The 62,355-nt window shown below is 40.9% G+C and overlaps 3 protein-coding genes across 10 annotated transcripts; 2 read left to right on the top strand and 1 right to left on the bottom strand.

Annotated features, from left to right (window-relative positions):
* The first annotated feature begins 5,232 nt into the window (after positions 1 to 5,232).
* Positions 5,233 to 19,090, top strand: LOC113011052 (integrin alpha-6-like). Of its 2 annotated transcripts, XM_026150419.1 has the most exons (26): positions 5,233 to 5,492; positions 10,534 to 10,661; positions 10,772 to 10,851; positions 11,917 to 12,181; positions 12,328 to 12,459; positions 12,577 to 12,790; positions 12,897 to 13,090; positions 13,195 to 13,292; positions 13,704 to 13,828; positions 13,910 to 14,005; positions 14,107 to 14,168; positions 14,296 to 14,462; positions 14,546 to 14,689; positions 14,773 to 14,882; positions 15,045 to 15,201; positions 15,289 to 15,363; positions 15,482 to 15,561; positions 15,723 to 15,797; positions 15,887 to 15,989; positions 16,121 to 16,291; positions 16,414 to 16,512; positions 16,616 to 16,726; positions 17,150 to 17,245; positions 17,371 to 17,496; positions 17,668 to 17,752; positions 18,293 to 18,355. In XM_026150419.1, the coding sequence occupies exons 1-25, from the start codon at positions 5,317 to 5,319 to the stop codon at positions 17,734 to 17,736; spliced, it is 3,153 nt and encodes a 1,050-aa protein (XP_026006204.1). In that variant the 5' UTR covers positions 5,233 to 5,316; the 3' UTR covers positions 17,737 to 17,752; positions 18,293 to 18,355. The 2 variants fall into 2 exon arrangements, with proteins under 2 accessions (XP_026006204.1, XP_026006203.1); XM_026150418.1 differs by lacking the exon at positions 17,668 to 17,752 and having other exon boundaries at positions 5,234 to 5,492; positions 18,293 to 19,090.
* A 54-nt stretch (positions 19,091 to 19,144) lies between these two features.
* Positions 19,145 to 30,875, bottom strand: LOC113011050 (neurabin-1-like). 6 transcript variants are annotated; one of them, XM_026150412.1, is made up of 19 exons: positions 30,642 to 30,875; positions 27,146 to 29,307; positions 26,361 to 26,493; positions 26,108 to 26,228; positions 25,909 to 26,037; positions 24,100 to 24,187; positions 23,853 to 24,014; positions 23,661 to 23,714; positions 23,069 to 23,169; positions 22,753 to 22,881; positions 22,547 to 22,643; positions 22,389 to 22,458; positions 22,047 to 22,183; positions 21,716 to 21,942; positions 21,471 to 21,536; positions 20,936 to 21,140; positions 20,660 to 20,758; positions 20,038 to 20,226; positions 19,145 to 19,742 (listed from the first exon to the last, which is right to left on the bottom strand). In XM_026150412.1, exons 2-19 carry the CDS (start codon positions 29,012 to 29,014, stop codon positions 19,509 to 19,511), a joined length of 4,110 nt encoding a protein of 1,369 aa, XP_026006197.1. In that variant the 5' UTR covers positions 29,015 to 29,307; positions 30,642 to 30,875; the 3' UTR covers positions 19,145 to 19,508. The 6 variants fall into 6 exon arrangements, with proteins under 6 accessions (XP_026006197.1, XP_026006198.1, XP_026006196.1 ...); XM_026150413.1 differs by lacking the exon at positions 30,642 to 30,875 and adding an exon at positions 29,887 to 30,034; XM_026150411.1 differs by lacking the exon at positions 30,642 to 30,875 and adding an exon at positions 29,524 to 29,822.
* A 5,083-nt stretch (positions 30,876 to 35,958) lies between these two features.
* Positions 35,959 to 62,026, top strand: LOC113011053 (rap guanine nucleotide exchange factor 4-like). Of its 2 annotated transcripts, XM_026150420.1 has the most exons (30): positions 35,959 to 36,123; positions 40,498 to 40,640; positions 42,971 to 43,059; positions 43,892 to 44,038; positions 48,528 to 48,600; positions 48,948 to 49,003; positions 51,334 to 51,440; positions 51,610 to 51,731; positions 52,207 to 52,390; positions 52,684 to 52,768; positions 53,231 to 53,291; positions 54,265 to 54,341; positions 54,787 to 54,933; positions 55,298 to 55,392; positions 55,521 to 55,606; positions 55,985 to 56,063; positions 56,570 to 56,720; positions 56,805 to 56,893; positions 56,979 to 57,006; positions 57,107 to 57,182; positions 57,720 to 57,866; positions 58,015 to 58,112; positions 58,315 to 58,440; positions 58,609 to 58,787; positions 58,917 to 59,007; positions 59,121 to 59,171; positions 60,274 to 60,361; positions 60,454 to 60,518; positions 60,641 to 60,695; positions 60,818 to 62,026. In XM_026150420.1, exons 1-30 carry the CDS (start codon positions 36,056 to 36,058, stop codon positions 60,943 to 60,945), a joined length of 2,991 nt encoding a protein of 996 aa, XP_026006205.1. In that variant the 5' UTR covers positions 35,959 to 36,055; the 3' UTR covers positions 60,946 to 62,026. The 2 variants fall into 2 exon arrangements, with proteins under 2 accessions (XP_026006205.1, XP_026006206.1); XM_026150421.1 differs by lacking the exons at positions 35,959 to 36,123; positions 40,498 to 40,640; positions 42,971 to 43,059; positions 43,892 to 44,038 and adding an exon at positions 45,331 to 47,818.
* The last annotated feature ends 329 nt before the right edge of the window (positions 62,027 to 62,355 follow it).

Below are 62,355 nucleotides of genomic sequence, written 5' to 3'. Positions count from 1 at the left end.
CAGCCTGCGATATATCACATGTACCTGTGAGGATCACCACAGGAATTCTTGGTTTCCTTGGTGCCCTCTGAATTTATGATGTTAACACAATGATCTATCATTTTCAGACTTGTGGAGGCAGATCCGTCTCACTCACTCAAGCACAGATGGCGTTTATTGAATCTTTCTGACTAAGTCTCAGTAGGGACTTAGTCAGAACACCTAAAGGCAAAACAAAAAGAGCTGAGTTTGTTGCTCGTTACGTGAACATTCACTGTACAGGACATGTAACTACATGATGACATCGATGGAATAAACTCAGCTTCTTCCGATTGAGGTTGCAATGAGGAAAAAACAACTTTAAATTATTTTAATGTGGTTTAGCTGGGAATTTTCCAGCAGGTATTTATTGGCAATGTTTATTATTTCCATTTGTTAGCATGCTAACGTTTGGCTATTGGGAGTACACAAGCCCAGTCTGTCCCTAAGATTGTAGGTATTTGGTCAAAAACTACAGTCCTAGTAAAGTCAAACTTACTAGTTGGATCACAGTTAGATCCCAAAATTACAGATGTACCAAAGGCAGTTCCTCCTACAGCTGCTGGAATACTTCAGTATAATGAAAGTGACCTAGCAAACATAAAAATGAGACTGTCACCCCTTGAGCTAAAATTCATCCACATATGTTACCTAAACTACTGTGCAAAAGTCTTCAGCCAGCCCTCATTTCTTTATATTTGCTTCAAAGGAGCCAGACTTGATCTTGAGAAGCAGTTCTCCAGACTTTTTGAAGATTTTCAAGTTTTGATTTTATTTGTTTACTGACCTATTGCTGCCCTTTTGCATAACTCAAGCATAGACAACTAACTCAAGGGATGAATCTGAGTTGCATCTACAAATAACAGACAACATAGCAAAGAACAAATGTGAAATTGTATCTGCAGGGAAAAAACCTACTGTTCACTAAAGCCTCATCAGGAGTGGTTTCAATAAAAGGAGGTCAAGAAGCCAGTGTTAAGTTAGAAGGAGAAAAGCACAGGTATGTGTAATCTACACTGGGAATGCATGTATGCATGTCTGGAAGTGGATATATCTTTACCATGGAACACTAGGCACTGGACCTTAACATTATTAAAGCAGTGTGTGATTATCTTGACAGAAAAGTCATCAACATCCAAAGAAAAGCTTTGAATGTCCTTCAAGAAGTCTGGAAAACACTATAAATTTTATCTATTGTCCTGAAAAGAGACTTAATTCCTTATTTTTGTATATGTATTTAAAAATCACCAAGGACAAACTACATTAATTATTATAAAATTGTCTCTATAGAGTATGTGTGTCACACGTTATAGCTAATATGCATGAAAGTAAACTGGAGTTGCCAGACTGACACAGGGAGGGTTTCCAATTGATTGATTTAAGGTGGAAAGCTTTCTCTTATGACCTCTGCACTGTTTCATTGTGAGGAATTCTTTCTGGCTTTTCAACAGAGTAGAAAAAAAATATATGAAAGAACCGATTTTGTGCTCTTGAGCCACAGTTAAGTGGCTTGATTTGGGCTTGATCTGCGTGGCTTCTGTGTGTCTCGTTGTCCTTCCTGTGTCTAAACATCCAAAGCATGCTGTCAAAATAAGAGCAAGAGTGCAGTGTTATGTGTCTGTGTGTAGATGGTATGTATCGCCTGAGGCGGCTCCAAAAGGTCTTTGATAAATGGCCTCTGTCTGTGTCTGTTGTCTTCTCAGATGCACACTCCCACATAGGCATTATTCCCCAAAACACACTGGGAGCTCAATGCCCTGCACAATGCTCTCTCACAATGCCTCACAATGCTCAGAGAAACCGGTTATAGAGCTTAAAGCAATGGCCTTTCAGCTGTGAGTGCATGGGCCTCACTGGGAGGTGTGGACAAATTTGGGTAAGGATGGAAAGGCTTGAAAGGAGAGCAAGCTTCCCATTTCTTTATAACTCATGGAAGAAAAAAATCCACTAACCAAATTACCCACATTTTCATTTACTTCAATCTACAGATGGTATTTAAATGAAGGTGTTCTGTCTTAACCAGAAAACTGACCCACTCAGGTTGCCCAACATTTTTGAAGCACACCTGGACTCATCAATGCACAGCTACAGCCATATTACATTACATCCCCTGCAGGACTGGGACATGATGTGTTGCTTATTTGGGAGAAAAATGCACAAAGGTGAGGCCGCTAGCACGTTGCAACTGCACTTACAACAATTACTTCTTATTGACTGTAATCAATACACTCATTGAGAGAGATCAAGGATCTGTTACAACCTATACTGTGAGTGTGTCTTCATCTCATAAGATATGCTAAGAAATTTGATCAATGCTATGAATAAAAGAGGCCAGTTAGAATGCAGATTATTCATTTGCACTTACAATATCATTTTCCTGCTTGCATTAAGCAGGTTAAGGATATTTACAGCCTTATGCACTCAGTGAAAGTACAGAGAGTCGGTGTGCTGCAGTTATGAAAGATCTGCGGGTTGGTGTGATTGTGAAACCGATGTGTGTGCGTTTCTCAGTATCCCTAGGCTACATGTTTCTACAACACTCATCGCTCTTAGTTCAGTGTGCTACACCCACAGGTGCAGCTTAAGAAGTTTGGGGTGTGGCTTGGACAAGTTCAGGTGCTGCATTTGGACTTGCGTGTGCCAGAAGTTTGCTATCACTGCCATTTTTCTCCTCTGGCACCCGGGGGAAGGGTTTTCCTGTTGTAACACCGAACATGCTGTCCCGTACACATGACTAAGATCTTAATTGTGGGTGTAGATCATTAAGAAAATATGCTATGTGTGTGAGCATATGAATTGTTTTTATAGAAAATATCCACATTATTGTAATTGTTGAGGAAGAAAATCACTGACTGTTTAATGTTAGCAGCAAATAAACTGAATTTCAAAGATGTTAAATTAATTCATCATTTGAAGATGGATGCACTGGTGAGATTGTACAGGACTTGTGCCTCTCTACTGTCAGGACAGTTTGTCACAAGATTTATGCACAAATGTTACAATAGACGAAATGTGTGAGCTACACACCGGCCACTTCATTAGGCACATCTTGCTGGTACCGCATTGGACTGCTTTTGTTGTCAGGACTGCATTAATTCTGCATGGCACAGATTCAACAGGATGCTGGATACAATCCCCAGAGACTTTGTCCATACTGACACGATAGCATCACACAGTGGCTGCAGATTGTCAGCTGCACATCCATGGTGAGAATCTCCTGCTCCACCTTGGTTATGTCTTTCTATAGGTTAAAAGCACTCAGGGCATTTTACTCTGACCTCTGGTATCAACAAAGGTTTTCACCCAGAGAACTGCTGCTCACTGGACTCCTTTTTTTTGTACCATTCTCTGTAAACTCTACAGATTGTTGTGCAGGAAAGTAGATCTGAATTACACAGACTAGCTTGTCTGACTCCGACAATCAAGACACATTCAAAGTCGCTTAAATCACCTTTCTTCTTCATTCTGACTCTTGGTTTGAACTGCAGCAGGAGTTGCATTAGTTACTGTGATTGGCTGATTAGATAATTGTATTAAAGAGCTGAACGGGTGTACCCAGTGGAGAGACCAGTGACTGTAGGAAAGTAAAGGAGAAAAAGAAACAGCATGTAGTGAAATATGTGAAGTAAAGAAAAATTATAATAAAGTCTTTATGAATTTTCAGCAATTGCAAAGTAAGACCGAAGGAGAACAGAAGTGGAATGAAAACATAAAAACACGAGAAGTAATGAGAACTGCCACATATAAACACAAACACACTTTAAACCTGAAGGTTCAAGGCAAGGGTGAACTAAGCTAACTGACGCTGCTTGGCTCCACACACTCCCGCCCTTATCAGTGATAAGGCTGACTGTTGTATCCGACCATCTGCAGTCATAAATTGCTGACGGTTGCCCAGTTGGCATGCTCACCTTAAAAGCTCTACTGTACCAAGACAAAGACACATATATAAAGTTGGAAGGCGGTTGGCCACATGATTTAAAGATTCCACTAGATTAAGAATGAGATTTTGACGTGATAATATTATCAGCTGCCAAACATGTGACTGACTGAGAGAAAAAGAATGTTTTTAAACGTTGATTGAATTACCGTAGTCTCCTCTAACATTGGAACATCAAAAAAGTGCACCTTATGTTTACTAAACCCCCCCAAAATTAGGCTTTATAATGTTGAACGATCCGATCATCAATCAATTTTTCCCATTAACAAAGACTTAAATAAACAATGTAACTGTACAGGAATCACATTCTTCTTCTGCCCTTTCTCCTTTCTGCACTCCATTCCTCCATTATTTGTGCCTTTTATAGTACAGTATTTGGGCAGTTTCTTTCTCCCTCTCCCTCCCCGTCTGCCCTCTTTCAGCAGACAAAGCCGTCGTTGTCTGCGGATATGCTGCGTTGCGAGGACAAGCTTTGGGTCACCGTCTCATGGAATGCCTTGAAAATCATCTGGTGACAGAGTCTACTAATGTGTGGGTCTGTGCCCGCTGCAGTCTCTGGCTCCTTTTGACTCATCTAATGATTCATTACAGAGGACACAGGCCCCAGGGTGATACCATCTGATCCACAGTGCCAGAAAGATTGTAAATTTAAATTGTGGATTGTTGTTGTAGTAGAGGCCTGCATATTTCTCTTTCTTCTCTTCCTGCGCTCCAACACTGTATGTTTCTCACATGCTGTTCTCTCTTCTCATCTGTCTCCCACTCCCTTGTCATTGTGTTGCCATTGTCTAGACTGTGCAACCAGTGCCAAGAGGGGGAATCAGTATCTACTTATAGCAGCATGTTTCACTCTTCCTCTCTCCCAAAGCTGCTGACTCTTTCTTAATTAAATGGATGCTTGAAGTCGGTAGGCTCAGGCACAATTTGCTCTTATGTCACCGGATATCTTGACGATCTTTTCCCACTTGTGGGATTTTATGATGTATTTTGTTTTTGGTCGTTTCCAGGGGAGCTCACCAGCAGGCCTTATAATAGTGTTATACAGCCATTTTTTCTTGCCATAAATGCGTTTTTAGGCAGACTCAGGCATTAGTGACCCAGTTAGATTACAGCATTGATCTACTGGAAACTAACAACAGACTAATGTTTCCATCAGAGTTACATTTTGGCATGTAAACTGCATTTGAAGCAATCTGAGGTGTGGTAGGATGGGGTGGGATGTGTGGGTGCATGAGAGGTAGGAGGAGCGGCTAACAAGTGGACAGCAGTCAGTCCTCCAGCAGCAGCCCTCAGTCGCACTCTGCACCTCCTGCACTAAGGAGTCCCTTTTCAGTAGTTCAAGGAAGCTTCGCGTTTTCATGGAGGGCTGGATCACCTGTGGACTTTGGCTAATCGCCTTTCTCTCTAGCTGTGGGCTGCTCTCGGCTTTCAACTTGGACACCGACAATGTCCAGCGGAAGACCGGAGACCCCGGGAGCCTGTTCGGCTTCTCTCTCGCCATGCACCGGCAGCTCCTTCCGCAGGAAAAGAGAATGTAAGTGTCAGAGTTTTGCTTTTAAAGGATAAAATGTCCGGAGGCTGTTAATGGAATTGTTTTTTTCCTTGAAAGACACCTCAGTGTGTTTAAAATGAACTCCAGTATACATATAATTATACATATACATATAATTAAATTATTACTGCACAATACACACTTTAGACGGCTGGAAGAAAAAAAAAATCCGCCTAAAACTACTTTTGGGAGCCGCAGACCGCAAGTGAGTTACCTCAGCAGCACCGCAAGTAGGCCTGTACGTGATCAGGTCAGGTCAGGTTTGTCAGGTACGACACATTTCCACCAACAGCTTCTTCTCCTTCTTCTTTAGGCCACACGAGCTCTTATAAGTTTAACTCGATGCCCGTCTTTCTTGTTAATATTTCCTTCTTTCAGGTTACTTATTTGTGAGTTTTCATTGGAGCTAGAAGGCAACTCTTTGTGCGCTTGCACGCGGCGCGCGTTCACATTCCTCCTTTCTTGTTGACTTCAACCGGGACCCAGCCTTGACTTTTTTGGGGGGGGCAAAACATCTCAGTGAATCACTGTTGGTATTTTCTTGGGCACTATTTCAGAGGGGACTGTCACCCTGCATAAAGAACAAGTGCCATCAAGTGGTCACTGATTGGAACAGCCTGATTATAAACTGACCTCAGAGCAGATAACTTAAGACTTTTTCCCCCTCCGGCAGACTGAAGGTTCATGTCCTGCTTTATTTTAAACTGCACGGTAGTCTCAGCAATTCTTAGTAATTCATTGATATTTAATTTACATTTTATTTACAAAGACATTTCACAATCACATCTGACCCAGATGGATTAATTGATTACTTCACTTTTATATCTGCCTTGATTCTAGTACGAATGAAGATGTTACACATTACCAGCATTAATGTACTTCCTAGCTAAACAGACAACCAGGTTACACATGGAAATCTGCCCTGTCGGAAAAAAGCGTCTCTGTTAGAATTTGTGTCTCTTCTGTAGCTACTTACATGTACTTACATGCTTCACTATATGCAACACTATATGGTTTGACCATTTCAGTCATGCGATATGTTGTTCAGGTTGTATTATGTAATCTAGAGTATCCGAGTGAAAGCTGTCACATTTTAACTTTTAACTGTACATTACGAGCGGTGCAGACAGCATAAGTGCCTCCAGTAGAGACTAAGATGTAATCATGGGAATAATATGTGTAAAGTGCATCTATTAACTGGCTTTTTCCACACAAAAAAATCAATATTCAGGCATTCCTATGTTTTGCATAGATAAAGTAAAATTATGGTTTAAGTTGAGTTAACTTGTATTTGCTTAATTATTAACCCCAACCTCACAACACCACTGTACGCCCAGCAGTGATTAAAACCCCTAGTTTTATACCTTCTCCACAGCTGTTAAATACACAGTTTAAACTTTACACACTCCTGCTACTGCTGCACCTTCACACACACACACACACACACACACACACACACACACACACACACACACACACACACACACACACACACACACACACACACACACACACACACACACACGGTGCCAGTTTCTGTCTTAGCTCCAGGCTAAATGAAAGACACATGGTGATCTGCACGAGACTGAAGCTATAAGCTATCACAAAGTCAGCTTCAGGTTAAATACAAGAAAACAGAAAAGTCTGTTAAAAAAGGGGAAAAAATACTTGTATGTAGGAATAACGTAGAATGAACTTTTAGTGGAGGCGTCAGATGCTCCAGTGTTGGATGCTTAGGTAGTTGTAACTATTTTTCGACTGCTCTGTGAGAGGGAAAAGAAAACCTTTGAAGCAAAACCATAAATTAAAATATGCTGACTTCTAACTATCAGGTGCACGTGTTGTGATATGTGTGTGTGTGTTGGAGTATAAAGCCATGTCTGTTTTTTGCAAGTAACTGTTAGAGAAGTGTGCGCTCACTGTGGATGCTGTATCTGTGTGTCTGCACTTGCATTCGTGTCCCGACAGTGGATGTGTGTGCACATGTGAGTGCCTGTTTGGTGGGTTTTAATGGTGCTGATGCATGCTGTGGCTGAGCAGTGAGGCGTTGCCTTGTTGTCAGTCATTTGGAAAACTGTCAGAGAGCTCAGTGTGCTGCTTGCTTTATACATTCCTGACCTGGGGCAAAATAGGGATAGATAGATAGATAGATAGATAGATAGATAGATAGATAGATAGATAGATAGATAGATAGATAGATAGATAGATAGATAGATAGATAGATAGATAGATAGATAGATAGATAGATTGATTGATTGATTGATTGATTGATTCAATAGTTCAATAACATCCATTCCAGAAAACTGTGTGCTAATGTGTTTTTAGTGTCTCTGTACCTGTGTACCTCCATGTTTGTCTCCTCTGGGTGTGCACTATTAGTCACAGTTCTTTGCAGGCCATGCATGCCAACTTGTATTCAGACTTATTTCACAGTGTTTGTGCCCTACAGGTATCAGTGTTGCAAGTTCCTGCAGGAGACGGCAGGACCTGAATATGCATGTGCGCACACATCTGTATGTGTGTATGTGTGTAGCATTCCATGCTTCTTCATAATTGCCAGATGGAGCTGTCTATATAATAAAGTCAAGAGGGAAAGCACAAAATACATAAGTGGAGAGACGAGGGAGAAGGAGGAGACCAAGTGAGAGTTTAGGGTATTTTAAGAGGTCGGATCGAGTGTGAGAAATGTGTGGGAGAAAGTAAATGCATATGTGTGTGTATTTCTGTGGGATTTGTGAAATAATATGACTCTGGAGAGATGGAAACATGGAACAAGAAGAGTAAAGAATTTAGAAACAGGCTGTGAGTTTCAGTAGTTTCAGTGATATTGACAGTATCTTGCTGTCAGTGTCTTTTTAATACCAAATCAACTCAGTGTATTAGTGTATGTGGGCTGTGTATTGCGTAAAGAACACATATGAGAGCCAGATTCCCCTGAGGATAGTTTTGGTTATCCAACATCAAAGAGAAAGGAGGGGAAGCTGAAGAAAAGAAAGAGGTAATGGCTGAAAAACGCTGAGAGGAACACAAATCAGGTGTACATCTGGGCACCAAATACAAGCATTTTTCAGCCAGTAAGATTCAGTGAACTCGATGCTGGCAGAAAGATGGAGAGAGAAGTTGGGCAACATGTCATGAACCTCTGTATCTGAAGGCCATTTGGAAGTAAATGCCTGTAGTTGATAGGGCGCCACTGACTGTTACTAGGCAACGGGTTGTGTCTTAAGCCGGCAGCCAGTTCACTGCTGTAAAAAGAAAAAGAAAAGGAAAAGACACACCTCTCCCGATGGGACGTCTCTCCAGTGGCTTTTCTAAACTATCTGTTGCGATACACAGGACGAGCTGATCTGTGTGTTTAACTGCTGCCTCTATGCGTGCGACCGTCAATGCACAGCTGGACCCAAACACACACACACTCTCTCTTTTTAGTTGTCTTAGTTCTTCCTGTGGTCTACGTCGTACGTCGGGCCTTCCGCCGCTGGTGGTAAATGATTAGATTAACAGCCGGGTCACTGTCAGCGAAGCCGCACATCAGCTGTATCACACTTCCTGACACATCGTGTCATGTGACAAAAAGGTTTTAATGTGCAGCAATAAAAATAATTCCTATTCTTTGCTAAATGTTTTTGTGTTTTAGAAATTGCGCAGTAGACTAACGTCACTTTCAGCTCCCAACAAACCCATTATTGTTAGTTGGATTTACTTCAAAGAAAATCAGCTGATTGAGTATATATATATATATATATATATATATATATATATAGAGAGAGAGAGAGAGAGAGAGATTTTTTTTAAAATCTCCTATTCATTGTTATTACTTCTTGTGTCCCAGAGGATACTGGGAGCGGATATGCATCCACTGGAATTCACTGTTAGCCTACCGGTTCTCTTTTTGAGGTGATGACTCACTAAAATTGAGCTCATTGCAAGAATTTTAGTGTGATAACATGTTTTCTGTTTTTTGCATACTGAGCTTGGAGCTGGAGAGTTGACTCCAGACTTTGTGGTATGAACCGTCAAGTGTCATTCACGTCCCCTTATAATTTAAAAAAGGCTGGATGGGACACTTAATGGGTGGATAACAGCAAAAATTATAGTGTTCTGGTTTCTGAAACAAGGCCAAACCAATCCAGTGGTTGAAACAGGATAAACAAAGTGTACTTGTCCGTCGTGCAAAAGGAGCCTACGGAAGAGAAATTTACTCCAAATGTACGTGACTATTTGGACATCTATCTGCCATTTTTTGTATGCCATAAATAGTTGTGATTACCCATCACCCTTGCTGGAGTTAGTATTCATCATGATTTATACTGCCTCAGTAGGCTGGCTGTTTAGTTTGATATCTACCATTTTCGGTGTCTGTACAGCTGGTATGATGGTTTCATAAAGCCTCAGCTTTTTACTCTGCTATATGTTTCAGGATGGTGTTTGTATCTGAGGATGCTTTGTATTTCAGCTAAAATGGCTTTTCTTTATTTTATCTGTGGATGACAGTTTGCCGGACGACCTTAACTCTGAAGGTCAGCGATCAGACCAAGCAAGCTGGATAAAGACGGATCATTGTACTGGCAGTGCTTTACTCTCTCCCTTGAAAACCCGTGTAGAGTTTAATTTCAACGGATGACATTGTTGACTTGATTCACTTTGTAGGAAACCCTGATATCTGGAGGCCCATCATCGATGGCTGGGTGTGGCATTTGCCCTTTTTTTGGACCACAAAGGCAGAGTCTGTGTATATGTGTGTGTGTGCAATCATCCTCAGCAGGCGACCTGAAAGGATTCTTTGACTCAGTTTGACTGTTCACTGTGAGGACATGGAACATCAGTTTTGTGGCGGATGTGCATATGTGTTTGTGAGTCTGTGTGTATGTGTGAGTATCAGTGGAATGTGTGATCATTTTCTGTGCAAGTGAAAGAAATGCCAGATTGTACCTCATGCTAATAAATGTATGTCAGAACAGAGTAACAATGAGTGTTTGATTGTAGTGCGTATGGGCCTGATTCATACATGCATCTGTTGCAGGCTGCTGGTTGGTGCCCCGAGAGCAAAAGCTTTGAGCCGTCAAAAATCTGCCGTGACAGGAGGGCTCTACAATTGTGACATGAGCACCACAACCAGTGACTGCAGCAGGGTTATCTTTGATAATGACGGTGAGACATTAGCTGACATTTGAGCATTTTTACTTAATATGAATTTGGTCATTTTAAACATTAAGTCGAGTTGCAATGTCTTCTCTGTGCCTGTTTTTATCCCTGCGTAGAGAATAAGGCCACAGAGGACAAAGAAAATCAGTGGATGGGAGTGACAGTCAAAAGTCAGGGACCAGGAGGCCAGGTTGTGGTAAGGTTTTTTTTTTGTATCTGAACACAAATTTAACTAGAAAAATTTGCATTTCCTGCGAAAATGCTGTGTGGATGCCTTACGCTGAAGATGTATGGTGAAAAAAGCTGAAAAAGTTGAGAAAAAAAACAAAAACAAAACATTGCCCTGAGCAGGATTCGAACCTGGCCCTCCTGGTCTAAAGGTAGCTATTTAGCTCACTGAGCCAACCTCTTTCTCACAAAGAAGAGGTGGCGAGATTGACAATTGTGCTGAAATGAGCAGAAGCTGCTCAGAATTGTGCTGATAAGAGGTGGAAAGGATGAAAATTTTACAGAAGAGGTGAATAAGCAGAATTTCTGCTGAAAAGAGTTGAATGAGCAGAATTTCTGCTGAAAAGAGGTTTTTTCTGAAAACAGCAGAAAAAACTTAAAATTTTGCTGAAAAGAGTTCAATGAGTAGAATTCTGCTGAAAAGAGGTGTTTGCTGAAAACAGCTGAAAAAGCTGGTATTTTTGCTGAAAAGTGGTGAAAAAACTTAAAATTCTGCTGAAAAGAGGTGAAAAAGTTTAACTGTTGACTGAAAGAAATGTTGCCATAAGCGGGATTTGAACCCGGGCCTCCCAGTCTGTGAACGGACGCTCATCTCACTGAGCTAAAACACAGGTCAAGCCGGCAAGGAAAATCAGTGAGGCCACTGATAATATGGCAGAAATAGGCAAAAAATATTGCAAAAAAAATTCAATATCTCAAAAAGTATAGAAGTTATGAGCACCAAAAGATATAGCACCCATTAGCAGAAATAGCAGAATTTTTTAAAGGTTGAACGGAGCTTGAAGGTTGAAGGAGTAGTTAACGTCCAAAAAACGTACGGAAGCAACTAGAATAATAAAGAATAAAGAGAAACAGGAACTCAATTGTGTGGATGCCTATGGCATCCACACAATTATTACTGTTTAGTTGTTCAAACAGATGGTTATTAATGTAACGACAAATTGATATTGTCAAAAAAATAACCGTCGTCTCTCCAACAAAGCACACCTTAGTCTCATTCACTGCACTTAACTGTGTCTGCTTCCCCTGGCAGACCTGTGCTCATCGCTACCAGCGCCGGGCCAATGTGGGCTCAGAGTTGTTGGAATCTCGTGACATAATTGGCCGCTGCTACGTGCTGAGTCAGTCATTAAAAACGAACTCAAATGAGAATGGAGAAGGAGGTGGATGGTATTTTTGTGACCAGAGGCCCAGAGGCCACGAGATGTTTGGTTCCTGCCAGCAGGGCCTCTCTGCTACATTCGACAAGGACTACCACTACATCATCTTTGGGGCTCCTGGAGCTTACAACTGGAAAGGTAGTGTGCATGCATATGTTTACTGTGAAATGTAATAAATCTACTTTGTATGAATTTTTTTTCCCAGCTATCAGAATAGAGGAATGTGCTTGTGAGGATTATTTCAGTCAATACTTACAAGCCTCCCCTCTGCTTTCGTCTTGAAGGTATAGTACGCGTGGAGCAGAAAAATGACTCTTTCATAGAAAGGGGCATCTTTGATGATGGTCCATATGAGGCAGGAGACGAGAACCAAAAGAACCCTGACCTGGTCCCTGTTCCTGCCAGTAGCTACCTGGGTAAAAACTATAACCTGACTGTGATTCCAGTAATTCGCTTTATACAGAGACATATTTTCTAGCACTTCATGGTTCTTTGATTATTTAAGGAATCGCTTCTTTGTCTCTTTGTGTCAGGCTTCTCCCTGGACTCAGGTAAACATTTGACTAAGAAAGGCCAGCTAACAGTGGTGGCTGGAGCTCCCAGAGCAAACCACAGTGGAGCGGTGGTACTGCTAAAGACAGATGGCCAAACAAGCAACATATTAGTTAAAGAGTTCTCACTAGAAGGCGAGGGGTTGGCTTCATCTTTTGGCTACGATCTTACGGTGCTGGATCTCAACAAGGATGGGTGAGTGATGCCGGATGATACAAACAGCAACCTGCAACTTCTGCACCGTCGCTGTTGCTACTGTGGCTTTATTCTAATGAATGTGCAATGCTGTTTTCTTTATTAGCTGGGAGGACATTGTGGTGGGGGCACCACAGTACTTTGAGAAGGATGGAGATATTGGAGGAGCTGTCTACGTCTACATCAACAACGCTGGAAAGTGGAACAAAGTAACACCCACCAGAATAGATGGACCCTTGGACTCAATGTTTGGCCTGGCTGTAGAAAACCTGGGAGACATCAATCTGGATCGTTATGATGGTGAGCATGCAATAGTTCTGCATATACACGTATACTGTGGTCTGCTAGTCAGTCTTGACATCAGCAGAAATACATAACCACCCTGTTGTTGTTCTCCATGCCAGATTTTGCAGTGGGAGCTCCTTATGATGATAAGGGCAAAGGGAAGGTTTACATCTACTATGGATCAGCTACAGGACAAATCTCTCCAAAAGCCTCACAGGTACACAATAAACACCTGATTTCTATCTTTCTACTCTCCTGTTATGCCTGTTAGTTGTGGCAGAAAAGTGCTGCCAAGCTGCCAAGTGCTCAACAAAGGGGAATAGTCATGTTATTTTGAATAGGCGCCATAAAATGACACGTGCTTTGGCTTGGCATTATGAATTCGCTGCCCCGAATTCACATTTTTATACACAGATTTGAGCCGGCACTCTGGACTTCTTGGAGAAGTCATGAAGCATAACATTCAACCAATAAAACATGATTTTCTGTTCTGGAATTGAAGTAAATAACTATAATTTAGCATCTTAATTAGAATAATATTTTTTTAAAAGATAGCGTGCTTTTAGTATCTGGATGTATGCTGTACAATACGTGGCTTTGATGACGGTATGTGTTCCTCCTCCGTCAGGTGCTGCCTGGTCCTTCAGGAGTGAAACTGTTTGGCTACTCTTTGGCGGGAAACATGGACTTGGATTACAACTCCTACCCTGACCTGGCTGTCGGATCCCTCTCAGACTCTGTCTTCGTCTACAAGTGCGTGAGCTGGCGCATGGATCACATTGTGTTATCTCTCGTCCTGTTTACTTAAAAGCTCACCGAGTCGTCTCTTCATAGAGCCCGTCCGGTTATTGACATCCAGAAGAAAATCACAATCACACCAAAGGAAATTGACCTCCTCAAAAACAACTGTGAAAACAATAACAAGTTCTGGTGCGTGTACCCAATCTGTTATTGAATTTCTAAACTTCTTCAACACTGAGCTGTAAAACTGTGCTCTGTCTGACTGTACATAAATTGGATTGTGTCCCCAGCTTGACTATTAAAGCGTGCTTCTCCTACTCTGCCAATCCTGTGAGTTATGCTCCAAAACTGGGTAGGTTGAGGCACAATTTTTTTTCTCCTTAGTTTGCAACAATCTTCATTATTGCATTTTCTCCCCTTATTATCATAGCAATACTTCACTTTCACTTACAATGTATTTCTTTCTCTGTTGCATCCAGAGGTCAAATACACCCTTGCGGCAGACACTGAAAACAGGAAGAATAATCTTAAAACTAGGGCGGCCTTCATTAACTCCTCCCCTGGCAGTAGCCATGAATCCTCAGGGACCATCACTTTGGACAGGAAAGGAGTGGAACAGTGCATTGAACGACAACTCGCCTTGCAGGTATCGAAGGTTTCTGCATTCTCTCGCGATCCAAGTTAACTGCCGGTGGCGCGTAATGCTTTGTTTATGTTGTCGTGCTTCAGGAAAATATTCGAGACAAGCTACGCGGGATCCCCATTGATGTGTCTGTGGAAATCATTGGTGGCAGACGTAAACGCAGACAGAGCTCAGGTCCTGGGCTGCAGCCGGTCCTGGATGCTAAAGCGTCACAGCCAACTCGATCAGTGGTGTGTGTGCCCATCTTATTCAGTTTATGTGATGTCTCCTCCTATTCTGTGTTATTTCTTAAATGTGAAAATGTTGTTTGCAGGTGGAGTTCATGAAGACCGGTTGTGGGTCTGACAATGTGTGTCAGAGCAATCTGAAGATGGAATATAACTATGGCCACTGGAACGATGAAAAATTCATTCCGTTACCAAAGTAAGATTATAAAAACACTTTTCTTTCTCTCGTTTTCTTCTTTTTTAAAATTTAATTTAAAATGCTCATCCTGAGATGCGTTCGCACACTGTTTCCCTGCACCAAGCTGTGAAAGATGTGCACACTTCATCAAACGGGCTCACGATTTGTGTGTGTTTGAAGGGAGAATGGTGTGCCGGTGCTCTCACTCAGTAACCAGAAGGAAATCGCCTTAGAGGTCAGCGTGAGCAATGCAGGTGGGGATGATGCGTACGAAGCCTCCATGATCGCTTCTTTTCCTAGCTCCTTAACCTACTCTGCAACCCGCTTGCTTAATAAAGTAAGTGTGTCTGATACTCTCTCTCTCTCTCTCTCACATACACAGACACCCACTTTAGTTCTGATTTGGACTTATTATTGATTTCAGGTAAACTGCCAAGCCAATAGAAATGGTTCTCTGGTCGATTGTGATCTTGGAAATCCCTTTGAAAAGGGAGAAATGGTGAGCGAAAAATCACAGTTTGGCACCATCTAATTCACCTCCACATGTATAAATATTAACACTTAATAAAATAATAATAAGAGCACGGAATAAAATATGGATCTCTGTATGTTTATAGACCACCTTCTACATTATTTTGGGTACAGCTGGCATATCTTTCAACACCTCTGAAGTAGAGGTTAATCTTCAACTGAAAACGTAAGTACATCCGAGCTTGTAATCCTGCAGCCCCAACTGCTAAATAACACTGGTTGCACCTGCAAATGCAATAGCTACACTACTGGAATATAACAAACTTAGTTTATGTATGTTAGAATAAAATTTGTAGTTTGATATCTGTGTAAATATTGTTTCAACAGAACTAGCATGCAGCAATTAGTGCCGGTCAAAGCAAAGGCAAAGGTGGCCATTGAGTTACAACTCTCTGTGTCAGGGTAAGAAACATGCATATACATAAATGTGCAGGAAACACATAGATGTGCACTGACTCATGCTGGCTACTGTGTATTTTTTCTCTCTGCAGACAAGCCACGCCATCTCAGGTCTACTTTACGGGAGATGTCAAAGGCGAGACGGCCATTAAAACTGAAAGTGACATTGGCAGTGCCATCACACATCACTTCAGAGTGAGTACAGGAAAAGCAACTAGATCGTTCATTTATTTTCCTGAATTTATCGTTAATCCAACAATTTTGTGTTCTGAACGGGGCGAGTAAGAACATTTCAACTTAAATTGTACTACTTCCTGTTTTTACAGATAATCAACTTGGGAAGGCCTTTGACTGATTTTGGGACCGCCACTCTCATCATTGACTGGCCAAAGGAGACAGCGGATGGAAAGTGGCTGCTTTACCTGATGAAAATCACTACCACGGGAGGGGATCAGATAGAGTGCACACCTAAAAGTGAGATTAATCCTCTTAAAAAGGTAAAACGCCACGTTAATGTGTCATCGCCATCCTCCCATGAAAGAATTTATAAATGTATTTTATTTTGACAAGATGTTGAGTTAATGGCAATAAGCTAAATACATTTCTTTTCTTATTTCAGGAAGAAAACACAAGAAAGAGGAGAGAAGTCTCAGGAACACAGGGGAGTGATGAGGGCACTATTTTACGCTTAATTGAGAGCAAGAAATCAAAAACTCTGGTAATGCAACCTTTTGTTTGTTCTAGACTATTACATTATTTTATGCACCTTTCAGCCAGCTGAACGGGCATTTGGCAGTAACTTTGTACTCCCTTGTCAACAGTCTTGTGACGATGGGGCAAAATGTGTGAAGATAAGGTGCCCTCTGCGGAGCCTGGACAGTAATGCAGCCATCAGTCTTCACTCTCGCCTCTGGAATAGCACCTTCATCGAGGTAAGTGGTTGTACTCAGTTGTTATCTCTGGATTTGAAAAAAGGAAACCCCAAATGTTTTTCAATGGCAACAGTGTAATCTATATTCGGTATTTAATCTCAAAAATAACAGTTGAATTATGATAACATGGGTTGATACAACTGTTATTGTTGACCTCAAGACTGCAGTTTTTTACTAAAGGGCCCAAACCATCACACCACCAGCTGCCTGACAGCGTTACAGTGTTAACTGTCAATATTACATCCCCCAAAAAGTTCAGTCTTCCAGCTGTTACTGACTTAATGTGGGAGGTTTTTTTCCCCTGCTGGTGGAAATTTAGACATAAAGAAATAACATATGGGTTTCAGGGGTTAAAGCATCTTTATTGACATGAATCTCTACTTTTGTATTTCCTTTGATTTGATTCACCTTTTCTTCAAACAGGATTATTCCAAGTTACATCATGTGGAGGTGATAGTCAACGCTGCTCTGCACCTTGATAACGTAAAGAACACCGTTCGGATGAACGCTAATACGCAGGTAATTGAACATAGCGGCAGATTTTACACAGTTCTGTGCACCCTCTAAACATAAAGCCTGAGTTTTTGTACAGTATACAGAGAACACTATGACATCACGTTTTGCCACTTCGCTGTGTTCCCTAGGTGAGACTGACGGCCTTCCCAGAGAGGCGTGAGGCTCGGTATGGGGGAGTGCCGTGGTGGATCATCGTGCTGTCCATCCTGTTCGGGCTACTGTTGCTGGCCCTGCTGGCTTTCCTTCTTTGGAAGGTAGGGCTAGAGGAGAACAGACCCTATCCCAGTAGTCCTACGTTTTACTGATAAAGCCTTCAGGCTTAAATCTGTGAACGTCTAGCAGTCTGTGAAGCACCTTGTACAGAACAACTGTCACTATTTATTATAGCGATTGCACATATTTTCTAATAATTTGCCTCTCCTCAGTGTGGAGTCTTTGGGAAAAAGAATAAAGAGGACCCGTCAGACAAAGAGAGACTGACACCAAATGCATAAAAAAAAGAGACAGAGGGTAAAATTACCCAGCCTATCATGACTGAGTGAAACCTTTTTTGTCTTGCTCCTCCTTGCTGCAAAAGTGCTGCTTTCTGGTACTAGGCAGGCTGTGGGCAATTCTCACACTGTGACGTGCCATTTAAGAAAACAAAAACAAAGTGTGTATTACTACATGCATGGCCAGGGGAGGTGATGGCTGATAAGCAACGACTGTTTCTTAAAGCTCTAAGGAGGACTCGGGGTAACTTCTGCATCTCTTTGATTTCATCCCCTTTTCTGTCTCCAGTTTGTTTTCTTGCTGTTACACCTGCACTCACACGGTCTGAAGGTTTCTTTCACTCTACATTTAAAAACGGGGGACACTGAACACCTTTTCTTCCTGTATAGAGGAGCGCAGATGGCTCATCTACGCCTCTTATGGGATTAATTGCATTTTGGCACCTGTGAAAGAGACCGATGACAAACATCTCAAACCGCTTGGCTTTCTCTGAACGTCTTTAAATGGCCTCGTTCTCAAACCGAATACTGAGTTTTGTTTTCCCTCTTTTCTCTGCAGTGTGGCTTTTTTAAACGTGCCAAATACGAAGATAAGGTTCCCAGTTACAACGCAGTTCGGATCAAACGGGAGGAGAGGGTGATAAATTCTGGAAATGCTAACTGGGAAAACCTGGAAAAGAAACCCTGGATGACAACCTGGCATGACAATGAACACTATTCTTAACAGCCAATGAAAAACCACAGATTTACCGTCGCTTACGGATGAACTCCAGTTTCATAAATTTCCTGCTGCCTTGCCTTTGTACAGTGAGGACTGTAAATAATCAAATGTGTTTAAAAAAAAAAAAAAAAAAAAATACAGGATCAAACATTACGCTTCAGGGGCTGATTTGATGTTTAATAAGTCTTCATGAATCACTGGAAGGAGATGTGCTGTGTGGGACATGGTCCAGCACCACAACCATCGGAGCTTTGGTGCTTGTGTTGTGGAAATTCAGTGTTGGGGTTAAAATGTTTCTGAATGTATTGGACAATTTTTTTGTACGTTTTGGAAAAAGTTCGTATTTATTCTCACAAGGAGTATCTTCCGTTACACGCTCTACAGACCAAAGAATCATGCAGTGCAAACAAGTGACTTCTTTTTCCTTTTTTAAAAACTAAAGCTGTATTAGCTTCCCATATTTTTTTAAATCTACCACACATCTGCCTTTAAAGTGCCTCCGACTGACAGATACTGCAGTTTCTCTACAGTTTGAGAACTTGGGCTGTAGATATCCACTGTACAATTCATCTTTTGAAATTACTACATTGTAACAAAATAGCCCGACAGCAAACAAATAAACTTTTTTTTTTTAAATATCCGTGTTCCCTGGGGTGTGATTACACTGAATGAGCATTAGCAACAACAAGATGCTGAAAGCATTATTTATTAAGACATAAAAAACCCAACATGTACAGCAAATACTTGAGTGCTTAAATCAGCACTTCATTAAATATTAAAAGGATAAATTATGACTCAAGTTTAAAATAAAAAAAAAAAAGCAGACTGCAATACAGTTAATTCACACTTAAAGGAATACCTAGGAGGCAAGTGCTGTGGCTTTGAACCTTAGTGCTGATTTGAAGACTAATGGTCTCATTCTTAAAGTCTACAGATGTGTTCAGTCGATCTAGACGTTTCTATTAGTTCAGTAGAAGTGCAGTTCTGATTGCGAGAGACCGCAAACACACACTCATGCTGGTGGTGTACATCTCATTTCATCTCAGTCTTTCCTTCACAGGAGCGACTCTGTTCTTACAGTTTTTCCACTGCATCTTTCGTCTTTCAGGGGCTTCCCCTCGCTCATCATCCTTGACTTCTCTTTGCCATCGCTGTCCACGTTTTCTTTATCCTTTTCCTCCTTCAGCCTCTTCGCTCCTCTCCTCTGGTCCTTCTCCTCTCTCTTCCTCATTTCCTTAAGCTTTTTCTTCAGGGCAGAACGGTCACTTTGACTGCACACGCCCAAAGCCTGATAACAAAAGTGTGTGTTTAAATGGGGTACTAGTGGATTTGGTACACATGCCGTTTTGGACCTCACACGGGGGACCGACTTCACATTTAACAAGAAGCAAGTTTAAAATTTGTTAGTGTAAAACCTCAATCACTTGGACTACTTTGTATCAAGGCTACTCTGTTGTGATTACTAAGAAACACTGCAACCAGCATGAAGAGCAGAGTAGTCCACAATAAATCGTCCTATATAGTTACACCACAACACAAAACATTTGGCTCCTGCCCCCAACAGCAGTAGCTCATCTGCTGACCTTGAGTTTCTCACTGTCCATGTTGAGAAGCTGTGTCCCATCCACACTCCTGGCGGCAAACTCTGATGTGTATTTATCCATGTTCATAGCGATTAACCACAGACACACCTGCTGGTTATTCCACTCCAAGACGGGTCGACTTTGCCACTGATTGTTGTTGTTCGTGGGAACTGGGTCATCGTCCAAAGTCTGAGGGGTATGAAAGAATATAGCAGGAGAAGGAAGCTATGATTAAAGAGATTAACCTCCTAAGACCCAAACTCTTCCACGGCATGCATTTTTAATTTCTCTTTGATATTTGGTCATATTGGGGCCCAAGAACGTCAAAACAAAGAATTACCAGATTTTTTTTTTAACCTTATTTTTGTTTTTAAGAAAAGAGCCACATATGAGGATATTCGTTTAAAATTTTGATAGAACAGTAGCAGTATAATGTCCTCGTAAGTGGATATCAGGCCCTTGTAAAGCAAAATTGAGTATTTTGGTCTAAATAACCCAAAATGTGATGTCTGCATATGTGGATGCCAGGTCCTAGGAGGTTAAAGAGCCTGTGTGTGAAAGCTGGACAGAACGCCCGGGGGGAAGCAAAGAGTGAAGAAAAGAAAGGGAAGAATAGACTCACCTCAGTGGAAGAAAAGGTGAAAGTGTGAGAGTGTCCAGAGAGGGAGTGATCAGACACATGACCCACCATACTGGAACAGCCCACTGGAGAGCCAATACTCTGGAACCAACAGAAATGAAACTGGGGTGCCTAGATAGTTCATTATCTACTGCATATGTACAAAAGCATGCAAGCCAATTTGAAATGAGGTTGTGTTTGTATGAGATTGCTCTACGTCAGAAAGCTGAGACAGGAAGAAGGGGCCACGCTGAGAAGGTTGTGGGTTCATTTTCTTACCTGCTGTCTTCTCCCTGAGGTGGTCAGGTACGGCAAACTGCTGCTGGATACAGACCGAAGTCGCTCCCGCCTACTCTCCCCTTCCTCTTCCTTTTCTCTTCCTCTCTCGCCAAACCAAGGAAATGGCAGGCAAGAGGGCATGGAGGTGACAGAGCCTGATGGAGAGACTTCAGTGGGCTCATCCAACAGGTCATCACTGGATGCCCTGGAGAAGAGCAGTTATGCCCTCATTCAAGGTTCTTTATTTGTCACATGCATAGTTATACAAGTATAACACACAGTGAAATGTAGCCTGACACGCTCCTCGACATGTGCAAAAATTGGGGGGGGTGTAGAGGAAGAACATATATGTATATGTACACACACACTCACACACACACACACAGTATATACACTGGGTGAATGTGCAGTAAACGTATATTAAAACGTATGCACATTTTTCATCTTTGTCAAGAGCAGTAGTGTTCAAAACAGATGTTAGGTTCACATCTTTAAAAACATTCTTCCCCCCCCACCCATATTAGTGTCACCACACCTGTTGCTCACAGACGTCCTGCTGCGTTTTTCGCTTCTTCTTTTGCTGAGAGACTTGCGAAGGCCACTAAAAGAAATATTAAATAAGCTTTAAAGAGTAAATACAAGAAAAAAAAAATACAACCAGCAAAATTTTACTCAGTGCCATATTCAGCATGTTTGGCAAAACCATCAGAACTCTGAGGCTGAAGAGCAATTTAAGGCTTTAAATTTAGAAAGTGTGAGTCAAAATAAAAGAGCCGCCACCTGAAGTCGGGAAATTTCCTTTTGGATTTTCTAGAGGTGGAGGATTTGCTCGGCGAGGACGGGGTGGTATCCGTGATGTAGATTGGAGGGGTGAAGACTGAGTTGTTTGCAGCTTGAGGACTGAAGGCTGGGAACGATGAGGTGCTGGACACGTCGCTTCTACTGGTTCGGATCGCTGTGGGTGCAGACAGTGACCGTCCCTCTTGTGCTTTCAGGGCCCCTTCTTCCTGTAGTGAGAGAAGACATGATCACAGCTAGAAACTGCATCTCTTTCACCCCCGTTTCATATTAAAAAAAAAAAAGGAAGACAGACAACAAAACTGTTCCTTACCCCTTTTCTGAAGCTCTCTCTGAGTTTGTCTCGTGAAGGCGGTTGGCGCTTGGATTTCTGGGCTAGCTGAGCCCTGGCTTTGTGAGCGCTGGAGTCTAAACGGCTGGTATTAGGAACTGGAATCGACCAGTCTGTGCCTGAGACAAATGCATAAAAGCCTATTTAAATTACATAATAATTTTCCATACTGAAGTTGCATTAGACAACTCAAAAAGCTTAGTGTTCCTCCGCTTCTGAAGCTAGAAAAATAAAATATAATTTATCATCAGTAATATGTAGAGCCAGCTGCCGAGTCAAACAGACATGCAAAGACACTTCACTGTCACCAAAACTGATGCTCACCGGTGTTTGAAGTGTCAGTTGAGTGGCTCTTTCTCTCAGATACTGGCTCTTTTCCCTCTAGCTGTGCAATCTGTGATACACAATGAGAAACAATGACTACAGAGAAATGTCAGGATCAGGTAAATAAATCCTCAAAGCACTGAAAAGCCTCCCCTCACCTGGATTTGAAGCTTTTCAATCATCTCTCTGTGCTGCCTCTCCTTCTCCTCCATTTCTCTCCTCAAATCTGCCTCCCTTTTCTCCCCCTCTTCCTCTCTTAAAAACACATTAAGTCACATGTAAGACACCTTGGTGCAGTTTGACTAACTTGCACAGCATGCTCACTAGTAACACTTTTAGGGAGTTAGCAGGATTTCATGAGTACCTGCTCTGGTATTCTCTGACCAGTCTCTTGGCCTTATTGTATTTGATCTCCAGGCTTTCTGATTGGCTCTGGGCATCAGCCAGTCGCTGGCTTACAACTCTGCACAGGGTCTGGGCCTCTTGCCAATACCTGATAAACAGAGTGGGATTCATTAGCACCTTATCAACCCACATCATAATCTTCATTGTATTTATCAACAGTCTCCAATTGCAGCCTTTAATCTTCATGCCTGCTCCGGTAAAATGCTTTTCTATTCCACACGCTCTAGAAAAATATCACAAAAATGGGACAGAGCATTGAAGCTGCTCAACCGTACTTCTCTAGTTTGTCTGCTTTGTCCTCTCCATCCTCCACTTTTTGCTCCAAGTCAGCCTTCTGGCTCTCCCAACAGGCCTGCTGCTCCTCCCAAGCCTTTAACTAAGAAACAGACAAAACTATCTTTATGCAATGCAAGCATGTCATGTGCACAAGAGGAAAAAAAATGTCTTCCCAAAAAAAAAAAAAAAAAAAAAAAAAAAAAAAAAAAAAAAAAAAGGGCCTTCATGTTGTTAGATCGTATGCATCAAGACATTTGTTGGAGAAACGACACATTTCCTCTTGCTTTGTGCCATCAAAGCTGTTGAAGTAGTCAAAACTCAACGCAGAAGAAAGATTTCTTTCAGAAAGGCTTTCACCAACCCAGTTATGTCACAGTGGTGATTACTTCAAGTCAAAGGCAGAAAAAGCAGGGCTTGACGAGGAGTGCTGGAAAGCAGCCATGTCCTAATAACTCCACTCTGTGGCATCTCATACACAGTTAAATGGGTCAGAGGCTTCCAAATTTGGATGCGAAGGTAGTGTATTGAAGTGAGTACAGTCATTGGTTTGCGAGTGAGACACAGAGCCTCAACCTCAACTGAGTGACCTACCTGTTCTTTAGTGTGCTCAAGTTGGGTTGCTTTGCTTCTTAGTTTGGACTGAAGCTGTAAGCACATTAAAGAGCAAATTCATGAATAAACCTGGATATATTAACAATTACAAGAAAGGACGCAGATTTTCAGCATTTCTTTTAGTTTTAGAATATGAATCCAAGCTAAAACCTCTGGTTGAACACAGAGTACCTGCTGGTATTTGAGGCAGAGCTGGTAGTTGTCTAGACCCGAAAGAGCGGACACATCCTCCTCTTCGCAGCAGTCATCCTCCGCCTCCTCTTCATCAAACACCAAGCCCTTCTCTGATATGCTGCAATCATTGTCCTCCACTCTTCTGCCATCTCTTTCTCTCTTCATATAGACACACACGCACAGTTAAATTGAACAGAAATAGTTAAAACAAGCCAACCTCCCCCACTTCTACAAGAGGACACACCTTTCTGCTTTTATCCATTTCCAGGCTTTCATTTATCAGTCGCGCCACCTCGCTCTCCACCCCCTCCTTCTCTCGGCCAATCAAAAACCTGCAGGAAAAAAAACAAAAAATCCCCAGAAATCAATCACAGGTGTGATCAATCACTCCATCTCACCACACACCTGTGCAGATTGTGTTAAATTGTGCGTTTTACAGCAGACATTCTGGATGCTTTTTTAAGTTGCAGACTCATGGCAGATCTTTCAAACACTAAAGTGCACCTGAGAGAGACAAGGAAACACTGATGTATTCTTTGTCTTTCATCAGCTGGTGTGACATATTATCGCTGCACTCTTGCAAGTCATAAGCGGTGATGTTTATGAAGCAGGATTTGCCATTTGGCAGCTGTGCCCCCTTGCTTCTCACTTTCTCATCCTCACTAGGAGGAGCTATCCCACTTTTCAGGTGTCACCAATAACATTAATGATGGCATGACAACTAATGCCAGTCAGCAAACACAGATAACAAGTGCAAAAGTACAAAGGCGACCCCTGAACTAAAGCAGCCGACTGGAAACTGATTCGTCATTATTATTTACTACCGGGTTGATCCTGCTGCGGCGTGTCAAAATGTACTCTGAGTGTTGGTGGTACGCTGTCATCGTACATTAGTATAGCTGCAGGCGCTGACTGTTTTTAAACATGCTCTAAATGTCGGTGCATTTACAGACACTCAGATTATCCAAAAATGTTGGATGCGATTTATAAATGTTGCTTCAAAGTTTATATCAGAAGAAAAACCCCAAAACATTGCTGTGTGAAAAGACAGACCACATGAGGGTGTCATGAAGAGGAAATAATGAGCTGATGTGTTCATTTCTGGCATTTAAAGATTTGCCAGATGGCACCCAAAACCTACAATATGAGGTGCTCAAGTGTTTATTATAAAAGAAATTAAAATGTTTCTATTAGTGTTTTTCATTATGATCTGAAGGGCTGACAGACAATCCTGCACACTATGGCAGACTTAAGAAAATCTTAGACAGTACTGTGAAGAATATATTATGTGTTAACCGAGTTAAACTTGCAAATACAATATCACCCTTATGATAAAAGACTAAAAATATCTGAGAAGACTTTATTTATAGCACTAACATTGTTTCATCTTTATACAACTTTTAGACATCTTAGGAGGCCCTGTCACTTATCTTTGCACATTATTTTTAAAGTGGAATATCAAAGAAGTGCACAAACACACTTTTATATACGGTTTACCAAAAAAACGATGTTGGAGTCCGCATGCTTTTTTGCGCCACGGACCGGTTTAATGTCAGACAATATTTTCACGGACCAGCCTTTAAGGTGTCGCGGATAAATACAACAAGTAAAATGATACAACCAAGACAAAAACTGTGGTATTTTGTAAATATAATAATAAAAGCAAATTCACTGTGTAATTGTGTAGCTTTATTAGCAGCGTTCTCCTGAAATGCGCCAACAACATTGAGAGTAACGTCCTCCTCTCTGCCCCTTAGTGCTCTCGGGTCGCTATGGTAAATATTTCTTTCAAAATAAGACACAACTACAACACGGGAAAAGACCCAGGGAAACAGAGTTAATGATAAAACCCCTGAAAACCATAAATTTCACATCCTAGTCTCAACTCTTGCGGCCCAGTACCAAATGACCCACAGACTGGTACTGGTCCATGGCCCAGGGGCTGGGGACCGCTGGTCTAAGATAACAGCAAAAATACACAAAGCTGTTCAACATAACAAGAATCAGGACGTGTCACAGACCAAAAAAAAAAACTTGCTGTGTGGTAACTTACTTGACGAGACCCGATGTGTTCTTAAGGACTGTGGCTGCAAACAGCTGGGAGACTCCAACTAAACTCACTCCATCCACCTCCACTATCTGGTCATTCACCCGAATCCTTACAGAGATAAACACATACAGACTGAGGAGAGTATCTACCTTTATCTTGGTTTTATTCAGAGAAAAAAAAAAATAAAGACACTAAAGCTAACCTTCCATCCTTCTGGGTTGCTCCTCCTTCAGTGATTGTCTTGACAAAGATGCCAAGTTTTTCCAGTCCCTGGTCAGCACCTACACCCATCCCAATGATGCTGATGCCGAGTCCATCTTCACCTGGAGGGTGTGGGGGAAAAAAAGGTAGTGAAGACATTGGGAATTTATCCTTACATTAGCTACATTAACTGCTAAAAATCATTAGACGTTTAACAATCAGAGGAGAGAGGAAAAACAGATGCTCATACAAACCCTTTTTTATCTCCACTGGAAAAACATCCATCCTTTCCACTCTCTTCTCTAGCTCAAACTCAGCCGAAGCAGACACTGGGTCAATATCTTCATTGTGTCTGTCATAATCTGCATTAGAATAGGTGTTGTACACCTGAAACACACCATTCATCATGCAATTAAGGCCTCAACTTAGGTTAACATTGATGGCAATTTTAGGCTAAATGAAAATGCCTGTTTTTTTGCATTCTTATCTGGTGCATATGTTCACTGTGGGCTGACTAGAAAGATCTGCAGCTATTGACACAACAAGACCTTGTTTATACAGACAAATGTGGTTAGTGTGAGAGCCAGCATCGGATCGAGTAAATGCAAACACTTGAGCAAACTGTACCAACAATTACAGGATTGCAAAATATCTAAGTGTACACACACAACTTCCATATGACATTTACTGATGCCACACTGACCACTGCTACAGTAGTTTGTTATAATCGATCCAGATTAATGCCGCGGGATCTTTTTCCGGTGTAAAGGCAGCTCTGAGCCGAGCGCTGACAGAGGGAAGCGTGTGGAATCTTGTCTTTCCTCCTCTCTTAATGGATTAGAAACATTGCTTTGGGCTAACACCTCGCTTACTCAGATTCAAATAGCAGCTGGAACTGACAGTCACACAAATCTACGACAAAAGAGTTTCTCAAGTGCATGACTTTACAGACCTTGCAGCTTTCAATAAAATGAGCAATGGTAGCTTAAAGCCTGCAAACCCTTAACGTTTGCGTTATTTTTCACAAAGGTTTCCCTACCTTGATTGGTGCCGAGCAGAACTTGACCTTCCTCTCGGCATATCCATCCTCATTCTCCTTGTCGGAAAGTTCAGGCACACCGGGAATTTCCTCATACTCCAACAAAAGCTGGTTTTCCAACTCTTGTCTTGGTGGAGTGGAAAGCTCTGGATGGGACTGGGATTCCTGATCATATGCAAAAGCCTTGTTCTCAATGCCACTGATTAATGCATCTTCTTTTTGGGCCTCTTTGCCGCCTCCTGCTTCAGTGTTTCCATCACTACCTCCTCTTAATGCTACATGCTTGACCTCCTCAGTTGCAAACTCTGCTTGCAGCTCAGGTGTTCTGCCTTCTTCCTTCCTACTTTTCTCTTCTTTCCCATTTTCCTTTTCTTGACTTTGTCTACATTCCTCCACTCCACCTTTGCCCTTTCCCACAGCCTTGTTGTAAACTTCCTTCTCTTGCACGATGACCCTTTCCTTCCCACCAAAACTCTCTTCTACCACTGCATCAGTCATTTTTTCCCTGTTGCCTCCTTCTTCTGTCGACTTCTCCTCAGCCCGTGCTACGAACTCTCTGTTCTGCTCCTCCCTTCCACCCTCCCATTGTTCACTCACCTGCAGATACTTGTCTCTTCCAACATCCCTGCCATCCTCCGTTCCTCCTTTCTCTGTCATGCTCCCTGACAGCTCCTTCTGGTGGTCTCCTGATGAAATGATTGGTCCAACATTTCGTACTTGTAATACCACCCTGTTTTCCAATTTGTAAGGTCCCTGTGTTTCCACACTAGGCTCCTCAAACACATCATCCACTGAGGACTCTTCACCTGGAGCTATACCAATATATGTCACTTGATCCTTAATCCAGCATTTATTCTCTTTCCACTCCTTCCCTTCTTCATTCTCATCACTTTCTGATGACTCATTTTTTATGCTGACCAACTCTGCTCGAAGCGTCTCCTCAGGGGTCAAGCAGGGGTTAAGACAGGATGCTTCTCCTTCTGTTTGTGATACTTTGATTTGATCGTCTTTGTCAAAGTAGTTGTACTTGTTGGATGCATCGCCAGGAATATCTGAGACGGGGGATTTAGGGCACCTTGTCAGTGAAGATGGTGTAGAAGGCTTCAGCAAGGAAACATTTATGATATGGTTCATGGATTTGTCTTTATCTAAGCCATCCTCTTCTGTGTTCCTCCTTTTCCCATTTCCCTCTTCCACCTTTTCTACATTGTTGACTTCTACTTTCCCATCTTCCATCCCCTTGCTTCCCCTGGCAATCAGGGGTTTTGAAACCTGGCCTCCACCACCCCCATCTTCCATCATCTTGCTCTCAAACAATCTTCGAGTTACAGAGAACTTCTGTGCCAGAGCAGCTCGGTCAATATCCGTAATTTCCTCCGCTTTGGATGGTTTATCTTTCAGGGAGGATTCTGGGATAGAAATATTTGTTGTTACAGTGCTCAGAGCAGATGAGGAATTGATGACTGAACACCTGGATCCAGGAAAAGGTGAAGTCTGGAGCTGTATGCTAGGATTTGGGGGAGAAATAAGCACCGTGGAGCCAGAACTTGGCACTGGGCCGCTATCTTGTTTCAACTGCTGGCTGTCCATTTGAAGAAAGATGTTATCTCTGATTTTGGTCCCCCTGGTGCTGTGGATTCTACTTCTGCAACCTGTGCTACCACTGGTGCTGGTGCAGGACATTAGGGGCTCTGACAGGCTGGACTCCAGCTTGTTAGGGTGCACAGCAGAGCGCTGGGCAGCAGCAGATTTGGTCCCTGGCTGTAAACTGGTCCCAGTGTCGAATGAGCATTTGATAGCATGGAAATCAGATTTGTAAGTTATCCTGTGAGGGGAGGCACTTCGGCCTTTGCTCTCTGTCCGCATCATTGGAAAATTTGGAGGTTCTCTGGCTAAGAGAGAAACTGTGGACAATCTGAAATAGATGCTTTTCGTAGCTAGACAAAGCACCTGGGGAAAGGCAAATGTTTGAAGACTTGCTGGTACAGTGAAATGGTTGCAATAAGGCAAGATATTCTTGACAAAAGCTGGTGGTTTACAAGTTTACTGCATTTGTGTGATGACAGCAAACATTAAAGGCAGGCTTTTGGTCTGGGAAGTTCATTGTCATAAGGTAGACTCCAGATTCTTCAATTCATTATCACCACCACAGTGAAAATCTCCTGAAAAGCACATTAAGAATAGCTCAGTAGGCGTACAGTGCAAACAAACATGAAATAAATAATACCTTTTTAGGTGCCTCAAAATCTATAAAGCATCGCTCTGTCCTTAAACCCTTGAATCAAAGAAGAAAACAAAACGCTAAACCTCAGTTACTGACTGAGACAAACTATCCAGTGCCAGGATTAAGAACAACACATTTTTAAAAAAATACTCACTCTTTTATCGAAGAATTTCAATCGCCAGAACAGTTTAAAAGATAAAAACGTAGCATGTAGACATTTTTGTATATCTACTTGACACAGGTATCCACAATTAGACTTGTTTGCGGTCCCTTCTAGACAACATTTAAGTTCACACGCCCTGTCGAAAAAAAGGATTGAGGGCGTGTGTACATAAGCTTGCGCATTTTTGCACTTCTAATATCAACGATAGTCTAAATCAGTTTATTTAGATTATTGTTTCCTTAACGTTTTAGGCAAAAAAAATTCCAATTAGATAAATTAATTAGTCACATTAACGGAATCTGGCTTCAAGCCCGGGTCAGTTAAGCTTTCTTTTCATTGCAACCCTACACCCACCTTTCTGACAGCTTACTGCAAAAGCAGTGTTTTTCTTGGCACAAGACTTTTCCTCGGACTAACTGTGACTAGCTAAAACTGTCTCGCAAAAATGAAATCGCAAATTTGTCGTTCGGAGCTCGGATTTCACGACGGCATGTGAAGGCAGCAAAGTTCACCAACCTGGCGAGTGTGCGCGCGCAGTTTAAAGGTCGCGGGCTCCAGCGCGTTAGGGCTCGTGATCCAGCGGTTAGCTAAATTACAAGAAAGTAACTGGAATATTATTAAAGTAATAGCTCTTTCTCTAGACCCTCCCCGACAGTTTCGTCTCACCATAAAAGTGCTGCTGCTGTCAGTCGGTGCTGACGGCTCCCTTGCTGAGATAAATACAGACAGATGGCGACTCATGTCTCTAAATACTGTAAATGGATTATCCCCCTGTAATCCTGTGTAAACTACTCCAGTAACTGTGTAGCACTGACGGTGAGTGGGTACCAGCCCTCGGGCAAGTTAGCCTACATTTAAAAAGTCAGTTGTAACATCTGTGCCCTATAAAGTATTTATCTTCAGTGGAAAGTCTTATTTTGGTCACTAAAGCCTATTACAGTCTCATATTTAGTGGTGGTTGTTAACCATTGTGAGGCTAATAATGCCAATAATATGGGGGGAAAGCTACCTGTTTTGTAGCTTTCCCCCATATTATTGCATAATGCTAAACATGGTAGTTCTCTCTTAAACTTCTACCAAGCATGCAGATCTGTGCTACATCCACTTACCTTCACCTGTTTCCTGCTTCTCAGCATCACTGCCAGAGTTGCTGTCTGTAGTAAAGAAAAAATGTCACTAGCAGAGCCTCTATTGGGCTCAGAGGCAGGCTTGGTGTGAATATTCACCTGTGTGCATGGTGCAGGTTTGTGCAGTCAGCCAGCTCTCCCACTGTCTACCTGTGTGTGTGTGTGTGAGGCAAAATGGGAGCAGTGATGCAGCACCTGTGCGTGCTCCTGCCTTGTGTGTCTGTGTGATGCCAGCGGGTGATTAGGTGCAGTACCTATGTCTGTCTGAGAGGTTGGCTTGTGTGGCAGATGGGCTGGACTGGATTTCAATGGACTGGACTGAACCGTGCAGAGCCGAAGAGTGGTTCTGCTTGCTATGACCTGGATCTGACAGGAGACTATTGTCCCAGGTGGCACTGGGACCTAGTTGATATAAATACTGGCCAATCACAAAAGCCTTCTTCTGAATGAGGCTAACCAAGAGAGGGAGGGAAAATGAAGGGAAGATGGAAATTGAGGGAGTGATGTCGCGGTGGGCGAGAAAGTCAATTTTGAGAGGTAGAAAAGTGAGCGAGGCAGAGTAAATGAAGACAAAGAATGGAGGCAGAAAATCTAACCTGGAATGTGAGAAGCAGTAGAAATGTAAAGGACTGAAGAGTAGAGAAAACAGCAAATTGTAGGAATGATAAATGCTGTGAAGTGACAGCAAGCCCCCTCTGTTTTACTCAGCAGTATTTCGGATTGATCGCAAGTAAGATGAGAAATACAGAGCCCTGTTTGTGCTGATAGCTCTCAGGTCACCTTGACTTGTACAGGAGTTTCTGTCTTTCTCTCCTCAGATTGACATAAAAAAGAGACGGTTACAATTTAGACACAATAATAGACCCGTCAGTACTTGTGCCAACGCATAGGTTCTCTTTGCAGCAGTACTATTGTGTTTGTGGGTTTGTGGACAGTGCTACTGTACGGCGAGTGTGCTGCTAGTGTGGAAAATGGAGCTAAACAATTGCTGTCAGTGTCCCTGGAGAACAGATTTGTCACACACCAGCACATTTTCTTTGTTGTTCTTATTGAGCTTTTATTTCAATTTCACCTGTTTTGTTGCTTTATCACAGATTGTATGTTTCAGTATGTATCCCAACATTTCAGTGGATATGCAGCATGAAACTGCAGCACAGAAATTGGATGTGGACATATATTTACCATTAGTACAGCTGTTCTGTTGTTAGTCCACCAGAGAGCACTGACGGCTTTATTTCATGACCTCAGTGAATATAGTCCTTTCAAAATCATGTAGGGATTATTGCACATATTTTAACTATATATCCATTCATCCATTTTTAAAAAAAAATATTAGCCAATTTATTAAAAAAAAAAGTCTAAACTAACCCTAACCCTCTGACTTACCCCAAATCCAGAAAAGTTGGTACGTTGTGTAAAATGTAAACAAAAGCAAAATGCATCATTTATAGGTCTCATGCTCCTATATTGTATTCACACTAGAATATAAAAAACATGTTAAATATTTAAACTGACAAATTTCACTACATCATAATGATGGCACTAACATGTCACAAACAAGTTGTGATGGGGGAAAAATACTAGAAAAGCAAGTGGTACTAAAATATAAATAAAAACAACAGGTGGAGGAATATTTTACAGCTAAGGAGGTTAACTGGGAGCAGGTCAGTAACATGACTGGGTATGAAAAGAGCATTGAGTTTCTCAGAAGTAAATTTTGGCAGAGGTTCACCAATCTGCAAAACAAATGTATATATAAAGTGTTGAACAATTTCAGAATAATGTTCTGTAATGTAAAATCGGGAAGACGTTAGAAAATCTTATCATCTGCAGTACATGTAGTACAAGAAGCCATATGTAAGCAGGATCCAGAAATGCCGCCATCTTTTCTGAGCCAAAAGTCCAGACCTTTCCCCAGTTCAAAACATCATGAAACAAAAAGTACAAAGAAGACCCAGGACCATTGAGCAGCTAGAATCTGATATCATTTTTTTTCTTAAATGTTTTTCCCTTAGTTTAAGCATTTGATATGTTTTCAATGGGGCAGCATGGTGGTGCGATGGTTAGCAACATTCCCTCACCATAAAAAGGTCCTGGATTCAAATCCATCAGTGGAGTTTCAAGATTCAAGATTCAAAGTGTTTGTTGTCATGTGTACAAAAGAAACAGCATTTCTCTGTGTGGTAAGGGTTAAAGGAACAAGGTAAATAAGGATAAATATAGGACAAGATATTAAGATAAATAAAGATAAAAATAAGGATAAAAATTAATGAAAGATAAATAACTAAGTACAAAAATAACTAAGTGAAGACACGTGAGGTATGCAGATGTAGATGAGTTTGCATGTTTTCACTGTGTCTGTGTGGGTTACTTACTGCAGGTACTTTGGCTTCCTGCCATGGTCCAAAGACATACGTGATGATTCTAAATTTGTAGCTGTGAATGTGAGCATGAATGGTGGTCTGTCTCTCTGTGTTAGGCCTGCAATAGACTGGCAACCTCTCCAGGGTGTAGTCTGCTCTTTCCCTTATGACTACTGGGATCGACTCCAGCCCAGCCATGACCCTGATGTGGATAAGAAGATGGAAGTTTTCTGTGGTATATTGTGAATAAAATATGTGTTTATCAAGATCTAGATTTGCAAATATTTGCATTGAGGTTTTATTTATGTTTTACACAACATCCCAGCTCTTTTGGAATTGGGGTTGCAAATTTATAAACCCTGGTTATCTCTGAAACACCTAGCATTGAGTACTGCTTTAGTAAACAGCAACGTCATCGTTATTTAAACAAATTAGAAGTGACTGGCAGATGGTTTTACTATAATAGTTGACTGTATCGACTGTGTGTTTGTGTGCATGTGACTGAGTGTGTTGTTGTGTAGGCTGCATTTCGCACACAGCCTTGCCCCATATGGTTGTCTGTTCAGTCAGCCATATTTAAAGATTCCCAGTTTCATGAGGGAATTGCCTTCTATCCTCTGAGCATTTAAATGCAGACACACACATTCTCTCCACTCAACTCATATCTGGGATGAACGCACAAGTTGTCAATTTAAATGAGCAAAGCACGATGTAGCTGTGCCGCTGCACTGCAGAATCCCTTTACACCGTGCTGGGACATAGTCTCACGTGTCCCTCAGGTGGCAGTTTTTATAGATCAGCTTGTGAGCGTATAAATATGCACAGTGATACTGTTGTATTGCATGTGCACACTGCAGATGTCTCATTTTAAAAACACAAGTAATAGAGATCTAATCCTGTGCTGATGAGTATGACGAGCATAAATGGCAGAGTTAAGCCTTTAGATGTCATTAGATCAAACATGAAAGATCATAAAAGATACCGCCAATGTACCAGCAATTTATTGTAAACTACAATAACAATAATCCTGAACCGTGCTTCCCAGAGTATAAGCTTTACAGTACAAAACTGTCAGCTGTGTGTTTGCCAACAGTGTTTTATTTTAAAAGTATCAATCTCAATAAAGATGATATTATGATAAAATGTGTTATATTGTACATCTCTGTCCATAAAATAGCATACCTTATGCTTAATAGGGTTGTGATAGGTGTTATAATACCACTACTACTATAATACTTAATAGGTCTCCATGTACTCTATGTAGCTGTAATTCAACTTTAATCTCCAGACATTTTTTTTAAATAAGAAATATTTAAAAAAGAGCACTACCCTTTGTGAGACAACTGGCACACACACACACACACACACACACACACACACACACACACACACACACACACACACACACACACACACACACACACACACACACACACAGACAGTCTGGTGAAAATTTCCTTCACCCTCCAGTATTACTCTCATGCGTGTTGAAGTGCCATTTTAAACAGATGCATTAAGGCAAGCGTAAACAATTGCGCGCACACACATGCGCACACTCGCACACACACACTTTCAACAGGTGCACACATTCAGACGTTGTAATTAACCTGATGCAATAGAGTTAATATTATCAGTTGCCAGAATGAGGGGATAAAAGAGGGCCCATCATGGGATCGTAACTCTCTCGCCTTCCTCCTTCTGTCTGACCTGCTGTGGTTTTTCAGTGCAGTCAGTGAAAATGGAGAAATTCCCTAAATTCCTCTAAATGCTTTCAATCTTTAACATAACTTTTTTTTAAGATCACGTTTTCTCATATTACTGGTGAATTTCATGCTGCCTGCTGTCTCACAAATCTTTGCTTGATGACAAACTCCCTTGAAACTAAATACATAGATTTCCTTGTATGAAATCATACATGATCCTGGGTGGGTTTTCACAATAGGGATCAGAGATGAAAATGATACACTGTGTGGGTATGATGAGTCTGAAGAATTCCCAATAACAATGTCAGCCTCTGCTCTTAAATCATGCTTTCTGGGAGGATTGTTTAACTGATGAATATGCTTGATATTTGTTCCAGCATTATCCTGTGTTATAAGAAAATAGCTGTAATGTCTGAGATCAACTGTTAACACTACTGGATGTTTAATTTAAAATCTAAGCACTACATGAATGTATTCATAAATCACAAATTCCAATGAATACAAATTCGTTTTAAGTGTAGTTTTAAAAGACTTAGAAGAAGGAACAAATCTGATTGTGGGGGTATTGCTGCTCCACAGTTTGGGGACAAACACGCAAAATTTGAATCTGGAGCAGGTCAGTGATGTAAGAAGAAAACCAACTATGAATGGCTTTGGAGACAAACAACGCTCTACAATGTATAAAGTCTATAAACATGCACTACGCTGGAAAAATTAAAAGTTAATGCCCCCAGCCCAATTAAAAAAATCTGTTTTGATCAGTACACAACCACTGCACTATGAAATATTTTTTTTGCATAGTATTATTGTTGTTATATATGCTGCATCTGTTTATTTATTCCTGCCCTGTATACTTTGCAGCTTTAACAACTTGAAATTTCCATTTCTGGTACCAATAAAGGCTAACTTACCTTATCATATCTTATCAATATTACCTTTCTGTCTTCATACACAGGTTTCTGCAGGAGACTAACAGACTAATAAATGGGTTCCCAGATTGGGGTCCACCCCATGCTGACACGCAGTGACATTTGAAGAGACCTGAGCTAATTAAAGACATATATATATATATATATATATATATATATATATATATATATATATATATATATATATACATATCTGTGTGTGTGTGTATGTGTTGTTTTTAAAAAGAAATATGTATATATATATGAACACACATCCCGTAGTTGTGTGAGGCAGAGGGGCGGGGAGGGGGAGTCAGAGCTCACAACCATTAACGACCACCGACAACCGGGAACCCTCCTCCGGTAAGCATCACAGTGTCTAGTGACACACACACACACACGCACACACACAGCCGGGGAAGATGGTCGCGGTGCAGACGTCCCCTAATTCGTCCCCATCGGCGGAGTGGATCTGCTGCCTGGATAAAAGGTGGGTGAAAGCACTACATGACCCAGTGCTACGCCGCGCATCCCCACGCAGCAACAACGATTGTGTCGTCTCTGCCCTCTTTCATTCATCCGCGTCAACGTGATTAATCGGAACCGGTGATCGCTGCGTGTGCAGTGTGTGACTGTGCAATAATAACGTGATACGCCTCATTTTGTTTTAGTATATTATCGCTGTTATTAAATTGACACCACTTGCCGCCCAGTTGTACAGACTGCAGTGCATAACAATACACACCGATTTTTTAAAAACAATTCCTGTTTTTGTATCTCCGGTCAAAAAGGCGTTGGTGGCTTCGAGGTTCACTGTGGTGTCTCTGCACTGCATGGCTGATGACGAGACGCACATGGTTTATCTCTGCCTGCTTGAATCAAATAGCCATACATTTTTAAAATACAACTGTGGCGTGATTTGAATAAAATACTAGAGGCCAGCCAGCGCAGGCAGTGTATTTTTTTCTCCTCCTCCCGTTTATCTCACAGTGCTGCATGAGGCTACGTTAGTCTGGGCTGACTGAACAGATTAGAATAACCGAACATCCAATTCACAGTTTGTCTATCAACAGCTCAACAATTCAAATGCTGCAGCGATTAGAAAATCGTTTAGTCCACACTGTGCCTGCCCAATTAACAGTAAAGCTCCCTTACTGTGCTGAAAAAGCTCAGGGAGAGGGCTCGAATAAATAAACATGATGAAGAGCAGCACTACAGTAATTACTCTAGATCATAGGCAGTGACATATATGACATGCACAGCACAGCTCACACACACACACACACACACACACACACACACACACACACACACACACACACACACGCACACACACACACGCACACACACACACACACACACACACACCTATCTGACACATCCTCACATTACCAATGGCAACCTGAAGCAACCATCTTGTCTCCTAATCCTCACCTGGAATAAAACTGAGTGGATAAATGCAACTATTAGTCACTGATAAGGGTACTGACAACTATTAATTAGTCCTTGGGTTATTTTGGCGAGTAATTGATCTGAATATAAATTGTCAGAAATTAGTGAGAAAGGCCTCGTAGCTTTCCAGAAGCCCAGTTGGCATCTTCAGATTTACAGTGTAAAAATCAATGAGTTGTTACCATAAAAGACACATTACCACCAATAGTCAACTCGAGATGCTGGCGCCTTTAAATATATTTTACAATCTGTAATAATTTAGAAATTGTTTAAGTTCCAGATTGCTTCAGTTTTAGTTGCACATATTTTGAACAATTTGCTCAAAGTAGCTTAAATAATTTCCCCCAGGGATCAATAAAGTATTCTGATTCTGATTCTGATTCTGATTATGCTTTTGTAAAAATTCAAAGGGTGTTGTGATCTTTGCTGTGGTCTGGTGAGCAAATGGGGAATGTGATTGGTTGCAGACTTACAGCCACTCCCTATTTAAGAGGGCTTCTCTTTGGCATAAGCCATTAGCTTGGTGGTCTAGCACAGAAACACTGCAAATAAATTTGGTTTCCCAAGTTTAACGATTGTGTTCTGTTTGCAGTTTTGATTGAGTGTGTCCTTCTCCTGCTCACATATCTCATAAAATAAACGTGCAAAATGTTGTTGCTTTTTTCTGTTTAAGTCAGTGCTGAAAACATCTACTGAAATTAAGGCTAGAATAATTATGTTGGAAACTTAAAGTCACCAGTATGCAGTATTAGCTGGATGTTCATAAAGACTGTGCAGGATCTTACTGTAGAGCACTCAGTGCTTTTAAGCTATCCACCTCTTATTCAATCAATATCCAGGAGTGTGTGTATGTGTGTTTGGGAGCTTTCATCTATGCTAACTGTTGATGTGAGCAAGTGAGGAGTGAGAGGCAGAGAGGGGAGGAAGGTGAAAGAAAGACAGAGGTTAAGATACGACTGTCTGTAATATATCTGTCCGAAGACATTTATTGCCAGTGGCTGTGAAGTATGTGGGATAAGATCTTATTTGCTTTGTTTTCTGTTGTACCAGGAGTTAAATAGATGGTGCACTCAACGTACACACAGCACCAAGCCAGATCCAAGTTTATATTTAATGCCTTTTTTATTGCAGGAAAATATTTTTGTCTAGTACTAGGGTGACATATCAAAGTAGTAAGTCTTAGCAAAAGCAATTCCTCATAGGTGAAAAGTATAAGTGTGCGTATTATGTAGGTTAATTTGCAAATCTTGCAAAACTTGATGAGTCATTTCTAACTCTAATTGGTCATTTGAATGCAAAGTGAGCAGGGTTTATGCTGCTCAGTGATTTAACACCATCTCTGGTTGTTAGTGGTGATGCAGATGAGTGTCAGAAGAGGTTCTTGCATACAATCACATAATCTGTGTTGCAGTAATGTATTAATCCACCAGGCGAATAAATCTGTTTGTTTTGAATCTGTGTGGCACTTTGACAGGCGGCCACAAATCAACCTCTGATTTATTTGTCTGTGAACAGTGAATTTTTCCAGATGGTTGTTTCAAGAAACAATCTGCATGACCTTCTGCTGTCTCTTGGTTTTTGTCTTCAGTGTGTCACGCTGGTCGATTTGTTAATCCTTTGTTTGTGTGTGTGCGTATTCGCACACGCCATAATTTGTGCTTGAAAGCTGAGATCTCTGCTGACACGAATAGTGATGGAGGGAGAGGGGAAGGCTGACAAAAGGAAGAGGTCGAGGAAGAGAGGAGACATGAAGGGACAGTGATAGAAGGTGAACAACTCTCAGGTCATATTCTTCTCTCACCAGCGGGGGAGGCAGATTCCTCCCGACAGGAAGTGAGTGAGCAAGCACAGGTTAATGGACAAAAGGGAAAGGGCGAAGACTTAACCAGGGGACGATAACTGACACAGCCCAACAGTTTTACTATAGACGCATATGTGAAGGGTGGTGTTTGTATTACCCATTCAACCCTGCAGAGTTCACCTCCCTGTCTCTCCCTGTCTGTCGTAGTGTGTGGGAGCCCACCTGTCTCAACCATTAACCCAGCCTACTCTGGGATATGACACCCTGTTGAAGCACCAAGGGCCAATACATGAGCTTTAGGTGGATGAGTCAGAGACCAAAAAAAAAGAAAGAAAGAATGTGAGAGGGAAAAAAAGACCCACCTTTCAAAGCTCTGAGCTCGTGGCTGATATGGGAATAGAAGATGGGCTGTGCAACGCAGCCTTTGATCTGTTTTTATTGTGGCAAACCCTTCAAGGTACACGGTACAGGTACATTTCATTGCTTCGTGACACACGTGCTCGGCGTTTATTACCATACGTACCTACATGTGAGTAAAGTGGGAGTCACTCTTGCCTTTGAGCTTGCGGAGCAGACGTAAAGGGATAAATAGGGCGTTTGGTATGTGTAAGTGGTGGCACTAAATGCACCAGGAATCTGTGCTTCTAGTGAAAAGGAGAAAAATGGGTTGCATTTGTCCCTTTCAGTCTTGGCTATCATGTTCTAAAAACTGGCAAGTCTTGAAAGAGGAAGAAGAGAAAAGTAGATGGAGATTAGAGAAAGGTTTAGAAGAAGCAGACAGAAAGGAGCGAGGGCTGGGAGTGAGGGAAGAGGAAGGAGATGAAGCAGAAGAGGGGACTGAGAGGCTCTCATCTGTGAAGGAAGAGCCCACAGTGCATTAGCTATTCTGTATGAACACACACATATATGCACACACAGACACTTACACACACACGTGCAAAGATGAGTCACTATCAGGAAAGAAGGGGAAAATAAGTGAATGAATGGTGCTAAGTGCAGTGTGTTACTCTGAGACATTTTGGCTTGGTATTTTTGCACCACCACGTCTCAGAACAGACTGTTTAAGCTCGCAGATCAAACTTCTGTGTGTGCGCGTGCTTGCAGTCTCTTGTGTGTGCTTGCTTAGATGTCCAACAATGACTTAGTTGTGTGTGTGTGTGCTCAGATTTAAGCGCATTAGAAAAAGCAGCAGTACAAATGAGATCTTACATCAACAGCCTGTGGGGGGCCTGAGCTGAGAGAAACTGTGCCTGCAGCTCTTCACTGTTATCACTAAGACACCAGGCAGAACAATGACAGCGTGCTCTCGCACAAATATTCATAGATAATATTATAACAATAGAGCAGCCTTCTTACTTAAAGGGCAATATCGCTGCTTTCTCACAGTTTAGTCCATTGACTGATAATTGCAACTGTCTAACATGACTGCTAGTGAAAGCATACTGCAGGGTTTTGATTGATTTGCTATAGTTCAGGCTGAAATAGACCTGAATAAGATAGATAATCCATCACACTGAACAAGTTACATCATGCCAATTGTTTCTTGCATAACCCCTTATACACCTTTTTAATGCCTCGTGTGGGTTTAATGGTGGCTCTTCCTCTGCGCAGGCCTGCGGAGCGCTCGGGAGAGGACGTGGATATTATTCTGACCCGACTAAGAGAGGTCAAAGCCTTCCAGAGGTTCCCACCTCCGCTCCTACTGCAGATCTGTGCCTGTGCCTTTTATGAATGCCTGGAGAAAGGCATCACGTGTACGTACACGCACGCTCACAAACCCACAATACTGACAGGAATGTAAAAGGATGTCTTTGATGCTGTTGAGTTTAGTCAGGCTCTAAAGGATTGGAGGAAATCATCATACAGTATATAATATACCTTTTTGTCTCCTAAGGAGAGAGCGCAGTAAGACTTACGATGCACTGGAATGCAAAAATGTGCCTAACCTTCTTCAATGCCTGTTTTTAACTAATTTGTGCAATACTAATATTAATATTATTAATTGTTCCTTGTATTTGCTTTTACTTTTGCTTATGTTGCCTCATCCTCTGTGATTTAGTTCAACTGTGTATCATTTTCCCTAGCTCTCTCCACTTCCCTGATACCACTATATAAGTATAAGTATACTATAAGTATACGATATACTTGCAGGAGTAAGTATATACAGTGGCATCCTCCCAATACTCTGTTCCTCTTGCCCTACTGTTTCCTGGATCCAGTCTGTTTTATATGTTTTCCTTTTGGACTTCATGCTTTGTCTTTTTGATTTTTCTGCAAGCAGTGGATTTTAAATCAATCAGCCAATATGTGATTGAAGCACTGCTTTAATTCAGTGGGTTTAACAAAAATATTATGTCAGCTGTTTAGGAATTACAGACGTTTTTTATTCACAGTCCCCCGTTTTCAGAGGCTCAAAATTAATTGGACAGTTCACCGAAAAGCAGTTTCATGGCCAAGTAGGGCCTGTTCATGTAATTTCATGACAAATTAAACAGACATAATATCTGGATTTGATTAAAAGTCTTGAATTTGCATTTTATAGCTTTTCACATTCATTTTAAATATGAAGCCCAAAGAGATGTCAGTGCCAGTGAGGGAGGCCATCATTAGCTTTATTTTGTTTTGCTTTGTCTGTCAGAGTGATAGAAAAAACTTTAGGGGTAGCCAAAGTATTAATGTGGTGTATTCTTAAAAAGGAGGACTGCAACGACCAGCTCAGAATACCGAGAGGCCTAAAAGACCACAGAGGGAAATTAAAATGGATTATGATAGAAGTATTTCTATGGTTAAAGCTTCTGTTATACTTCCTGCATCCATGAGTCTGAGAGAGTCCAAGTGATTTAAGCAAATGTCATCATCAGAAGATGAGCGCAAGGGTCCGTGTATGCATCCTGCCTGTTTTTTGTGACTGGGTCTCCAGCTGCCTGTGTCTGTATTCACAATGGATTATAATCAAGGCTTATGAAAAACAACTTCTAGCCAAGTCAAGGACACTCCTGAGGAATAGGTGTATCATCTAAAAAATGTTAGGGCATGGGTACATAAGGCTGACAGTGGAACTGGGTCATTATAGTGTTTATTGATGGTGAGACTGCTGATAGATGATAGATGATGATGGATGGAGGATGACCTGTGAAGTGTACATGGCTGTACTCTCTGCTCAGATTTAGAAAAATGCTGCAAAACTGACCCGACAGTGCAAATAGATAATGAAACAAAGCATACTGCAGAAGCAACCCAAGAGTTTCTCAATGCAAAGAAACTGGATATTCTTCACGGGCCAGGTTAGTCACATGATCTCAACACAACAGTGCATGCTTTACAGTTGCTGGAGACTTTTAAGTCATAGAGAGAGCCACAAACAAGCAGCAACAGAAGGTGGTTGCAGCAAAGACCTAAGCAGAGCATTGAAGGGACATCTATGGATTGTAGACTCCACACAGTCACTGACTGCAAAGGATTTTCATCCAAGTGTTAAAAACAATCCTTGGGTTTAAAATCCTGTTAGTTTGTCCAATTAATTCTATATAAGTCTATGAAATTGGGGGATTATAAATAAAACTGTCTTTTTACCGTTAATGCAAATTAAAGCTGAGAGTCTGCACTTCAGTCATACCACGATTGATTGATTTAAGATTCACTGCAGTGACGTAGAGAAGCAAAACTGCAAAAATTATGTCTTTGTCCAACAAATTGTGGACCTATATCCAGTATACTACTTATAGTAGTGTAATTTAATGATCACAAAATCAAGACAATATTTAATGTAGCTACTTTAACACCAGCGTTTTGTCAGCGTTTTGCTTATTTGAGCTCAAGTCAATTGATTTTCAGTTAAAGATAAAAATATTTAAAACGCTTTCCTTTTTAGGTGCATTTATAACCTTTTCAATCACATTTCAGTTTATTGCAAATATATTTATTATCAATTTATCATTGTATCAAAACCTTTTTGGCTGATGTCTCTTTCAGCAGTGATTGTGGTTTATCATCAGATGGCAGGGCATGTTTTTATGAGTGCTTTTGTCTTAGTGACGTTTTTCATCAGCTCTTAATGTGGTTTAATGTATTTTACTGCACGCAGTGTTTCGACAGGGAGACATTGGCACCAGCTGGTATGCAGTCCTTTCTGGCTCCCTGGATGTCAAAGTGTCAGAAACCGCTAACCACCAGGTGAGAGTCACATTGAGAAACATACATGAATAATGACTTGGATGCTTTTGGATTGGTGATGTTACTTTCATGGTTGATATTTCCTAGTGCTCTCATATATTTTCTATCAAACAAAATCCTTTTTAAGGGGCTTCTACTCTGTCCTGTATGTTTGAAAGCTGAATTTGTTTGACTCTTTAGCCTCCATTTGTGCCTCCCTTCCTAAATATACCAGAGAGAAATTGCCACTGAGAAATTTGGCTTCCTCCTTACTTTAAACCCTCGCTGTGAGAGCGTGGAAATAGAGTTATACTATACATGTAGTGGGGAAGAATGACACGTGGGAGGAGAAGGAGAGAGGATTTGCTTCGAAAGAAAGACGGCGATAAGAAGCTCCTCTATTGTGAGACGTCCTTTTCATGTATGTAGCCCTAAAGTGAAATTGGTGGCCTACTTTCTGTGGCTATATTTGAAATGTCAGTTTGGACAGCTGAAAAGGTTTCCATAGCAAGCAGTGTATTTGTTTGAACCACTAAGCAGTGAATATGCGTCCATTGCTTCCCTCTAGCCTACCCAATTATATACAGCACCAAGAGACGTTTGTCTTACAGTAAACAGCAGTTGCTCATATTTGGATTTATTTGCATTCATTTGCACATATTAATCCGTCTGCTTTCCATGTCTGTCCGAGTTCATTAAAATAACCTAATACACATTGCTTGTAGCTACTGCTGTATAATTTCACTGCTTTGTAGCAGCATAGTGAATGCTGCTACAAAGCATGTTTGCTCAATAACAAATGCTCGTCTGTTATAGAAACACAGTAACTAAAAGTTGTCATGTCTGTGTGCAGGATGCAGTCACAATCTGCACGCTGGGGATTGGGACAGCCTTTGGGGAGTCGATCCTGGACAACACGCCGCGCCACGCTACCATTGTCAGCAGAGAGACCAGCGAGCTGCTCCGGATCGAACAGAGGGAGTTTAAGACTCTCTGGGAGGTGTGACATGAGATGAAACTTCATGATTCTGCATGAACTCCATTGTGGAAAGAGCTTTGCTTTTGAGACTTTTATTGTAATTGTGCTTTTAACCACAAGAGGGCTGTCCACCATTACGGTGCCTTTTTGCACATCTATTGCACACTTCGGGTAACTTGACAGTGATTTATTTAAAGTGAGAACAGTGAGAAAAATCTAAACACGATTAGTTAAATGATTCCTTTTTTATTTCTTTTAATTGGATTCACATTTCCTACTTGGAAAAATAAAGGTATTCTCAGATTTCCTTTAGCCTATAAATTAATAACAAAATATTTTAATTCTGAGAATTATTAAAACGATGATTTTAAGGACATTTTAAATGTTGTTAAGCTGCTGTAGAGAGGTTAATCTGTTTGAATTGGTACAATTTTTTAATGTATATGCATAATAGTTTTGGTTTCTTAAACTAAAAAACTATAAAACTATGTAAAACTAACTATAAAGTCCCAAAAATGCCATTACATTTTCTGTTTAGGCAGGTTACACAGATTCCTGCAATAACAAGGCCACAAACAAAAGGACGTACTGTAATTCAGTGATCTGTATCTGCATGTCTGAAATACAGTTTTCTGCCTTGGATGAACTGTCACATTTCTCCAGTGAGGCAGCCATCAAAACAAAAAGCCCAAGGACAATTCTTTTAAGAAACCAGAAGATGCTTACGAAGTTTTCAGAGTATGTTTTCCCTCAAAAAGTGATTTACGCAGCTTGTGTGGAGTTTGCATGCTCTCCTTGTGTACTGCATGGATTCTCTCCTGACATGCTGGCTTCCTACCACAGCACATTACATGCACAGGAGGTCGAGGGATGTGAATGTGAGTGTGGTTGTCTGTCTTTGTGTCTTGGTCCAGGGTGTTTCTCCTTCTTTTGCAAAGTGACAGCTAGGATAGGCTGTAGCCATAATACCATATACTGTATATTCAGTAACTAAATAATGAGTGGTAATGTGATAATATATGCAATCTTATTTTACACTCTCATCTAAGCTGAGTATTCATAAAGATATTTAAACATGAAAAGATCATACACAAGAGGCTATACACTAGGCAAGGGAAATAATATTGATATTACTGTGCAAAAGTCTTGAGCCACCCCTTATTTATTTAGTTATGTAAGGAGCCAGATTATTTTCCAGTTGTTAAATTGAGACTTTCTGAAGTTCTTTCAATGTTTTTTCTTTGGCTATTGGCTGCTTTTTTTTTAAAATTCACTCTCAGTCCAGTCCTTTTACTATTTCCATGTTTTTTTCTTTGTTTGTTAAGAATAAGAATCAAATACATGAAGTATTAAAAAAGCAGCGAACTCAATGAATGAATCAGTGTTGTGTCAAAATACAACTTAGCAAAGAATCTATTTTAAATGCTATGTTTGGGCAAATAGCAAAAATTAGCATTAGCATTTTTGCACCAATAAAGTGACTCCCATGAGGTATTAGCTGAAATCTTGGTAGATCTTAGCCTGGTGGGAAATTTGTCCTTAAGAAATTTTGAGGAAACTGGACAAGTGGAGGACTAAAGAAGAAGTGGAAGGCTTAAACTATAGATATGATATATTATAGGAAAGTCATGTCCTTAAGAACAAATATGTCAAAAACTTGGCGCAGGACCAGAGAGATGCTTCAGACCCTTCAGCTGAGTTATCTGCAGCTTCATCAGAAATGATCTAAGAGAAGGAGAAGGTAAGTCAAGAAGTTATTCTTCAGGAAGGGAAACAGGAAAATTAAGCTGAAGTATGCCAACTTACAGAAGAACATGGTGGAGGCTCTGGCATTGTTTTGGGGCTGCATTTCAGCCAGTGGTGTGGGGATCTTGTCAGCACTGATGGAATTATTAAAACTGAAAAGAATCATCAGATTTCAATGCAACAGCAATAGCAAGTAATAGATTTGGTAATACCAGATATTGAGCTTTGATCTCATTATAGTACTGTGCGAAAGTTTTAGGCAAGTGTGGAAAAAAAAAGCTGTAAACAAAGAATGCTTTCAGAAATATGAATGGTTGTTTATTGGCCCCAAATGTATTCTGCAGCAGAACGACGACCCCAAACAGACAGCCGAAGTCATTATCAAGTATCTTTAGCGTAAAGATGAACAAAAAGTACTGAAAGTGATGGTTTGTTGTTTGATGTGTGTGTGTGTGTGTGGCATTTTATTGTGTGACCCTCCTGCGTCAGCTTTGTGTGCTTTATAAATAAAATAAAAATATGATTTGATAACAAATGATGTAAAAGCTCACAGTCAGTTGCAAAGAGTTACTATATCGCACAACCTACTAGTACGAACACTCACACAGCCTTGCCCCGAGAGATTTGGCTTTGTAGTAGATGCCTCTCCGTGGGCCTCCTTGTTGGAGTTACAAGCTCCATTCACTGTTTCTCTCTCAGAGAGGAAGTCGTGGCAGAGCTGGGCAGCACTTCACTGTAACCTCACAATGAAAGGCTGTGTGGTCTGAGCTGCTGTTTGGTCTGACAGGTGGTTATTTTGTATTGCAGAATCCAGAATCTTTCCGACCCACACTATGGTTCTCATCTCCATACAGTGATTGTGAGAAAACAGTAGTTTTTTTTGATGGTTCTTATTTTTAATGAAATTGCAGGTAATTGACAGTTTGGTTATAAAAAATAACTATTTTCTGTCTGGTGTTTTTTGGCTTTTAAATCAGATTTTATGACCCCTCTCACAAACAATTTTATCGATCACATTGTTTTGATTTATCTGGTCTAAAAAAATAAAAAAGACTTTTCCCCGTGTGACCGTGGATGAATTGAAATTCAATTTACTCAAATGTGATTCCTCCATTTTGTGCTACAGGAACACATGAGACCTAGATAAGACAATAATTGGTTATTAAAGTGATGTGTGCCATCGTATTATTCAGCTCGTAGAGTGTGTGTGCGTGTGTTTTTGACTAAGTGCACTCTGTCTCCCTCTCGACTGTCTATTTTAAGGACAGTGGACATAAAACAGAAAACATGGCCTGAGGTTGTTGTCTTTTGTTTGTTTTGTTTTTTTCCTAATCTTATCTCCAAAATATGGCTCTCTGTGTTTTATGTGTGTGCCCGTGTGCAAGGACTAATTTGTGTACGTGTGCTTGTGGTGGAGACTAAAAAGCTACAGGATGTGTTTGATGAAAGGATGAAAGAAAAAAAGCGCTGCTCCATAATTCTAGTAAAATCGAGATCAAAAAAGTGTTTGAATGGGAAATAGCCTACAGACATGTTTTTATATGTAACAATTACTGCTAATAATTAGTTTGTCTGGACTGTGGTTACTTCATTTCTCTTTTCTGATTTATTCCTGTGCCCCTTTTCACCTGCTCTACATTTCTAATGCCAGCTTCCCCTCTCTTCTATTGGCCACGTTTCTTTTGTTAGCCTCCTTCCTTTCCTCCTCCTCTTCAACACTACTTCTGCCTTTCCCTTTTCTGACTACTAACCCCTTTTCCTACACTAGAGTAGCTCAGTAATACAGAGACTCGAATCACCCTGGTAACCTGTGAGAGAAAGTGGCTTGGTTCCTGGCGTGATCGCAGTGAGAGAGGGTGAGTGAGACGGAGGCAGACAGTGGGGCGACTGTGTGAGTGGAAGGGAGGAAGAGAGAGGGGAGAAAAAAAGGAAAAGAGCAGCTTGTTTTGAGCAGGATGCTATCCGGTGGCGTGTGCGTGAGTTGTAAAGGAGCAGAGGGCAGCTCTCTGGGGTTTCAGTCCCTTCAGTCTTAAGCAGCTGAGTGTGTTAACTCAGGTGAGTCGGACTCCTTGACTTTAACTGTGTCTAGTATGTAGTGTGCATAATCTTTGCTTGTATGTTTTTTTTTTCTGTTGTTGTCTTTTTACAGAATGAAACTCTCTGGAATCACGTTTGTGCATTTTTTAGTATTGACATGAAGTGTTCTAGCTTCACTAGCTTCTGGATCGAGTGTGTGCAAGAAAAACACGGATAGGGGAGCGTTTGTGTCTTTAGGTCAAACAGATGCTGTCTCTGTTTCTCTTCCAGTGTGTGTGTGTATTCCTGGCAGTTGTCAGAAAGCATGGGTTGCTTGATAATGACCTTGCAGAAGAGCAGTGGCACATTCAGACACAAAAGCTCTGGCTCTGTGTGTTTCATAGTCTTTGCTACAGAAATGTACAACTGTAAGAACAGCATCTGCACACATCAAAGCAGTCTAACCCTTGTTTACATGCTGTGTGTGTGTGTGTGTGTGTGTGTGTGTGTGTGTGTGTGTGTGTGTGTGTATTATATAATGTTGTTCTGCATGTAAATGATCTTGGTTGTACAAAGGGCTTTGTTTTGAGGGGCGCTTTTGTGTTCAAGCAACATTGTGCGCTTTAGCGAGAGAGAGATGGAACAGGAATGGGTTTTGATGTTTAAAAGATGTTGGTGCTTTAAAGATGATACCCTGCTAGAGGTGTTTCCAAGGCTGATGTGGCCTCTGATGTGTGTTGCTTTTTAGAAGTATCGTCAGAGCCTGGCTGCACTGTTGGCCCCTCCTTATGGAGCCATGGAGAGTGGATCCAACAATGACAGTGAGTAGATGCACAAGTGGAGACACGGGAATAGAAAAAGACACTCTGGGTGTTGCTTAAATGTTTATTCAATGAACGTTTTTACGCGTACAAACATATTGCAAGTAATAAATTGGAAATGTGCAGGAGATGCACAAAAAAAGATGGAGACTTCTGTATGATGACTAAAAACAGGAAGCAGGTCTTTTCCTTCCCAGCCTGTTAAAAGGATGGATGAGTCTATATTGTGTATATGTAAATATAAAATTGTTATGTTTCTTTTTTTCTAGTTGATATACAGTGCTTTTTTGCTTTTGGGAAGCAGAGCATCCTGTTGTGCTTTAGCATTAATGTGTTTTTCTCCTCAGGACTCACAGACAAAGACAACATGAATTCAGACTCTGCAAACAAAGCTCACAACAAGGTAAATGTTTCCTCTGGATTACATTTTCAACCTAAATGAAGTTCTTAGATTAGTTTACTGTAACTAAATAATGAGAAACAGACCCGGCCTTAAGTTACAGAAAGCATGACTTAACAAAACTCTAGACCATCATAACCTGACTAAAAAACCCACTTTTGTCACTGCTTGTCAAAATATCTCTAAGCAGAAGTTTCTAGACAAATTTAGAACAGCTGAGCAGTAGTTGTGTATTTTTTAATGTTTGAAGCAATGCTATTAATGCATTTTGAACTTAAATATTTTTCAGGTTAAAACCTTTATACATTTAAATGTGCAGTTAAGACTCTTGTTTTTCCATTTTCCCAGTTTTCGAGCCACTGTTTGCAACTTGAAGGGTAGATACATAAAAACCTGATAGTGATCATAATTGAAATTAAAAAGATGCAGTTAATTCAAATACGTAAGTAAAATAAGTAAAAATAAGTAATCATTACATCAGCTCAATGTTTTGTTTTTGTTAACATCCGAAACTGAAAGTAACTTGAATATTTCTTGGAAACGTGTGGTAAACCGGGCCACGGGGGTCATAAAATCGAGCTGTTTTTAACGCTGCATACTTTCATGTTTGTGAATGAACCAGAGTGCCAGAATGAATTTTGGAAGTGCGTGTATTTTCTGAGAAGAGACCGATGATGACTCACAGCTGTGATGCTCTGTAGTTATGCTAATGTTAGATAATGCATGCACACAGAAGAAAGATCCCATCTGCCCAATTAAAATGCCTTCCTTTGTTGTTTTCAGAAGCAGATGTGTATGTGTATGTGTGTGTGTACACACATCTGTCATTTCCCCTGCTGTCTATGCAGGTGCGGCCTATAAAGGATGTGTCTGCTTGTATGTCCTGTGTGTTTTGATACAGTTTTACTGTTTGAGTGATCCATAGTTTACATGAGCAGCATTCAGAATCTGCCCATGTACACATTCACATATCGCTGTAAGAAAAAAATTGTGAATTTTTTGGAATTTTTTGCATTGATTAAACATAAAACCTGAGCTGATCTTTGTCTAAATCATGATTATAGACACGCAATATAAGCAAACTGATGTCAGGCATTTTTTGCACACACAACAAGGCTACTGAATTCTAAGTGCTACTTGTTCTGTGCTACTCAAAATCACATTCTCAATTAATGAGATTTTAACTGTGAAGCATGGCGGAGGGAGCATCATGTTAGGGCCTAATTTGCTAGCTGAACGCTTGGTCGGCTTGCCGGCATTGAGGGGAACAAGAAGGAATTAAAAATGTTATTACTAAAAGTTTTACACAAGAATGTGAGGGCGGTAGGCCATGACATGACACTACAATGTGCAGTCAACCATTTTTAAATTTCTTTTATTTAATAGAAAAAAGAACATTGTACTCATAAATATATTTGATCAGTGTGTGATTATGTCCAAAAAACAGATGCATTGTCATAAAATTAGAATTAAATCATTAAAAATACATAAAGGTGGGCAATGGTTTGTGGAAGCCGCCATGTTGCCCAGCTGTCCTGAATACAGTGGCCAGGATGGACATCGCCATCCTGAATAATTGCATTTTATACACATATACATATACATATACATATGTAGCACAACAAAGGTAGAGGAAAAGAGAAGTCGTAGGTGTTGTGTCATAGAGTTGTGTATGATTATGTATTTAAATAGGGAGGGGGTAAGAAACCAGAAGTCAGTTAACAGAAATCTGTGGACATCTATTGGTGATATTTTAAACACTCTAACTTTAAGGTTGAGTACTGCATCAATACAATGTAGCAAAATACAAAGGTAAGTCAACATCAGAGTGCTTTAACAAGAGGAGAATTTATCTGTTGGAATGCTCGTGTTCTGATCTTAAGCAAACTGAGATTTTGTGGCTGTTTAACCAAAATGTCCCATAAATATCGATGAGCAAGAGCAGTTTTATGGGCGCGAGGCTCCAAAATGACTCTTCATCACCGTGCAGAAGCTACAGGAAACATCAGATGGTTATTGTTGCTGCTAAACAAGTTACTAAATTCATTTCATTTCCTGGCGTGCACTGTGAGTGACTACTCAGTGTATCCAATAAAGAAACAACTGTGGATTCTTACTTGAGTCAGATTGCGATCGGACCACAATCCTGGATAAATAATGGTTCCCAAACTTCTTCTTGCCAACACACACCACTTAAAGCTTGACCAACCAAATTAACAATCAAATGATGGATTCTATCACAGCCTATTTTACAAAAAAATCTCAATCTAGTCAGTCAGAGATTTAGATGGACTAGATGAAGTCACCTAAGCCGATGTCCCTGTGGTCTGCAGATCCCCTCAGAGAAGCTGCAGAGAGCTGGAAAGGTTCTCCGCAACGCCATCCTGTCCAGAGCCCCTCACATGATTCGAGACAGGAAGTATCACCTGAAGACATACAGGTATGTGGGTCTGCAGTTCTGTTTGTATTTCTGAAAAATTATGTGCTTGCAAGTGCTTGGGGAAGCTTTCTGTGGATGTGGTGTTGATTTACAGAAAATTACACTAAGTATTTTTAAACCTCCCCACAGTAAATATACAGTAAACAGTGTGTTTACATGTGTATTGCAGACAGTGCTGTGTAGGCACAGAGCTGGTGGACTGGCTGGTGCTGCAGAGCGCCTGTGTGCTCACTCGCTCCCATGCTGTCGGGATGTGGCAGGCACTACTAGAAGAAGGGGTGCTAAATCATGGTAATACTTAAGTCTGATGTTTCTCATCATGCATATCTTTGGGTTCATTTCTTTCCGTGAGTCATCTTAACCTACTAAGTCAATTCCCAAACCTCAAAGCAGCTGAAAAGCTGGGAGACGTTATTCACACTCCATGCGTAACTTATCGTTTAGAGCGTAAATTAGAATAAAGTGTTATTGAAACTTTGAATTGCAAATTAGTTTTAGACTAGAGCCAGTGTGTCTCCATTTGGCTCTGCGCTGGAATGTGAGTTTTGAATCTAAACATCAATCATCAGGGAGGCTTTCTCTTTGAATGCTAGAGTAAGAATTAATGAGTTTCCAAGCATGAATATAACATATAAATTGAATCCAATCTCAAAGTCCTTCACTTCAAAGAACAAGGCTGAAATGTTCTGAGATGAGAAAACAGTTCATCTGCATGCACGCTCGTTTATACTGATGCTTTGACTGTGTGTGCTTCTCTGCTCTCCAGTGGACCAGGAGCTCGGTTTCTATGACAAATACCTCTTCTACCGTTTTCTTGACGATGAGGAGGAGGACACACCGTTACCTAGTGAGGAGGAGAAGAGGGAAAGTGAGGAAGAGTTGCCGGAGACCATCCTCTTTCTTGCCCAGATTGGCCCCGATGCACTGCTGCGCATGATCCTCAGGAAATCGTCAGTATTATCATTTACTCTTGAAATACAGATTCAAAATACATTAAAAGCAACAATATCTGGCAATATATTGTTGCTTTTTATCCAATAATTAACATTCCCCTCCGATACCAGAGTGCTGAAGTGTTCGCTAATTGAACCCAGTCATATCCAGTCATACCAACATTCTTCATATAAAGTACTAAGCATGTGAAAGAATAGGCAGAGATCATCTGTCATAAGTAACTTTATTGATGTGCATGCATGAAGTGTTTATGGTGACTGCATTGTGACTCGCTCCTTTGTGTCTGCAGGCCTGGTCAGAGAACAGGCGATGACCTAGAGATCATCTATGACGAGTTGCTTCACATCAAGGCCTTAGCTCACCTCTCCAACACTGTGAGTTAGCTGGTGTGCCACTCTTTTACATACAGTACAAGATGCCAAGAACATTGTTAATACATCAGAACCCCAGATCACAATCTTTTTATGTTTAAAAATGGAAGAAGAAGAAGCTGTTATACTATTTATCTCGACAGTGTGGTGCTCAGTCTGTCCTGTGCTTGCAGGCGTTTTCCATGCGCAGAATTAATTAAATGTGTACAGGCTCCAGAAGTACTTTTGTTGTTCTTTTTTTTCGTTTATGCAATCACATTACTGCCATGTGGAAATGTGTATTATACCATTAATAGGTCTGTAATAACTACAGAGATTATATTGGCAACAGTAATTTACCTACTTTCAGGTCACTTTTTATAACCTTTAAAAACCTTGATCTGGGCATCTTCTTGTTTAGTTTCCATTTTTGTCTGCAGGGCAGCAAAATCCAAGAGTTTTGAAGCAGTTTGTTTTGGTTTGCAGGTGAAGAGGGAACTGGCGAGTGTGGTGATCTTTGAGTCACATGCAAAAGCTGGAACTGTGTGTGAGTCTTCTTCTGTCACAGAATACATTTTTCCTTCTGTAAAAAGGTCTTTCAGCCTGTCAGACAGTGCTGGTCCCCTGTGAGGACAAGTTGAGGCAACTGAACTGAACCATCCATTTTAAAAAGGAGATCTAAGATTACTCCAGACAAAGTATTTATAGAACAGCGCAGAAAAAGTTGCATAGATCAGTTTTTAAATTTCCATTAGTGCTATTGATTGCAGTGCAGTCTTAATGTGTATCTATCTTTTAGCAGCTGGAGCATGCTTATAGAAACAGCCATCAGTGGATTACTCAGTAACACTTTATAATTCGGCCTGTGACTAATTGTCCTGTAATTAAATGGAATTTCGATGCATTTTATTTGAAATCACAATATAATTAAATTTACTTACAGATACTTAAAGGTAGGTTTACTAAGGAGGTGAGAAATAAATATACTGTAATTAAATTTAAGTAATGTATAAGTAACTTTATGTAGTGCATGAGTAGTTGTTCTTAAAATTGTGTTAATATTACTTACAGTAATTTACAGCTATCTTGCTGTTTTGTTCTGCGGTGTTAATAAGGTACTGCTCGACAGTTTGCATGTATAGAGAACACAGAGATTTTTTTCTTTTCTTTTTATTGTGAATAAAGAGTCAGTGATAATGTGGTGCTTGCAGCCAATTTTAAACTGAAGCTAAATATAACCTACTCCTGACCAGGTTATGTGTTCAGCAGATGTTACCACGGTGATCTAACCACATAAAAAGAGAGCTACCTTCATGATAGCTAACCCATTAGCATCACCCTGTGCTACACCCATGTAGAGAAAATTATATATTCTAAAAGGGACGTCTAGATTTAACAATTGTGTTTGTGACTTGAGTTCTGACTCTAAGAGGAGAAACATGCCTCACAATTTGAAAAACTTCAGGTGTACAGAATGTGTGTGCTAGGACTAATATGTGTTTGTTTTCATTACCTTTCAGTGTTTAACCAAGGAGAAGAAGGCACATCATGGTACATCATCCTGAAGGGCTCCGTTAATGTGGTTATCTATGGAAAGGTGTGTGGGTGCGCTTGAAAGGCTTCCATCCATCTACCTGCTTATGTTCTTTAGTTTGATACTTTAGCGTTGTTCTAGTTTTCTGCTTCATTTGATGATATTCAGTCTGAATGTAATGGAGCAAAATATGTAGCTCATCAGATCTGCAAAGAGCCGAGCCGTTTTGTGCTCCCTGTAGGTCTGGGGAAACACCAGCAGTGAGTTTGGCAAACTGTGCATAGCTCATCGTGACTCATCACTGTGATTAACTGGCTTAGGGGATTGTACTCATACACCACACAACCAGTGTACAGGCAAATACGCTGCACGTGGATTGATCACGCATGTACAGAATACAAAGATGATTCAGAAAGTTACTCGTCCTTCCTGATATTTTTCTTCAGATCTTAAGCTTGTAAACTGAACATGTGTCTGAGCAAGTTGTGTGTTCATCTGTGTGTGTCAGGGTGTGGTGTGTACACTTCACGAGGGTGATGACTTTGGAAAGTTGGCCCTGGTTACAGATTCACCTCGGGCTGCATCCATCGTCCTGAGAGAGGACAACTGTCACTTCCTGCGTGTGGATAAGGAAGACTTCAACAGGATACTCAGGGTAGGCAGACAGTTATCCCTGATCTGATCGAAGATCAGTGAAGAAAAAATGGTGGAAACATTTAGTTTTTAAAGCCAGCATCTGCTTTCCTCCTTCCCAATGACTATGAATAAAGAACTGATGCAAGGCAGTGGTACACATGTGTACTTATTTCACATAGTAACCCTTTGTTTAAAACTGTGTCTGTATTATCAGGATCTGAAAATAGGGGAGGGAAAATATGCATCATCCTCTGAAGCTGTGTAAAGCAATAATGTCACATAATGCTTTAATCGCTCATGACGCCGCCGCCCCTGTGATGTTTGTCTCCCTCCTCTGACAGATGAATGGTACTGCACTCATTTTGAACTATTCTATTCCGCAGGATGTGGAAGCTAACACGGTGCGTTTGAAAGAGCACGATCACCCTGTGCTGGTGTTAGAAAAGAGTCCTCGAGCCTCCACACTGGGAAACATAAAGTATGTGTTTGGGTGTATGCACACTGTACCTAAAAGTACTTTAAAACTGTGTTTGCAGTATATGTGTATTTCTCTCTATTTTATTAAAAATGTTTGGGTTTTTATGTGATCCTTGGTGACCTTGGCAGGTACACTGTGATATCAGGAACTCCAGAGAAGATTCTTGAGCACTTCTTGGAGACGATGAGGATGGACATACATCACAGTGACCCAGGTAGCAGAGCTGAATCATCAGATTAATTTGGGATCGTATGCTGTCAGGATAGTAAATTGCAGGATACTCATAAGCTATAGCATAAATTATGAATTATTGAAGAGTGTCTTTTATTAAAAAATGTTACTAATGTGAACTTTAAAACAAGAAATTGATAATTCAGTATTTTCTTTACTGTAAAACACGATATTAAATAGGATATTCTGCTGTGGTTTGAAAAGGTTTGCTGCAGAAAAACAGCATTAAAACAAATTTCAGGGGTTTACATGAGTCTGGGTTAGACTCTGGATTAGTACTATCTCTTGACAGGATGAATGCATTAAAGATGAAATATCTGCTCGTTTCTTGCTACTGACTCTGCTTCTTCTCGTGTGTCAGACCCAGCAGTGGATGATTTTGTCCTCATGCACTGTGTCTTCATGCCCAACAGCCAGCTGTGCCCTCTGCTCCTGTCACAATATCCTTTTTGTCTTTAAATTCCTTATTTCCTTCCTGCTGTATCTAAACTGCGTTTCAAAAAAATAAAAACAAACAGGTCTCATGTCGGGTGCATAACCCTGGTTTTCTTCACGGTTTGCTGCGTAATGTAACAACACTTCCGGCGCCATTTTTAGATTGTGAAACATCAGTTTCTGCTTGTGGAAGTGCTGAAGCAGCAGTTGAGCAGCTGTTCCCTTCACACCTTAGTAACAAGTTGTAATCCCAGTTGCACAGGTATTTCTTCCCTAAGCTGTTGTAATGTAAGTTTAGCACTGTGCAGTTAACGCAATACATCCCATGCTTTATTCTATTTTTTTAACATAATGAATGATCTCAAAACTCACTTTATTTTAACTAAAGCTGCTTGAAAGGTACATTTTTAATTGAGGATAAATAGAGACATAGATGTAGGTATCCATATACCTGTGTTTATTTACTTTAATGGGTCAACGCTTTTCTATTTACCTTTAACCTTGTGCGCACGTACCATGTGACATCGCCGCCTGGCTCTGAACAGGAGAGGTTGGAGTATGCACTCAACAGTAAAAGGAGGGCCCTGATTATGACCCTGCGCTGGGCAAACGCACATACCTACCTGCTACAAGAGGAACCTGCTGCGATCTTTTTCCTGGAGGTGAGCACATTGAGCCTTTTAAATGTAGGAAATCACACAGATCCTCTGCATAGTCTGAGTGGTTCTTCCTCTTTGTCTCTGTAGGAGTTGTATGGAAGTCTATCCAATGACTCCCGTATGCTGAGAGCTTTGAAAGATTTGGTACCTGACCTGGAGAAAGTCGTCAAATTGCAGTATGTTTCTGTGGGCTGAACATTTATTGTCATTGCTTTATGCACACGACAAATTCGTTGTATCACTTTAATTTTTTTTCTTTAGCTCCGAAGAGGCCAAAGCAACAAAAAAGGTACATCTGTTATATAACTTTCGATAAAATTTTACAGTCCACTTCACATGTCGGCTTCATCTGTAGTTATCTGGATGCTGTCATATAATTTATTCAACAGAAGACCCTAATACGACAGTTCAGCAACGGAGAGGAAAGGCTGCAGAAGAAACAGCCAATTAGAAATCAAGATGACAGTAAGTTCTGTGCATTTGTGTGATTTATGTATTTTTCTTCTTACTCATATTGAACCTGAAGGAAAAAGACATTTTGACAGCAGTTTGCCTTGGAATGTGCTATTTAAAGTGGATTTTCCCATTTTCATAAGACAGATTAGATAAGAATGTTCCCTTACCCTGCCTGTCATCCTGTCACTTGTGTTTGCACAAAAGGTGTGACAAAATCTTACGGATAGGTTGGCAACATAGATCCACAACACGATTATTTTCCGGTCATTCATGTGTGTGACAGCTGGCTGAGGCAGAGAAAGACCCCAGTCATCACTCTAACAGAGATCCAAGGGCTAACTTTAAAAAAATATAAACTTTTGATTTGATTGAAATGAGCCGGCTTTCATATTTGAATGATTCAGTCTGTGACTACAAAAAGGCGAAAACCTTCAGTGAGCTTTGTGAGCTTCCTGCTTCTTCATGTTGGAAGCAGCTCTTTGTCATCACAGATCAGGAGCTGTCACATACCATATCACTGTATTAATTTCACGTGTGCGTGTGCAGTCCTATTGAAGGTGTACTGCAGCGATCACACCTACACTACAATCAGGATTCCCGTGGCGGCGACGGGACGAGAAGTGATCAGTGCCGTGACGGACAAGCTCGGCACTACCGATGAGCTCCTGCTGGTCCACCTCAGCTCTGCGGGTGGTAAGAAAACAGATCATCTTAAACGTGGAGAGGCATTAACTTGCAGCATCATCTACTCGTAGATTATCTTGTGTACCTTTTTAAGAATTTGCACATGATAGTGTCTTATGTGGCTGTGAAAGCGAATCTGTCCCGATTTTTGTTACAGAAAAACAAATCTTGAAGCCAAATGATGTATCGGTGTTTTCTACTTTGAGCATCAATGGGAGATTATTTGCCTGTCCTCGAGAGCAGCTCAACAGTCTAGTAAGAGAGTAATGTTATGAACTATGCTGTTATTAAACTGCATTACCACCTAGAATTAAATCTTTTTGCAAATATATATAGAAGATACGAGAAATACACTTAGTATTTAGTAAAAAGTGGCCTCGAAGCAAGAAGATATTAGTTTTATATGCTGAGGGAAAACAAAGAAACTGTGTTGGTTTTTGTTTTTGTGCACTTCAAGACTCCTCTTCCAGACCAGGAAGGGCCCACTGCAGGCTCCATGTCAACTTTTGAGCTGATGAGCTCCAAGGACTTGGCTTATCAAATGACGATGTTTGACTGGGAGCTCTTCAGCTGTGTTCATGAGGTATCCTGCTTACCTTTGTCCACATTAAGTGTTGCAAAGACTTTTGTTTTAGAGTCAGAGTCAATTCATTTTCAGCAGTTTTGTTTTTTCACAGACTGTTGTTAAACCGGCAGGATCTCTCACCTCTCAACCTGCTCTTCTTCTTGTTTCCCCGGTCTTCTTCCACAGCACGAGCTGCTCTACCACACGTTTGGCTGCCAAAGTTTTAAACGAACTACGGCTAATCTAGACTTGTTCCTGAGGAGGTTCAACCAGGTCCAGCTGTGGGTCGTCACTGAAGTCTGCCTCTGCGGACAGCTCAGCAAGAGAGTCCAGCTCCTCAAGAAGTTCATCAAGATAGCGGCACAGTGAGTAGGATGTGACTGTTAATGGGACGCACATCACTAAGTGAAGTATTTCTAGCTAACAGTAGAGGAAGCTGAGCTGGGTGTTGTTGGTTTTCACTTTGGTTTCTGCTTGTGTGTGTCTGTCTGCAGCTGTCGAGAATTTAAGAACCTCAATTCATTCTTTGCCATCATCATGGGGATGAGCAACCCTGCTGTGAGCAGACTGAGCCAGACGTGGGAGGTAAACTTTATTTTTTTTAATAATCCGTGGACAGTTATGCTGTGAACCAGATCTGCATGTTGCTGTTGCGTAAATCCTCGATTCACTGAGATGCCATCTGCTTTTCCTGACAGAAACTTCCCACCAAGTTTAAGAAGTTCTATGCTGAGTTTGAGAACATGATGGTGAGTTTCATTTTCAAGTCTTTTGAAATTCATTATGGATAAACTTTTAGTTGTATTCAACCATGCTAATACTGCCGCTTTGGTTGTATAAGTCTGCTGTCTCCTCAGAGTAAAACAGATCCTTCTTCTGGAAATATTTTTTTTCTTTGTAAATGTATCTGGTTTTCAGTGATGAGTATTACAAACAAAATTAGGTTCAAACCTGTTGTCTTGGTGACAGATGCACAAAATAATGGAGGGAAAATCAACTGCATGGCTGTTCACTCACCAGCCATTTCATTAGGTACACCTTACTAATACCAGGTTGGACAACCTTTTGCCTTCAGAAAGGCTTTCATTCTTTTTGCCACAGATTCAACAAGATGCTGAAAACATTCCTCAGAGATTTGGGTCCATGTTGATATGACAGCAACACACAGAAGATTTGTACGCTTCACATCCATGTTGTGAATCTCCCCATCCACCACATCCCAAAGGTGCTCCATTGCACTGAGATCTGGGGAATCTGGAAATCATTTTTCCAGTTTCATCATTTGACCTTTCTGATGTGATTTGGTATCCCTGCTGGAAGCAGTCGTCCCTTTAAGTGGTCATAAAAGGATATACATTGTCAGAAACAGTATTCATGTATGCTGTGACATTTAAATGATGCTCAGTTGGTGTTACGGAGCCCAAAGTAAATATCTTGCACACCTTGCATCACCACCAACAGCCCGAACCGCTGATATAAAGTAGGAAGGATTCATGATTTTATGTTTTTTATGCTGAATTCTGACTAGCATCCTAGAAGTCCTAGAAGGAAGTTTGTGCAGTTTGTGAAATACTCAGCCTGTATGGCACCATCAACTATAGTACTATATCACTTAAATAACCCTTCTTCCTCATTCTGATTCTTGGTTTCAATTTCAGCAAGTGGTCTTGACCATGTTATCATGCCTAAATGCATGAAGTTGCTGCCATGTGATTGACCAATCAGATATTTGCTTCAATGGGCAGTTAAAAGGCATACCTAATAAGTGGCTGGTGGCATAACAGTATGTGTTTTAAAGAAAAAAACTTGATCTATAAATGTATCTAACACCAGAAACTTGTTTGGCAATAGGACCCATCAAGGAACCACCGGTCCTACCGACTTACTGTTACCAAACTGGAACCACCGATTATCCCCTTTGTGCCACTTCTTCTAAAAGGTATGACTCAGTACAGGGCTTTACAGGGCTTTAGGAAGTACTTGAAGATGGACGATTTGGGTTGTGCTTCATTTTAACCTATTTCTTTACAGATATGACATTTACACATGAGGGCAACAAGACATTCATTGACAACATGGTCAATTTTGAGAAAATGGTGAGTTCCTTTTCACAGAAAGAAGAGAGAGCATGTTTTATGCATGCAGTTTTCTCAGTGCCTTGTTGTTCTTCATTCATGTTTGCACAGTATCTAAAGCCGTTTTCTGTTTGTTCCATCAGCGTATTATAGCAAACACAATTCGACAAGTGAGACACTGTAGAAGCCAGCCATTCAGTAAGTCTGCTTATTATTCATGAGCACACTTTTATCCTCTAATCTGTTGGCCTTGCAGACAGACTGTAAACAATCTTTCCCGTCAAATTTTTTTTGTCTGCTTTATCTCTGCCTAATGTTAGATCCTGACATTTGCCAGCCGAACAAGAATCAAGCGGAGGTCCGGGCTTACGTTAGGAAGCTCTGCGTGATTGACAACCAGAGGGCGCTGACGCAGCTCTCCTACCGGCTGGAGCCTCGGCGGACATGAGCTCCAGATCCTCCACCACGACGCCTTCTCTGTGATGTTAGCATAAAAAAACCGATATAAAATAAATCAACACAACAGTAGCAAATCGCAGCATTCAGTGACTTTAGTGTTATTATGGACTATTAAGGACTGTGCCGTGAAAAGCCTCTTCTCCCTGGACAAACAGAAGCTGTTCAGCTGCTCTCTTGTCGCTGTGTCTCAGTCAACAGGCTGAGGGTTCATATCGTACTAATTATTACTGTTTGGGACCTGTTAGATAGAACTGTAATGTATAGAACTTGAATCAATATCCTGCATGACTGAAATTCGTAGACCTTGTGTTCTATACAGTGGATTTCTATCAGAGTGTCCTGTAATGTCGTGCTACCCCAAATGAGCCCTAGTTTACAATAAAGTACTGTACCTGCCTGTAGAGCAAATCGTTCTATCCTGATGATCCCACTCATAGACGCAAAACAGGAAACCCCACAAATTGTAGTGATCGAGACTCTTTGTTTACCCTGGTCAATATTAAATCTCAAAGAGCATACTTACTTTATAATCTAAATAAGTCTATAAGGACCTTTGAAAATCTGTAGGATTTGATGTCCTTTAGGTAAATATCAGTGTCCATTAATTAGTTAGACACTTTAAACCTACTTAACAGAGTATTAGTCAGATTAAATCCTTAATGGTATTACCGGCAGTGTTCAAATGGGTCACTGTAGTATTTATTGTGAGTTTTATTTGGAATTAGGGTGCAGCCAAGCGTATAAACCATCCCGGATATGTTCTGCTGTCAGTTGCAATGTCTTAGATTTGGACTGACTGCAGCTACAGAGTCTAACTTACACTTTGAGGGGAAAATCTTGTCATCTCTACCAGTTGTGTTCAATCCATGTAATTTTATTTTTGTATATGTGTGTGTAGATTTTGAGTGCGTTCTTTACAAGTGTCATTAATTTTGCTTTGATCTCAGGAGCTTTTGCTGTGCTGGTGTGTGTTGAGAACTGCAGCGAGGCTGCCTTTTCCCAAAGCAGCCTCTAACTGTACTCTGTGTAGTCTGCCTTGTAAATAAAAATAGCTAATTTAACAGTTCTAATGGTTTGGTAACCTTCTTGAGACTGTGATATTTCAGTGCGTGTGGTGGAGCTGAAGGGATGACGTTGGAAAATCTGTTGTGCAAAGAATATCCAGGAAAAATCAAAAATATTTCAGCCGCCACTGGAGAAGCCCGCCGCCGAGCTTTTTGACTTCAGTTGACGTCTGAAGGCAGGTACGGCAACACATGAGGCCTGAAAAACTAAAATGTGACAAAGACTGGCATTTGCTTACATGTGACCTCTGTGAAAGACAGGAAGTGGGAGGCACTAGAGTGGGAACTGCTCAGTGTTGTCTGGACTTGAAAAGAGCTGATCCTAGGAATACTAC

The sequence above is a fragment of the Astatotilapia calliptera genome, chromosome 18 (genome assembly GCF_900246225.1).
Source record: "Astatotilapia calliptera chromosome 18, fAstCal1.2, whole genome shotgun sequence".
Taxonomy (NCBI): Eukaryota; Metazoa; Chordata; class Actinopteri; order Cichliformes; family Cichlidae; genus Astatotilapia; species Astatotilapia calliptera.
Note: the sequence above shows the minus strand (reverse complement) of the source record. Positions and strands in the feature narration are given on the sequence as shown.

Excerpts from the sequence above, each read along its gene's own strand:
- LOC113011052 (XM_026150418.1), top strand. The coding sequence starts at position 5,317 with ATGGAGGGCTGGATCACCTGTGGACTTTGGCTAATCGCCTTTCTCTCT. Across the intron at positions 10,662-10,771 it reads GGTTATCTTTGATAATGACG|AGAATAAGGCCACAGAGGAC; the intron begins GTGAGACATTAG and ends ATCCCTGCGTAG. Across the intron at positions 16,727-17,149 it reads GGAATAGCACCTTCATCGAG|GATTATTCCAAGTTACATCA; the intron begins GTAAGTGGTTGT and ends TTCTTCAAACAG.
- LOC113011053 (XM_026150420.1), top strand. The coding sequence starts at position 36,056 with ATGGTCGCGGTGCAGACGTCCCCTAATTCGTCCCCATCGGCGGAGTGG. Across the intron at positions 52,769-53,230 it reads TAGCTCACCTCTCCAACACT|GTGAAGAGGGAACTGGCGAG; the intron begins GTGAGTTAGCTG and ends TTTGGTTTGCAG. Across the intron at positions 53,292-54,264 it reads TGCAAAAGCTGGAACTGTGT|TGTTTAACCAAGGAGAAGAA; the intron begins GTGAGTCTTCTT and ends ATTACCTTTCAG.
- LOC113011050 (XM_026150412.1), bottom strand. The coding sequence starts at position 29,014 with ATGATGCGGACAGAGAGCAAAGGCCGAAGTGCCTCCCCTCACAGGATA. Across the intron at positions 21,141-21,470 it reads AGGACGTCTGTGAGCAACAG|GGCATCCAGTGATGACCTGT; the intron begins GTGTGGTGACAC and ends GCTCTTCTCCAG. Across the intron at positions 20,227-20,659 it reads TCACCTTTTCTTCCACTGAG|ACTTTGGACGATGACCCAGT; the intron begins GTGAGTCTATTC and ends CATACCCCTCAG.